This window comes from Lampetra fluviatilis, chromosome 71 (genome assembly GCF_964198595.1).
Source record: "Lampetra fluviatilis chromosome 71, kcLamFluv1.1, whole genome shotgun sequence".
NCBI classification, from domain to species: domain Eukaryota; kingdom Metazoa; phylum Chordata; class Hyperoartia; order Petromyzontiformes; family Petromyzontidae; genus Lampetra; species Lampetra fluviatilis.
The window spans coordinates 4,535,336-4,597,835 of NC_136345.1; the positions used below are offsets into that span (position 1 = coordinate 4,535,336).

The 62,500-nt window shown below is 54.6% G+C and overlaps 2 protein-coding genes across 2 annotated transcripts in view; both read left to right on the top strand.

Annotated features, from left to right (window-relative positions):
* Positions 1–6,388: 6,388 nt before the first annotated feature.
* On the top strand, positions 6,389–35,504 carry LOC144953037 (3 beta-hydroxysteroid dehydrogenase type 7-like). Its single transcript, XM_078883552.1, has 6 exons — positions 6,389–6,522; positions 7,163–7,271; positions 7,677–7,776; positions 11,641–11,803; positions 15,591–15,690; positions 33,970–35,504. Exons 2-6 carry the CDS (start codon positions 7,228–7,230, stop codon positions 34,304–34,306), a joined length of 744 nt encoding a protein of 247 aa, XP_078739678.1. The 5' UTR covers positions 6,389–6,522; positions 7,163–7,227; the 3' UTR covers positions 34,307–35,504.
* An 8,839-nt stretch (positions 35,505–44,343) lies between these two features.
* Positions 44,344–62,500, top strand: part of SLC13A2 (solute carrier family 13 member 2) — a 38,516-nt gene continuing 20,359 nt past the window's right edge. The window contains exons 1-6 of the mRNA XM_078883553.1: positions 44,344–44,572; positions 47,950–48,066; positions 52,799–52,927; positions 59,052–59,188; positions 60,342–60,464; positions 62,433–62,500. The exon at positions 62,433–62,500 is cut by the window's right edge and continues 187 nt beyond it. Of these exons, the coding sequence (XP_078739679.1) occupies positions 47,959–48,066; positions 52,799–52,927; positions 59,052–59,188; positions 60,342–60,464; positions 62,433–62,500 (565 nt within the window). The 5' untranslated portion in view covers positions 44,344–44,572; positions 47,950–47,958. The remainder of the gene's footprint in view (positions 44,573–47,949; positions 48,067–52,798; positions 52,928–59,051; positions 59,189–60,341; positions 60,465–62,432) is intronic.

Consider the following 62,500-nt stretch of genomic DNA (forward strand, 5'->3'; position numbering starts at 1 on the left):
ACACACAGTGACTCACACACACACACCTACACACACACAGTGCGCTAACCACTCCACCCACCACTCCTACACACACACAGTGACTCACACACACACACCTACACACACACAGTGCGCTAACCACTGCACCACCACTCCTACACATACAGTGACTCACACACACACACCTACACACACACAGTGCGCTAACCACTCCACCACCACTCCTACACACACAGTGACTCACACACACACACCTACACACACACAGTGCGCTAACCACTCCACCCACCACTCCTACACACACAGTGACTCACACACACACACCTACACACACACAGTGCGCTAACCACTCCACCCACCACTCCTACACACACAGTGACTCACACACACACACCTACACACACACAGTGCGCTAACCACTCCACCCACCACTCCTACACACACAGTGACTCACACACACACACCTACACACACACAGTGCGCTAACCACTCCACCCACCACTCCTACACACACAGTGACTCACACACACACACCTACACACACACAGTGCGCTAACCACTCCACCCACCACTCCTACACACACAGTGACTCACACACACACACCTACACACACACAGTGCGCTAACCACTCCACCCACCACTCCTACACACACACAGTGACTCACACACACACACCTACACACACACAGTGCGCTAACCACTGCACCACCACTCCTACACACACAGTGACTCACACACACACACCTACACACACACAGTGCGCTAACCACTCCACCCACCACTCCTACACATACAGTGACTCACACACACACACCACACACACCTACACACACACAGTGCGCTAACCACTCCACCACCACACCTACACACACAGTGACTCACACACACACACCTACACACACACAGTGCGCTAACCACTCCACCCACCACTCCTACACACACAGTGACTCACACACACACACCTACACACACACAGTGCGCTAACCACTCCACCCACCACTCCTACACACACAGTGACAACAACAACAACAACCGCCATTCGCCACTAAGTAGCGGTGACGTCACCACGACGCTTGTGCCAGGCCAAGTGCACCTTGAGGCTTCCACGTGAAGTGTCGAACGCCCGCTGGCAGGAGGAGGTCACGGGGCAGACCCAGCAGGTGCCACGGGTTGACTGCTGTGCCAGGCTAGGTGCATGAGGAGGAGGTCACGGGGCAGACCCAGCAGGTGCCACGGGTCGACTGACCGAGATGACCGAGATGACTGGCTGATGCACCACTGTGCCCCTACTGTGCCACACACAGTGACACACACACAGTGCGCTAACCACTGCACCACCACTCCCCCACTACTCACGCACTCACCACCACAACCATCATCGCCATCACCACTGTCATTACTGCCATCACCAGCATCACCACCACCATCACCACCATCATCACCATCATCACCACCATCACCACCATCACGACCATCACCAGCACCATCACGACCATCACGACCATCACGACCATCATCACCACCACCATCACCACCATCATCATCACCACCATCACCACCACCATCATCACCACCATCACCACCACCATCATCACCACCACCATCACCACCATCATCACCACCACCATCACCACCACCATCATCACCACCACCATCATCACCATCACCACCACCATCACGACCATCACGACCATCATCACCACCACCATCACCACCATCATCATCACCACCATCACCACCACCATCATCACCACCATCACCACCACCATCACCACAATCACCACCATCATCACCACCACCATCACCACCATCACCACCACCATCACCACCATCACACCATCACCACCACCATCACCACCATCATCACCACCACCACCACCATCACCACCATCACCACCATCACCACCACCACCATCACCACCACCATCACCACCATCACCACCATCACCACCACCATCACCACCACCATCACCACCACCATCACCACCTTCACCACCATCATCACCACCACCATCACCACCATCATCACCATCATCATCACCATCACCACCATCACCACCACCATCACCACCTTCACCACCATCATCATCACCAACCACCATCACCACCATCATCACCACCACCATCATCACCACCATCACCACCACCATCACCACCACCATCATCACCACCATCACCACCATCACCACCACACCACCATCACCACCACCATCACCACCATCACCACCACCATCCACCACCACCATCACCACCACCATCACCACCTTCACCACCATCATCACCACCACCATCACCACCACCATCACACCATCACCACTATCACCACCATCACCACCACCATCACCACCACCATCACCACCATCACCACCACCATCACCACCATCACCAACATCACTAAACCCCCCCCCTCTCCACCCACAGGGCTGTGATGGACGTGGAGGAGTCGAGTGGGGGGCCCGTGGTGGTGGAGAAGAGTGGGGGGCTCTTGGTTGAGAGTGGGGGGCCTAACGTGGTGGTGGAAGAGAGTGGGGGGCACGAGTCGGTGTCGGAGGAGAGTGGGGGGCCCTTGGTGAGATTGGGCAGCCCGTGGTGATGGTGGAGGAGAGTGGGGGGCCCGCGGTGGTTGAGAGTGGGGGTCCCAGAAGGAGGAGTGGGGGGCTGGTGGTGGCCCGTGACGGGCGGCCGAGGTTTCCTGGGGTCACGCATCGTCTCAGCGCTGCTTGAGAGCGCTGTGGCGTGGGCTGGTGGTGGTGAGGGTGGTGAGGAGGGTGGTGGTAAGGGTGGTGAGGGTGGTGGTGGTGAGGGTGGTGAGGAGGGTGGTGAGGGTGGTGAGGAGGGTGGTGAGGGTGGTGGTGGTGAGGGTGGTGAGGAGGGTGGTGAGGGGGGGCTGCCCGGACCGTGGATTCAGGAAATTCGCGTCCTGGACCTGCGGCCTGCAGACAAGCCCACGGAGAGCGCAGTACAGAGAGTGGTGGAGAGTGGTGGGGAGAATGGGGGGGGGAGAGTGGGGGGGGGTGGGGGGTGGGGAGGGTGGGGGGGGTGGGGAGAGAGTGGGGTGGGGGGGGAGAGTGGTGGGAGAGTGTGGGGGGGTAGGGGGGTGGGGGGGAGAGGTGGGGGGGTGGAGGGTGGGGGGGTGGGGAGGGTGGGGGGGTAGGGGGTGGGGGGGGAGAGTGGGGGGGGGAGAGTGGGGTGGGGGGGAGAGTGGTGGGGAGAGTGTGGGAGAGTGGGGGGGGGGGAGAGTGGGGGGTAGGGGGGTGGGGGGGGGGAGAGTGGGGGGAGAGTGTGGGAGAGTGGGGGGTTAGTGGGGGGAGAGTGTGGGGAGAGTGTGGGAGAGTGGGGGGAGAGTGTGGGAGAGTGGGGGGAGAGTGTGGGAGAGTGGGGGGTTAGTGGGGGGAGAGTGTGGGGAGAGTGTGGGAGAGTGGGGGGGGGGGGGAGAGTGGGGGGGGGGGGTAGGGGGTGGGGGGGGAGAGTGGGGGGAGAGTGTGGGAGATTGGGGGGTTAGTGGGGGGAGAGTGTGGGGAGAGTGTGGGAGAGTGGGGGGAGAGTGTGGGAGAGTGGGGGTTAGTGGGGGGAGAGTGGTGGGGGGGGAGAGTGTGGGGAGAGTGTGGGAGAGTGGGGGGGGGGGAGAGTGGGGGGGGGGGGGTAGGGGGGTGGGGGGGGAAGAGTGTGGGAGATTGGGGGGTTAGTGGGGGGAGAGTGGTGGGGGGGGGGAGAGTGTGGGAGAGTGGGGGGTGTCTGGGTGGAGGAGAGGCTGCCGCTCCTCTGTCAGGAGATGGACCGGTACCGCCTGGACCTTTGTGGAGTTTAGGAGTGTTCAGTGGACCGGCTTTGGCTCCAGTCATCATGAGGGGTGGACAGTTCTCGACTCGGGGCAGGAAACTGCCAAACAACGGGGAGTGGCGCTGCTTTTCAACAAAGGAATGAAGGGGGCGTGGGGGCGTTGGAGCGTGGCAGTGATGCGTGGACACTTTCAGCGCCTCACGTATCACCATCCTCAAGGGAAAGAACGGCGATCCAATATCTCACACCCCCCCCACCACCACCAGGAACTGGTCTGCAGGTTTGCAGAGCATTTCTGTGAAATCTCGGGGGGGGCGGGGAATATCCTCAGCCTGGACAACATCATGGGGCAAAGTGGGGATGACCCTGCTGGCGCTGCGGTGCCTCAAATGTTTGCAGAAGTAGCCACCGGCTGTGAGTGGTTCGCTGAGGTCCCGTCCGTGGAGAAAGTGCGAGGGGCGATTCGGAGTCTGAGACCAGGAAAGGCACCGGGCTGAGATGATCTCTCAAGCGAAATGCTGAGGGAAGGTGGCGTTTGTGCACAGACTGCCCTATATGACATCATAACAACAGTCTGGACCACTGGACGGGTTCCGCAGGATTGGAACGATGCCCTGGTGGCCCCCCTCTTTAAGAAGGGGGACCGCACAGACTGTAACAACTACAGGGGCGTCTCACTCCTCAGTGTGCCGGGAAAGGTCCTGGCAAGGATTATTCAACATCGCCTTGCTAGGCACGCTGAGGAGAGGCTTGCGGAGCCCCAATGCGGTTTAAGGAAAGTGCGGTCCTGCACAGACGCCATATTTTCTGTCCGTCTGCTACAGCAGAGCTGTAGGGAATTCCAACAAGACCTACAACTCTGCTTTATTGACCTGGTCAAGGCCTATGATACCATCAGTAGGCCTGGGCTCTGGGTTGTTCTTCGTGCTTTGGGAGTCCCTGACCCTCTGCTCATGATCATTAAGGACCTTCATGATGGTGAGCGGGCCAGGGTAAAACTAAGTGGCCTGGAGTCAGAGCCTATCCCTGTACACCTTGGGGTGCGACAGGGATGTCCTTTGGCTCCCACATTATTTAACATCTATTTCGACTGCGTAGTTCGTGAAGCCTTCAATAGCTGTATCGGGGGAATTTCCATTTGGTACAGATATAAGGGATGGCTCCCTATTGGTCAACCACGTTATGTATGCCGATGACTTGGTTATTGCTGCTCATTCAGAGGAGGAGTTGGAGACGCTGCTGCTGAGACTGGAGCGTGCCACTAAGAGGTGGGGCCTTTACCATCAGCCCCACCAAACCTAAGCACCTGCCTGGGTATTTTGTACCATCGGACACTCCACCCCCACAACTCCCAATTGGTGATAGGGCAGTTGTGGAGAGAGTGGAGAGTTTCCCATACCTGGGCAGTGTGCTCATGACCGGCTCCAGTTTATCAGCAGAGGTCTCACTCCGAATCAGTCGAGCGGCAATATCTTTTCATCGGTTGCGTAACGCTGCTGTGTGGAAGCTACCTGGTCTGTCGCTCCGCACGATGCTTCAGGTCTTCTCGGCCACGGTCATTCCCTCCCTTCTCTACGCTTGCGAAACGTGGACCCCCTAATGGAACATCTTCGTCGGTTAGAAACATTTAGGCTGGCCTGCCCACGATCCATTGCTGGGTTTAACCTGCAGGCTGGATTGTGTGAGGAGCTCACAAATCCTTGAAAGATCTGGGCAAAGTCCCATCGGTGAGCTCCTCTGGCAGGCAAGGCTGCGTTGGCTGGGTCATGTAGCCCGCATGCCCAGCCACCGCATGCCTAAACAGCTTTTGTTCGGCCGGATCCAGGGGGCTAAACGGGCGCGGCACGGGCTAGAGAAGAGATGGAGTGATGTGGTACAGGAGGACGTGGAGCTGAGTGGACTTGCCGATGACTGGTACCAGCGGTGTCAAGATCGGCCTCAGTGGAGGAGGCTCGTGAAGGACGCTACTGGGCAGTTGGAGGCAGTCGCCCTCCAACAACAACGGAGGGCGGAGGAGCGACGCTCACAACAACGAGCGGAGCGCCGGGTGGCTAAAGCACAGCAAGTTGGCACAGTAGGGGGCACAGGTGGTGCATCAGCCAGTCATATTCACTTTAAGATGTTTTCTTGTTCATGTTTTTGTTTTTTGTTTGTTGCGGTTGCACCCGATTCAAGAGCCGAATGGCTCACAGGGCTACACCTAACACATGAACTTTGAACTTTGATCTCGGTCATCTCGGTCATCTCGGTCAGTCGACCGGTGGCACCTGCTGGGTCTGCCCCGTGACCTCCTGCCAGCGGGCGTTCGACACTTCACGTGGTAGCCTCAAGGTGCACTTGGCCTGGCACAAGCGTCGTGGTGACGTCACCGCCACTTAGTGGCGAATAGCGGTTGTTGTTGTTGGTTGTCTGTGTGTGTGACTGTGTGTGTGTCTGTGTGTGTGTCTGTGTGTGTGTCTGTGTGTGTGACTGTGTGTGTGTCTGTGTGTGTGTCTGTGTGTGTGTCTGTGTGTGTGTCTGTGTGTGTGTGTGTGTCTGTGTGTGTCTGTGTGTGTGTCTGTTTGTGTGTGTGTGTCTGTGTGTGTGTCTGTGTGTGTGTGCAGGCGGTGTGCGAGTGGTAGACGTCACGGTGTGCGTGTGTGACGCTCCGTCGCTGTGCCGGGCGCTGCGCGGGGCTCACGCCGTGATCCACGCGGCCGCAGCCGTCGACGTTTGGGGCCGTGTGGCGGACAGCGAGATTCGTCGCGTCAACGTGGAGGGTGAGCTCACCCAGTCACTCAGTCAGTCACTCAGTCAGTCACTCAGGCAGTCACTCACCCAGTCACTCACCCAGTCAATCACTCACTCGCTCACCCAGTCACTCACCCAGCCACTCACTCGCGTGTGTCTGTGTGTCTGTGTGTGGTGGGTGTGTGTGTCTGTGCGTGTGTGTGTGTGTAACATGGTGTGTGTGTTTGTGTGTCTGTGCGTGTGTGTGTAACATGGTGTGTGTGTCTGTGTTTGTGTGTGTCTGTTTGCGTGTGTCTGTTTGCGTGTGTGTCTGTGTGTGTGTCTGTGTGTGTGTGTGTGTAACATGGTGTGTGTGTCTGTGTTTGTGTGTGTCTGTTTGCGTGTGTGTCTTTGTGTGTGTCTGTGTGTGTGTGTGTAACATGATGTGTGTGTCTGTGTTTGTGTAACATGATGTGTGTGTGTGTGTCTGTGTGTGTGTCTGTGTGTGTGTAACGTGGTGTGTGTGTGTGTGTCTGTGTGTGGTGTGTGTGTGTGTCTGTGTGTGTGTGTCTGTGTGTGTGTGTCTGTGTGTGTGTGTGTCTGCGTGTGTGTGTGTGTCTGTGTGTGTGTGTCTGTGTGTGTGTGTGTCTGTGTGTGTGTGTCTGTGTGTGTGTGCGTGTGTGTGTGTAGGAACGCGTAACGTGGTGCGAGCGTGTGTGCAGCAGGGAGTGGGTGTCCTCGTGTTCACCAGCAGCATGGAGGTCGTGGGTCCCAACATCCACGGCGACCCCTTCTACCGGTAAACTCCACCTCCAACTCCACCTTCACCACCAACTCCACCTCCACCACCATCTCCACCTCCAACTCCACCTTCACCTCCACCTCCAACTCCACCTTCACCTCCACCTCCAACTCCACCAACACCATCTCCAACACCACCACCAACACCACCTCCACCTTCACCTCCACCTCCAACTCCACCACCACCTCTACCTCCAACTCCACCTCCAACTCCACCTTCACCTCCACCTTCACCTCCACCACCACCACCACCAACTCCAACACCACCACCAACACCACCTCCACCTTCACCTCCACCTCCAACTCCACCTCCAACTCCACCTTCACCTTCACCGTGACCTTGATTCTGACCCCGATCCTCGACCCATGACCCCCGACCCGTGACCCCTGACCCCCGACCCAGGGGCAACGAGGAGACTCGCTACCGCACGCTCCACGCCGTCGCCTACCCGGCGAGCAAGGCCGAAGCCGAACGTCTCGTCATCACCGCCAGCGGCACCGCGGTGAGAGGTGGTGGCGGTGATGGTGGTGGTGGTGATGGTGGTGATGGTGGTGGTGATGGTGGTGGTGGTGGGGGTGGTGGTGGTGGTGGTGGGGGTGGTGGTGGTGGTGGTGATGGTGGTGGTGGTGGGGGTGGTGGTGGTGGAGGTGGTGGTGGTGGAGGTGGTGGTGGTGGTGGAGGTGGTGGTGATGGTGGTGGTGGTGATGGTGGTGGTGGTGATGGTGGTGGTGGTGATGGTGGTGGTGATGGTGGTGGTGATGGGGGTGGTGATGGTGGTGGTGGTGATGGTGGTGGTGGTGGTGATGGTGGTGGTGATGGTGGTGGTGATGGGGTGGTGGTGGTGGTGATGGTGGTGGTGGTGGTGATGGTGGTGGTGGCGGTGGTGGTGATGGTGGTGGTGGCGGTGGTGGTGATGGTGGTGGTGGTGGTGATGGTGGTGGTGGTGGTGATGGTGGTGGTGGCGGTGGTGGTGATGGTGGTGGCGGTGGTGGCGGTGGTGGTGATGGTGGTGGTGGTGGTGATGGTGGTGGTGGTGGTGGTGGCGGTGGTGGTGATGGTGGTGGTGGTGGTGGTGGCGGTGGTAGTGATGGTGGTGGTGGCGGTGGTGGTGGGGTGGTGGTGGTGGCGGTGGTGGTGATGGTGGTGGTGGCGGTGGTGGCGGTGGTGGTGATGGTGGTGGTGGTGGTGGTGGCGGTGGTGGTGATGGTGGTGGTGGTGGTGGCGGTGGTAGTGATGGTGGTGATGGTGGTGGTGATGGTGGTGGTGGTGATGGTGGTGATGGTGGTGATGGTGATGGTGGTGGTGGTGGTGGTGACGGTGGTGATGGTGGTGATGGTGGTGGTGGTGGTGATGGTGGTGATGCTGGTGGTGGTGATGGTGGTGATGGTGGTGGTGGTGACGGTGGTGATGGTGGTGGTGGTGATGGTGGTGGTGGTGGTGATGGTGGTGATGGTGGTGGTGGTGATGGTGGTGATGGTGGTGGTGGTGACGGTGGTGATGGTGGTGGTGATGGTGGTGGTGATGGTGGTGATGGTGGTGATGGTGGTGATGGTGGTGGTGGTGATGGTGGTGGTGATGGTGGTGATGGTGGTGATGGTGGTGATGGTGGTGATGGTGGTGATGGTGGTGGTGGTGGTGGTGGCGGTGGTAGTGATGGTGGTGATGGTGGTGGTGGTGATGGTGGTGATGGTGGTGATGGTGATGGTGGTGGTGGTGGTGGTGACGGTGGTGATGGTGGTGGTGGTGATGGTGGTGGTGGTGGTGATGGTGGTGATGCTGGTGGTGGTGATGGTGGTGATGGTGGTGGTGGTGACGGTGGTGATGGTGGTGGTGGTGATGGTGGTGGTGGTGGTGATGGTGGTGATGGTGGTGGTGGTGATGGTGGTGATGGTGGTGGTGGTGACGGTGGTGATGGTGGTGGTGATGGTGGTGATGGTGGTGATGGTGGTGATGGTGGTAGTGTAGCAGTTTGTGCGTTGTTCTACAAACTCGGCGACCCAAGTTCGATTCCCGCTCACGGCCAACACCACCACCAGCGACGATTACCTCAACCGGTCCTGGGCCTCCCCTAGGTCCACTCAGCCTCAAAATGAGTAGCTGGTGCGATTCCTGAACATCGCCACTGGGGAGACAAAGGCGGCCGGGCGTGGTGCTGGCCACCCACCCCCTCGTGTGCCGTGCCAGCCTTCATAGGTGCTCGCTAACAGCACTTGCCCCTACAGCCTGTCACAGGCTACACGGGGGATCTTTGTCTGTGTGTTTGTGTGTGTGTGTCAGTCTACAGCACTTGCCCCTACAATCCGTCCCAGGCTATACGGGGGATCTTTGTCTTTGTGTCTGTGCGAGTCTACAGCACTTGCCCCTACAGCCCGTCACAGGCTACGTGGGGGACCTTTGTCTGTGTGTCTGTGTCTGTGTGAGTCTACAGCACTTGCCCCTACAGCCTGTCACAGGCTACACGGGGGATCTTTGTCTGTGTGTGTGTGTGAGTCTACAGCACTTGCCCCTACAGCTTGTCACAGGCTACACGGGGGACCTTTGTCTGTGTGTCTGTGTGAGTCTACAGCACTTGCCCCTACAGCCTGTCACAGGCTACACGGGGGACCTTTGTCTGTGTGTCTGTGTCTGTGTCAGTCTACAGCACTTGCCCCTACAGCCCGTCACAGGCTATACGGGGGATCTTTGTCTGTGTGTCTGTGTGTGTGTCAGTCTACAGCACTTGCCCCTACAGCCTGTCACAGGCTACACGGGGGATCTTTGTCTGTGTGTCTGTGTGAATTTACAGCACTTGCCCCTACAGCCCGTCACAGGCTACAAGGGGAATCTTTGTCTGTGTGTCTGTGTGTGTGTCCGTCTACAGCACTTGCCCCTACAGCCCGTCACAGGCTACACGGGGGATCTTTGTCTGTGTGTCTGTGTGTGTGTCCGTCTACAGCACTTGCCCCTACAGCCCGTCACAGGCTACACGGGGGATCTTTGTCTGTGTGTCTGTGTGTGTCTACAGCACTTGCCCCTACAGCCTGTCACAGGCTACACGGGGGATCTTTGTCTGTGTGTGTGTGTCAGTCTACAGCACTTGCCCCTACAGCCTGTCACAGGCTACACGGGGGACCTTTGTCTGTGTGTGTGTGTGAGTCAGTCTACAGCACTTGCCCCTACAGCCCGTCACAGGCTACACGGGGGACCTTTGTCTGTGTGTGTGTGTCAGTCTACAGCACTTGCCCCTACAGCCTGTCACAGGCTACACGGGGGACCTTTGTCTGTGTGTCTGTGTCTGTGTGAATCTACAGCACTTGCCCCTACAGCCTGTCACAGGCTACACGGGGGACCTTTTTCTGTGTGTGTGTGTGAGTCAGTCTACAGCACTTGCCCCTACAGCCCGTCACAGGCTACACGGGTGATCTTTGTCTGTGTGTCTGTGTGTGTCTACAGCACTTGCCCCTACAGCTTGTCACAGGCTACACGGGGGACCTTTGTCTGTGTGTTTGTGTGAGTCTACAGCACTTGCCCCTACAGCCTGTCACAGGCTACACGGGGGACCTTTGTCTGTGTGTCTGTGTCTGTGTCAGTCTACAGCACTTGCCCCTACAGCCCGTCACAGGCTATACGGGGGATCTTTGTCTGTGTGTCTGTGTGTGTGTCAGTCTACAGCACTTGCCCCTACAGCCTGTCACAGGCTACACGGGGGATCTTTGTCTGTGTGTCTGTGTGAATCTACAGCACTTGCCCCTACAGCCCGTCACAGGCTACACGGGGGACCTTTGTCTGTGTGTGTGTGTCAGTCTACAGCACTTGCCCCTACAGCCCGTCACAGGCTACACAGGGGATCTTTGTCTGTGTGTCTGTGTGTGTGTCCGTCTACAGCACTTCCCCCTACAGCCCGTCACAGGCTACACGGGGGATCTTTGTCTGTGTGTCTGTGTGTGTCTACAGCACTTGCCCCTACAGCCCGTCACAGGCTACACGGGGGACCTTTGTCTGTGTGTGTGTGTGAGTCAGTCTACAGCACTTGCCCCTACAGCCTGTCACAGGCTACACGGGGGATCTTTGTCTGTGTGTTTGTGTGTGTGTCAGTCTACAGCACTTGCTCCTACAGCCCGTCACAGGCTACACGGAGGACCTTTGTCTGTGTGTCTGTGTGTGTGTCAGTCTACAGCACTTGCCCCTACAGCCTGTCACGGGCTACACGGGGGACCTTTGTCTGTGTGTCTGTGTGTCTGTGTGAGTCTACAGCACTTGCCCTACAGCCTGTCACAGGCTACACGGGGGACCTTTGTCTGTGTGTCTGTGTGTCAGTCTACAGCACTTGCCCCTACAGCCCGTCACAGGCTACACGGGGGACCTTTGTCTTTGCCCCCTGTCGTAGCTGGGTGGTGGAGGGCTCCTCCGCACGGTGTCTCTGCGCCCGCTGGGCATCTACGGCGAGGGTCACAACGTGCTCGAGTCCTACTACCGGCGAGCCGGCGGCCGGGACGGCTGGCTTCTGCGTGGGGTGCCGGAGGACGTGGAGCACGGGAGAGTCTACGTGGGTGAGACACGGGGGGGGGCGGGAGAGTCTACGTGGGTGAGACACGGGGGGGCGGGGGGGGGGGGTGAGGTGGGAGAGTCTACGTGGGTGAGACACGGGGGGGCGGGGGGGGGGGTGAGGCGGGAGAGTCTACGTGGGTGAGACACGGGGGGGCGGGGGGGGGGTGAGGCGGGAGAGTCTACGTGGGTGAGACACGGGGGGGCGGGGGGGGGGTGAGGTGGGAGAGTCTACGTGGGTGAGACACGGGGGGGCGGGGGGGGGGGGTGAGGCGGGAGAGTCTACGTGGGTGAGACACGGGGGGGCGGGGGGGGGGGTGAGGCGGGAGAGTCTACGTGGGTGAGACACGGGGGGGCGGGGGGGGGGTGAGGCGGGAGAGTCTACGTGGGTGAGACACGGGGGGGCGGGGGGGGGGTGAGGTGGGAGAGTCTACGTGGGTGAGACACGGGGGGGCGGGGGGGGGGGGTGAGGCGGGAGAGTCTACGTGGGTGAGACACGGGGGGGCGGGGGGGGGGGTGAGGCGGGAGAGTCTACGTGGGTGAGACACGGGGGGGCGGGGGGGGGGGGTGAGGTGGGAGAGTCTACGTGGGTGAGACACGGGGGGGCGGGGGGGGGGGTGAGGTGGGAGAGTCTACGTGGGTGAGACACGGGGGGGGGCGGGAGAGTCTACGTGGGTGAGACACGGGGGGGCGGGGGGGGGGGGGTGAGGTGGGAGAGTCTACGTGGGTGAGACACGGGGGGGCGGGGGGGGGGTGAGGCGGGAGAGTCTACGTGGGTGAGACACGGGGGGGCGGGGGGGGGGTGAGGCGGGAGAGTCTACGTGGGTGAGACACGGGGGGGCGGGGGGGGGGGTGAGGCGGGAGAGTCTACGTGGGTGAGACACGGGGGGGCGGGGGGGGGGTGAGGCGGGAGAGTCTACGTGGGTGAGACACGGGGGGGCGGGGGGGGGGTGAGGCGGGAGAGTCTACGTGGGTGAGACACGGGGGGGCGGGGGGGGGGTGAGGTGGGAGAGTCTACGTGGGTGAGACACGGGGGGGCGGGGGGGGGGGGTGAGGCGGGAGAGTCTACGTGGGTGAGACACGGGGGGGCGGGGGGGGGGGTGAGGCGGGAGAGTCTACGTGGGTGAGACACGGGGGGGCGGGGGGGGGGGTGAGGCGGGAGAGTCTACGTGGGTGAGACACGGGGGGGCGGGGGGGGGGTGAGGCGGGAGAGTCTACGTGGGTGAGACACGGGGGGGCGGGGGGGGGGTGAGGTGGGAGAGTCTACGTGGGTGAGACACGGGGGGGCGGGGGGGGGGGTGAGGTGGGAGAGTCTACGTGGGTGAGACACGGGGGGGGGGGTGAGGCGGGAGAGTCTACGTGGGTGAGACACGGGGGGGCGGGGGGGGGGTGAGGCGGGAGAGTCTACGTGGGTGAGACACGGGGGGGGGGGTGAGGCGGGAGAGTCTACGTGGGTGAGACACGGGGGGGGGGTGAGGCGGGAGAGTCTACGTGGGTGAGACACGGGGGGGCGGGGGGGGGGTGAGGTGGGAGAGTCTACGTGGGTGAGACACGGGGGGGGGGGTGAGGCGGGAGAGTCTACGTGGGTGAGACACGGGGGGGCGGGGGGGGTGAGGCGGGAGAGTCTACGTGGGTGAGACACGGGGGGGCGGGGGGGGGTGAGGCGGGAGAGTCTACGTGGGTGAGACACGGGGGGGGGGTGAGGCGGGAGAGTCTACGTGGGTGAGACACGGGGGGGGCGGGGGGGGGTGAGGCGGGAGAGTCTACGTGGGTGAGACACGGGGGGGGGGGGGTGAGGCGGGAGAGTCTACGTGGGTGAGACACGGGGGGGAAGGGGGGAGGTGAGGCGGGAGAGTCTACGTGGGTGAGACACGGGGGGGGGGGGTGAGGCGGGAGAGTCTACGTGGGTGAGACACGGGGGGGGGGGGGTGAGGCGGGAGAGTCTACGTGGGTGAGACACGGGGGGGGGGGGGGGGGGTGAGGCGGGAGAGTCTAAGTGGGTGAGACACGGGGGGGGGGGTGAGGCGGGAGAGTCTAAGTGGGTGAGACACGGGGGGGGGGTGAGGCGGGAGAGTCTACGTGGGTGAGACACGGGGGGGGGGGGGGGGGGTGTGACATGGGAGAGTCTACGTGGGTGAGACACGGGGGGGGGGGGGTGAGGCGGGAGAGTCTACGTGGGTGAGACACGGGGGGGCGGGGGGGGTGAGGCGGGAGAGTCTACGTGGGTGAGACACGGGGGGGGGGGGGTGAGAGTCCAAGTGGGTGAGACGGGGGGGGGGGTGAGATGAGAGAGTCTAAGTGAGAGAGACACGGGGGGGGGGGGGTGAGGCGGGAGAGTCTACGTGGGTGAGACACGGGGGGGCGGGGGGGGTGAGGCGGGAGAGTCTACGTGGGTGAGACACGGGGGGCGGGGGGGGGTGAGGCGGGAGAGTCTACGTGGGTGAGACACGGGGGGGGGGGGGTGAGGAGGCGGGAGAGTCTACGTGGGGGGGGGGGTGAGGCGGGAGAGTCCAAGTGGGTAAGAGACACGGGGGAGACGCAGCAGCATCTCTGCCTGTGGTGATTGGGGCAAGCTGCCACTAGGGGGACCCCTTGGGCTATCACTGCCCTCTTAGTTTCTGAGTTGCAGTGTTGAGTCTATGGTGCAGTGCTGAGTCTGTGGTGCAGTGTTGAGTCTATGGGCAGTGCTGAGTCTATGGTGTAGTGTTGAGTCTATGGTGCAGTGTTGAGTCTGTGGTGCAGTGTTAAGTCTATGGTGCAGTGCTGAGTCTGTGGTGCAGTGCTGAGTCTGTGGTGCAGTGTTGAGTCTATGGTGCAGTGTTGAGTCTATGGGCAGTGCTGATTCTATGGTGCAGTGCTGAGTCTGTGGTGCATTGTTAAGTCTATGGTGCAGTGCTGAGTCTGTGGTGCAGTGCTGAGTCTGTGGTGCAGTGCTGAGTCTATGGTGCAGTGCTGAGTCTGTGGTGCAGTGCTGAGTCTGTGGTGCAGTGTTGAGTCTATGGGGCAGTGCTGAGTCTATGGCGCAGTGCTGAGTCTATGGTGCAGTGCTGAGTCTGTGGTGCAGTGTTGAGTCTATGGTGCAGTGCTGAGTCTATGGTGCAGTGCTGAGTCTGTGGTGCAGTGCTGAGTCTGTGGTGCAGTGTTGAGTCTATGGTGCAGTGTTGAGTCTATGGGCAGTGCTGAGTCTATGGTGCAGTGTTGAGTCTATGGTCAGGTTCTGAGTCTATGGTGCAGTGTTGAGTCTATGGGCAGTGTTGAGTCTATGGTGCAGTGTTGAGTCTATGGGCAGTGCTGAGTCTATGGTGCAGTGTTGAGTCTATGGTGCAGTGCTGAGTCTATGGTCAGGTTCTGAGTCTATGGGCAGTGTTGAGTCTATGGTGCAGTGTTGAGTCTATGGGCAGTGCTGAGTCTATGGTGCAGTGCTGAGTCTGTGGTGCAGTATTGAGTCTGTGGTGCAGTGTTGAGTCTATGGTGCAGTGTTGAGTCTATGGTGCAGTGTTGAGTCTATGGGCAGTGCTTAGTCTATGGTGCAGTGCTGAGTCTATGGTGCAGTGCTGAGTCTGTGGTGCAGTGTTGAGTCTATGGTGCAGTGCTGAGTCTATGGTGCAGTTCTGAGTCTATGGGCAGTGCTGAGTCTATGGTGCAGTGCTGAGTCTATGGTGCAGTGCTGAGTCTATGTTACAGTGTTGAGTCTATGGTGCAGTGTTGAGTCTCTGGGTGCAGCAGTGCTCATTTTATCTGCGGGCTGATCACGCTGCTGCTGCCGCTGCTGCTGTTGTTGTTTCCGCGCAGGCAACGTGGCGTGGATGCACGCGCTGGCGCTGCGAGCGCTCTCGCAGGGTCGCGAGGGCGTCGAGGGGGAAGTCTTCTACTGCTACGACGACTCTCCCCGGTGAGCCCGCACCGCATGGTGACCTCCCGCTCGCCTGACCCGGTTTATACCGCAGTGACCGGCGCTGAACCCCCACAGTGTCTACTGACCGGGTCTCAGGGTCAGTGACTGGGTCTCAGGATCAGTGTCTGGACACCAGGTCTCAGGGTCAGTGTCTGGACACCGGGTCTCAGGGTCAGCGTCTAGACACCGGGTCTCAGGGTCAGAGTCTGGACACCGGGTCTCAGGGTCAGAGTCTGGACACCAGGTCTCAGGGTCAGTGTCTGGACACCGGGTCTCAGGGTCAGTGTCTGGACACCGGGTCTCAGGGTCAGAGTCTGGACACCGGGTCTCAGGGTCAGAGTCTGGACACCGGGTCTCAGGGTCAGCGTCTAGACACCGGATCTCAGGGTCAGAGTCTGGACACCGGGACTCAGGGTCAGTGTCTAGACACCGGGTCTCAGGGTCAGTGTCTGGAGACCGGGTCTCAGGGTCAGTGTCTGGACACCGGGTCTCAGGGTCAGAGTCTGGACACCGGGTCTCAGGGTCAGTGTCTGGAGACCGGGTCTCAGGGTCAGTGTCTGGACACCGGGTCTCAGGGTCAGAGTCTGGACACCGGGTCTCAGGGTCAGTGTCTGGAGACCGGGTCTCAGGGTCAGTGTCTGGACACCGGGTCTCAGGGTCAGTGTCTGGACACCGGGTCTCAGGGTCAGTGTCTGGACACCGGGTCTCAGGGTCAGTGTCTGGAGACCGGGTCTCAGGGTCAGTGTCTAGACACCGGGTCTCAGGGTCAGTGTCTGGAGACCGGGTCTCAGGGTCAGTGTCTGGACACCGGGTCTCAGGGTCAGAGTCTGGACACCGGGTCTCAGGGTCAGTGTCTGGAAACCGGGTCTCAGGGTCAGAGTCTGGACACCGGGTCTCAGGGTCAGTGTCTGGACACCGGGTCTCAGGGTCAGAGTCTGGACACCGGGTCTCAGGGTCAGTGTCTGGAGACCGGGTCTCAGGGTCAGTGTCTGGACACCGGGTCTCAGGGTCAGTGTCTGGAGACCGGGTCTCAGGGTCAGAGCCTAATCACCGGGTCTCAGGGTCAGAGTCTGGACACCGGGTCTCAGGGTCAGTGTCTGGACACCGGGTTTCAGGGTCAGAGTCTGGACACCGGGTCTCAGGGTCAGTGTCTGGAGACCGGGTCTCAGGGTCAGTGTCTAGACACCGGGTCTCAGGGTCAGTGTCTGGAGACCGGGTCTCAGGGTCAGTGTCTGGACACCGGGTCTCAGGGTCAGAGTCTGGACACCGGGTCTCAGGGTCAGTGTCTGGAGACCGGGTCTCAGGGTCAGTGTCTGGAGACCGGGTCTCAGGGTCAGAGTCTGGACACCGGGTCTCAGGGTCAGTGTCTGGAGACCGGGTCTCAGGGTCAGTGTCTAGACACCGGGTCTCAGGGTCAGAGTCTGGACACCGGGTCTCAGGGTCAGTGTCTGGAGACCGGGTCTCAGGGTCAGTGTCTGGAGACCGGGTCTCAGGGTCAGTGTCTAGACACCGGGTCTCAGGGTCAGAGTCTGGACACCGGGTCTCAGGGTCAGCGTCTAGACACCGGGTCTCAGGGTCAGAGTCTGGACACCGGGTCTCAGGGTCAATGTCTAGACACCGGGTCTCAGGGTCAGTGTCTAGACACCGGGTCTCAGGGTCAGTGTCTGGACACCGGGTCTCAGGGTCAGTGTCTAGACACCGGGTCTCAGGTCAGAGTCTAGACACCGGGTCTCAGAGTCAGTGTCTAGACACCGGGTCTCAGGGTCAGTGTCTGGACACCGGGTCTCAGAGTCAGTGTCTAGACACCGGGTCTCAGGGTCAGTGTCTAGACACCAGGTCTCAGGGTCAGAGTCTGGACACCGGGTCTCAGGGTCAGTGTCTAGACACCGGGTCTCAGGGTCAGAGTCTGGACACCGGGTCTCAGGGTCAGAGTCTGGACACCGGGTCTCAGGGTCAGAGTCTAGACACCGGGTCTCAGGGTCAGTGTCTAGACACCGGGTCTCAGGGTCAGTGTCTAGACACCGGGTCTCAGGGTCAGTGTCTGGAGACCGGGTCTCAGGGTCAGAGTCTAGACACCAGGTCTCAGGGTCAGAGTCTAGACACCGGGTCTCAGGGTCAGTTACTAGACACCGGGTCTCAGGGTCAGAGTCTGAACACCGGGTCTCAGGGCCAGAGTCTAGACACCGGGTCTCAGGGTTAGAGTCTAGACACCGGGTCTCAGGGTCAGAGTCTAGACACCGGGTCTCAGGGCCAGAGTCTAGACACCGGGTCTCAGGGTCAGTGTCTAGACACCGGGTCTCAGGGTCAGTGTCTGGACACCGGGTCTCAGGGTCAGAGTCTAGACACCGGGTCTCAGGGCCAGAGTCTAGACACCGGGTCTCAGGGTCAGAGTCTAGAGACCGGGTCTCAGGGTCAGTGTCTGGACACCGGGTCTCAGGGTCAGAGTCTAGACACCGGGTCTCAGGGCCAGAGTCTAGACACCGGGTCTCAGGGCCAGAGTCTGGACACCGGGTCTCAGGGTCAGTGTCTGGACACCGGGTCTCAGGGTCAGAGTCTGGACACCGGGTCTCAGGGTCAGAGTCTAGACACCGGGTCTCAGGGTCAGTGTCTGGACACCGGGTCTCAGGGTCAGAGTCTGGACACCGGGTCTCAGGGTCAGTGTCTAGACACCGGGTCTCAGGGTCAGTGTCTAGACACCGGGTCTCAGGGTCAGTGTCTGGACACCGGGTCTCAGGGTCAGAGTCTGGACACCGGGTCTCAGGGTCAGTGTCTGGACACCGGGTCTCAGGGTCAGTGTCTAGACACCGGGTCTCAGGGTCAGTGTCTAGACACTGGGTCTCAGGGTCAGTGTCTAGACACCGGGTCTCAGGGTCAGTGTCTGGACACCGGGTCTCAGGGTCAGAGTCTAGACACCGGGTCTCAGGGTCAGAGTCTAGACACCGGGTCTCAGGGTCAGTGTCTAGACACCGGGTCTCAGGGTCAGTGTCTAGACACCGGGTCTCAGGGTCAGTGTCTAGACACCGGGTCTCAGGGCCAGAGTCTAGACACCGGGTCTCAGGGTCAGTGTCTAGACACCGGGTCTCAGGGTCAGTGTCTGGACACCGGGTCTCAGGGTCAGAGTCTAGACACCGGGTCTCAGGGCCAGAGTCTAGACACCGGGTCTCAGGGTCAGAGTCTAGACACCGGGTCTCAGGGTCAGAGTCTGGACACCGGGTCTCAGGGTCAGAGTCTGGACACCGGGTCTCAGGGTCAGTGTCTAGACACCGGGTCTCAGGGTCAGTGTCTGGAGACCGGGTCTCAGGGTCAGAGTCTAGACACCAGGTCTCAGGGTCAGAGTCTAGACACCGGGTCTCAGGGTCAGTGTCTAGACACCGGGTCTCAGGGTCAGAGTCTGAACACCGGGTCTCAGGGCCAGAGTCTAGACACCGGGTCTCAGGGTTAGAGTCTAGACACCGGGTCTCAGGGTCAGAGTCTAGACACCGGGTCTCAGGGCCAGAGTCTAGACACCGGGTCTCAGGGTCAGTGTCTAGACACCGGGTCTCAGGGTCAGTGTCTGGACACCGGGTCTCAGGGTCAGAGTCTAGACACCGGGTCTCAGGGCCAGAGTCTAGACACCGGGTCTCAGGGTCAGAGTCTAGACACCGGGTTTCAGGGTCAGTGTCTGGACACCGGGTCTCAGGGTCAGAGTCTAGACACCGGGTCTCAGGGCCAGAGTCTAGACACCGGGTCTCAGGGCCAGAGTCTGGACACCGGGTCTCAGGGTCAGTGTCTGGACACCGGGTCTCAGGGTCAGAGTCTAGACACCGGGTCTCAGGGTCAGAGTCTAGACACCGGGTCTCAGGGTCAGTGTCTGGACACCGGGTCTCAGGGTCAGAGTCTGGACACCGGGTCTCAGGGTCAGTGTCTGGACACCGGGTCTCAGGGTCAGAGTCTGGACACCGGGTCTCAGGGTCAGTGTCTAGACACCGGGTCTCAGGGTCAGTGTCTGGACACCGGGTCTCAGGGTCAGTGTCTAGACACCGGGTCTCAGGGTCAGTGTCTAGACACCGGGTCTCAGGGTCAGTGTCTGGACACAGGGTCTCAGGGTCAGAGTCTGGACACCGGGTCTCAGGGTCAGTGTCTAGACACCGGGTCTCAGGGTCAGTGTCTGGACACCGGGTCTCAGGGTCAGTGTCTAGACACCGGGTCTCAGGGTCAGTGTCTAGACACTGGGTCTCAGGGTCAGTGTCTAGACACCGGGTCTCAGGGTCAGTGTCTGGACACCGGGTCTCAGGGTCAGAGTCTAGACACCGGGTCTCAGGGTCAGAGTCTAGACACCGGGTCTCAGGGTCAGTGTCTAGACACCGGGTCTCAGGGTCAGTGTCTGGACACCGGGTCTCAGGGTCAGTGTCTAGACACTGGGTCTCAGGGTCAGTGTCTAGACACCGGGTCTCAGGGTCAGAGTCTAGACACCGGGTCTCAGGGTCAGTGTCTGGACACCGGGTCTCAGGGTCAGAGTCTAGACACCGGGTCTCAGGGCCAGAGTCTAGACACCGGGTCTCAGGGCCAGAGTCTGGACACCGGGTCTCAGGGTCAGTGTCTGGACACCGGGTCTCAGGGTCAGAGTCTGGACACCGGGTCTCAGGGTCAGAGTCTAGACACCGGGTCTCAGGGTCAGTGTCTGGACACCGGGTCTCAGGGTCAGAGTCTGGACACCGGGTCTCAGGGTCAGTGTCTGGACACCGGGTCTCAGGGTCAGAGTCTGGACACCGGGTCTCAGGGTCAGTGTCTAGACACCGGGTCTCAGGGTCAGTGTCTGGACACCGGGTCTCAGGGTCAGTGTCTAGACACCGGGTCTCAGGGTCAGTGTCTAGACACTGGGTCTCAGGGTCAGTGTCTAGACACCGGGTCTCAGGGTCAGTGTCTGGACACCGGGTCTCAGGGTCAGAGTCTAGACACCGGGTCTCAGGGTCAGAGTCTAGACACCGGGTCTCAGGGTCAGTGTCTAGACACCGGGTCTCAGGGTCAGTGTCTAGACACCGGGTCTCAGGGTCAGTGTCTAGACACTGGGTCTCAGGGTCAGTGTCTAGACACCGGGTCTCAGGGTCAGTGTCTAGACACCGGGTCTCAGGGTTAGTGTCTAGACACCGGGTCTCAGGGTCAGTGTCTAGACGCCAGGTCTCAGGGTCAGTGTCTGGACACCGGGTCTCAGGGTCAGAGTCTAGACACCGGGTCTCAGGGCCAGAGTCTAGACACCGGGTCTCAGGGTCAGAGTCTAGACACCGGGTCTCAGGGTCAGAGTCTGGACACCGGGTCTCAGGGTCAGAGTCTGGACACCGGGTCTCAGGGTCAGAGTCTAGACACCGGGTCTCAGGGTCAGTGTCTAGACACCGGGTCTCAGGGTCAGTGTCTAGACACCGGGTCTCAGGGTCAGTGTCTGGAGACCGGGTCTCAGGGTCAGAGTCTAGACACCAGGTCTCAGGGTCAGAGTCTGAACACCGGGTCTCAGGGTCAGAGTCTGAACACCGGGTCTCAGGGCCAGAGTCTAGACACCGGGTCTCAGGGTTAGAGTCTAGACACCGGGTCTCAGGGTCAGAGTCTAGACACCGGGTCTCAGGGCCAGAGTCTAGACACCGGGTCTCAGGGTCAGTGTCTAGACACCGGGTCTCAGGGTCAGTGTCTGGACACCGGGTCTCAGGGTCAGAGTCTAGACACCGGGTCTCAGGGCCAGAGTCTAGACACCGGGTCTCAGGGTCAGAGTCTAGACACCGGGTCTCAGGGTCAGTGTCTGGACACCGGGTCTCAGGGTCAGAGTCTAGACACCGGGTCTCAGGGCCAGAGTCTAGACACCGGGTCTCAGGGCCAGAGTCTGGACACCGGGTCTCAGGGTCATTGTCTGGACACCGGGTCTCAGGGTCAGAGTCTGGACACCGGGTCTCAGGGTCAGAGTCTAGACACCGGGTCTCAGGGTCAGTGTCTGGACACCGGGTCTCAGGGTCAGAGTCTGGACACCGGGTCTCAGGGTCAGTGTCTGGACACCGGGTCTCAGGGTCAGAGTCTGGACACCGGGTCTCAGGGTCAGTGTCTAGACACCGGGTCTCAGGGTCAGTGTCTGGACACCGGGTCTCAGGGTCAGTGTCTAGACACCGGGTCTCAGGGTCAGTGTCTAGACACCGGGTCTCAGGGTCAGTGTCTGGACACCGGGTCTCAGGGTCAGAGTCTGGACACCGGGTCTCAGGGTCAGTGTCTAGACACCGGGTCTCAGGGTCAGTGTCTGGACACCGGGTCTCAGGGTCAGTGTCTAGACACCGGGTCTCAGGGTCAGTGTCTAGACACTGGGTCTCAGGGTCAGTGTCTAGACACCGGGTCTCAGGGTCAGTGTCTGGACACCGGGTCTCAGGGTCAGAGTCTAGACACCGGGTCTCAGGGTCAGAGTCTAGACACCGGGTCTCAGGGTCAGTGTCTAGACACCGGGTCTCAGGGTCAGTGTCTGGACACCGGGTCTCAGGGTCAGTGTCTAGACACTGGGTCTCAGGGTCAGTGTCTAGACACCGGGTCTCAGGGTCAGAGTCTAGACACCGAGTCTCAGGGTCAGTGTCTGGACACCGGGTCTCAGGGTCAGAGTCTAGTCACCGGGTCTCAGGGCCAGAGTCTAGACACCGGGTCTCAGGGCCAGAGTCTGGACACCGGGTCTCAGGGTCAGTGTCTGGACACCGGGTCTCAGGGCCAGAGTCTGGACACCGGGTCTCAGGGTCAGTGTCTGGACACCGGGTCTCAGGGTCAGAGTCTGGACACCGGGTCTCAGGGTCAGAGTCTAGACACCGGGTCTCAGGGTCAGTGTCTGGACACCGGGTCTCAGCGTCAGAGTCTGGACACCGGGTCTCAGGGTCAGTGTCTGGACACCGGGTCTCAGGGTCAGAGTCTGGACACCGGGTCTCAGGGTCAGTGTCTAGACACCGGGTCTCAGGGTCAGTGTCTGGACACCGGGTCTCAGGGTCAGTGTCTAGACACCGGGTCTCAGGGTCAGTGTCTAGACACTGGGTCTCAGGGTCAGTGTCTAGACACCGGGTCTCAGGGTCAGTGTCTGGACACCGGGTCTCAGGGTCAGAGTCTAGACACTGGGTCTCAGGGTCAGAGTCTAGACACCGGGTCTCAGGGTCAGTGTCTAGACACCGGGTCTCAGGGTCAGTGTCTAGACACCGGGTCTCAGGGTCAGTGTCTAGACACTGGGTCTCAGGGTCAGTGTCTAGACACCGGGTCTCAGGGTCAGTGTCTAGACACCGGGTCTCAGGGTTAGTGTCTAGACACCGGGTCTCAGGGTCAGTGTCTAGACACCAGGTCTCAGGGTCAGTGTCTAGACACCGGGTCTCAGGGTCAGTGTCTAGACACCGGGTCTCAGGGTCAGTGTCTAGACACCGGGTCTCAGGGTTAGTGTCTAGACACCGGGTCTCAGGGTCAGTGTCTGGACACCGGGTCTCAGGGTCAGTGTCTAGACACCGGGTCTCATGTCAGAGTCTAGACACCGGGTCTCAGGGTCAGTGTCTAGACACCGGGTCTCAGGGTCAGTGTCTGGACACCGGGTCTCAGGGTCAGTGTCTAGACACCGGGTCTCAGGGTCAGTGTCTTGACACCAGGTCTCAGGGTCAGAGTCTGGACACCGGGTCTCAGGGTCAGAGTCTAGACACCGGGTCTCAGGGTCAGAGTCTGGACACCGGGTCTCAGGGTCAGAGTCTGGACACCGGGTCTCAGGGTCAGAGTCTAGACACCGGGTCTCAGGGTCAGTGTCTAGACACCGGGTCTCAGGGTCAGTGTCTAGACACCGGGTCTCAGGGTCAGTGTCTAGAGACCGGGTCTCAGGGTCAGAGTCTAGACACCGGGTCTCAGGGTCAGAGTCTAGACACCGGGTCTCAGGGTCAGTGTCTAGACACCGGGTCTCAGGGTCAGAGTCTGGACACCGGGTCTCAGGGTCAGAGTCTAGACACCGGGTCTCAGGGTCAGAGTCTAGACACCGGGTCTCAGGGCCAGAGTCTAGACACCGGGTCTCAGGGTCAGAGTCTAGACACCGGGTCTCAGGGCCAGAGTCTAGACACCGGGTCTCAGGGTCAGAGTCTGGACACCGGGTCTCAGGGTCAGTGTCTAGACACCGGGTCTCAGGGTCAGAGTCTGGACACCGGGTCTCAGGGCCAAAGTCTAGACACCGGGTCTCAGGGTCAGAGTCTAGACACCGGGTCTCAGGGCCAGAGTCTAGACACCGGGTCTCAGGGTCAGAGTCTAGACACCGGGTCTCAGGGTCAGAGTCTAGACACCGGGTCTCAGGGTCAGAGTCTAGACACCGGGTCTCAGGGCCAGAGTCTAGACACCGGGTCTCAGGGTCAGAGTCTAGACACCGGGTCTCAGGGCCAGAGTCTAGACACCGGGTCTCAGGGTCAGAGTCTGGACACCGGGTTTCAGGGTCAGAGTCTGGACACCGGGTCTCAGGGCCAGAGTCTAGACACCGGGTCTCAGGGTCAGAGTCTAGACACCGGGTCTCAGGGCCAGAGTCTAGACACCGGGTCTCAGGGTCAGAGTCTAGACACCGGGTCTCAGGGCCAGAGTCTAGACACCGGGTCTCAGGGTCAGAGTCTGGACACCGGGTCTCAGGGTCAGAGTCTGGACACCGGGTCTCAGGGTCAGAGTCTAGACACCGGGTCTCAGGGCCAGAGTCTAGACACCGGGTCTCAGGGTCAGAGTCTAGACACCGGGTCTCAGGGTCAGAGTCTAGACACCGGGTCTCAGGGTCAGAGTCTAGACACCGGGTCTCAGGGCCAGAGTCTAGACACCGGGTCTCAGGGTCAGAGTCTAGACACCGGGTCTCAGGGCCAGAGTCTAGACACCGGGTCTCAGGGTCAGTGTCTAGACACCGAGTCTCAGGGTCAGAGTCTGGACACCGGGTCTCAGGGCCAAAGTCTAGACACCGGGTCTCAGGGTCAGAGTCTAGACACCGGGTCTCAGGGCCAGAGTCTAGACACCGGGTCTCAGGGTCAGAGTCTAGACACCGGGTCTCAGGGTCAGAGTCTAGACACCGGGTCTCAGGGTCAGAGTCTAGACACCGGGTCTCAGGGCCAGAGTCTAGACACCGGGTCTCAGGGTCAGAGTCTAGACACCGGGTCTCAGGGCCAGAGTCTAGACACCGGGTCTCAGGGTCAGAGTCTGGACACCGGGTTTCAGGGTCAGAGTCTGGACACCGGGTCTCAGGGCCAGAGTCTAGACACCGGGTCTCAGGGTCAGAGTCTAGACACCGGGTCTCAGGGCCAGAGTCTAGACACCGGGTCTCAGGGTCAGAGTCTAGACACCGGGTCTCAGGGCCAGAGTCTAGACACCGGGTCTCAGGGTCAGAGTCTGGACACCGGGTCTCAGGGTCAGAGTCTGGACACCGGGTCTCAGGGTCAGAGTCTAGACACCGGGTCTCAGGGCCAGAGTCTAGACACCGGGTCTCAGGGTCAGAGTCTAGACACCGGGTCTCAGGGTCAGAGTCTAGACACCGGGTCTCAGGGTCAGAGTCTAGACACCGGGTCTCAGGGCCAGAGTCTAGACACCGGGTCTCAGGGTCAGAGTCTAGACACCGGGTCTCAGGGCCAGAGTCTAGACACCGGGTCTCAGGGTCAGAGTCTAGACACCGAGTCTCAGGGCCAGAGTCTGGACACCGGGTCTCAGGGTCAGAGTCTAGACACCGGGTCTCAGGGTCAGTGTCTGGACACCGGGTCTCAGGGTCAGAGTCTGGACACCGGGTCTCAGGGTCAGTGTCTGGACACCGGGTCTCAGGGTCAGTGTCTGGACACCGGGTCTCAGGGTCAGTGTCTAGACAGCGGGTCTCAGGGTCAGTGTCTGGACACCGGGTCTCAGGGTCAGTGTCTGGACACCGGGTCTCAGGGTCAGTGTCTGGACACCGGGTCTCAGGGTCAGTGTCTAGACACCGGGTCTCAGGATCAGTGTCTAGACACTGGGTCTCAGGGTCAGTGTCTAGACACCGGGTCTCAGGGTCAGTGTCTAGACACCGGGTCTCAGGGTCAGTGTCTAGACACCGGGTCTCAGGATCAGTGTCTAGACACCGGGTCTCAGGGTCAGTGTCTGGACACCGGGTCTCAGGGTCAGAGTCTAGACACCGGGTCTCAGGGTCAGTGTCTAGACACCGGGTCTCAGGGTCAGTGTCTGGACACCGGGTCTCAGGGTCAGTGTCTGGACACCGGGTCTCAGGGTCAGTGTCTGGACACCGGGTCTCAGGGTCAGTGTCTGGACACCGGGTCTCAGGGTCAGTGTCTGGAAACCGGGTCTCAGGGTCAGTGTCTGGACACCGGGTCTCAGGGTCAGTGTCTGGACACCGGGTCTCAGGATCAGTGTCTAGACACCGGGTCTCAGGGTCAGTGTCTAGACACCGGGTCTCAGGATCAGTGTCTAGACACTGGGTCTCAGGGTCAGTGTCTAGACACCGGGTCTCAGGGTCAGTGTCTAGACACCGGGTCTCAGGGTCAGTGTCTAGACACCGGGTCTCAGGGTCAGTGTCTAGACACCGGGTCTCAGGGTCAGTGTCTGGACACCGGGTCTCAGGGTCAGTGTCTGGACACCGGGTCTCAGGGTCAGTGTCTAGACACCGGGTCTCAGGGTCAGTGTCTGGACACCGGGTCTCAGGGTCAGTGTCTGGACACCGGGTCTCAGGGTCAGTGTCTGGACACCGGGTCTCACGGTCAGTGTCTGGACACCGGGTCTCAGGGTCAGTGTCTAGACACTGGGTCTCAGGGTCAGTGTCTAGACACCGGGTCTCAGGGTCAGTGTCTGGACACCGGGTCTCAGGGTCAGAGTCTAGACACCGGGTCTCAGGGTCAGAGTCTGGACACCGGGTCTCAGGGTCAGAGTCTAGACACCGGGTCTCAGGGTCAGAGTCTAGACACCGGGTCTCAGGGTCAGTGTCTAGACACCGGGTCTCAGGGTCAGTGTCTGGACACCGGGTCTCAGGGTCAGTGTCTGGACACCGGGTCTCAGGGTCAGTGTCTGGACACCGGGTCTCAGGGTCAGTTTCTGGACACCGGGTCTCAGGGTCAGTGTCTGGACACCGGGTCTCAGGGTCAGAGTCTAGACACCGGGTCTCAGGGTCAGTGTCTGGACACCGGGTCTCAGGGTCAGTGTCTGGACACCGGGTCTCAGGGTCAGTGTCTAGACACCGGGTCTCAGGGTCAGTGTCTGGACACCGGGTCTCAGGGTCAGTGTCTGGACACCGGGTCTCAGGGTCAGTGTCTAGACACCGGGTCTCAGGGTCAGTGTCTGGACACCGGGTCTCAGGGTCAGTGTCTGGACACCGGGTCTCAGGGTCAGTGTCTGGACACCGGGTCTCAGGGTCAGAGTCTAGACACCGGGTCTCAGGGTCAGAGTCTAGACACCGGGTCTCAGGGTCAGTGTCTAGACACCGGGTCTCAGGGTCAGTGTCTAGACACCGGGTCTCAGGATCAGTGTCTAGACACTGGGTTTTAGGGTCAGTGTCTAGACACCGGGTCTCAGGGTCAGTGTCTGGACACCGGGTCTCAGGGTCAGAGTCTAGACACCGGGTCTCAGGGTCAGTGTCTAGACACCGGGTCTCAGGGTCAGTGTCTAGACACCGGGTCTCAGGTCAGTGTCTAGACACCGGGTCTCAGGGTCAGTGTCTGGACACCGGGTCTCAGGGTCAGTGTCTGGACACCGGGTCTCAGGGTCAGTGTCTAGACACCGGGTCTCAGGGTCAGCGTCTGGAGACCGGGTCTCAGGGTCAGCGTGTAGAGACCGGGTCTCAGGGTCAGTGTCTAGACACCGGGTCTCAGGGTCAGCGTCTGGAGACCGGGTCTCAGGGTCAGCGTGTAGAGACCGGGTCTCAGGGTCAGCGTCTGGAGACGGGTCTCAGGGTCAGCGTGTAGAGACCGGGTCTCAGGTTGAGCATAACATTTTTAGAATGTTCAAAGTGTCAATTTCACTGGGCCCTTGACATTATCGAGCAGAATTCTTACCTTGAACGTTGGACCCACAAATCTGAGCATCTCCAACATTTGCCGCTGCTGCTGCTAATGACAATCATTAACCCCAACGCCACTCCCTACCCGCAGTGCAGCCTCTTGGCAAACCACGCCACGTTCAGTGTGTATCACAACAGCCGTGTGGGGGAGGCTGAGACAGCAGAGCCGAGATCTCTGGGTTCGAGCCCTGGGTCTGGGCATATATCTCTCTACAATCTCTCAGTGGGTTCACAATGTCCATGTCAGTGACACTGAGACCATGGGATCGAGCCCTGGGTCTGGGTTTCTCTCCTTTGGTGGGTTCACAATGTCCATGTCAGGGACACTGAGACCCTGGGTTCGAGCCCTGGGTCTGGGCATATATCTCTCTACAATCTCTCAGTGGGTTCACAATGTCCATGTCAGTGACACTGAGACCATGGGATCGAGCCCTGGGTCTGGGTTTCTCTCCTTTGGTGGGTTCACAATGTCCATGTCAGGGACACTGAGACCCTGGGTTCGAGCCCTGGGTCTGGGCATATCTCTCTCTACAATCTCTCAGTGGGTTCACAATGTCCATGTCAGTGACACTGAGACCATGGGATCGAGCCCTGGGTCTGGGTTTCTCTCCTTTGGTGGGTTCACAATGTCCATGTCAGGGACACTGAGACCCTGGGTTCGAGCCCTGGGTCTGGGCATATCTCTCTCTACAATCTCTCAGTGGGTTCACAATGTCCATGTCAGTGACACTGAGACCATGGAATCGAGCCCTGGGTCTGGGTGTCTCTCCATTAGTGGGGTCACAATGGCTGTGTCAGGGACACTGATACCTTGGCTTCGAGCCCTGTGTCTGGGTGTGGTGGTGTCAGATACACTGAGACCCTGGGTTTGAGCCCTGGGTCTGTGTATCTCTCCTTTAGTGGGTTCACAATGGTGGTTTCAGAGACACTGAGGCTCTGGGTTCGAGCCCTGGGTCTGTGTGTCTCTCCTTCCGTGGGTTCACAATGTCAGTGTCAGTGACACTGAGACTCTGGGTTCGAGCCCTGGGTCTGTGTGTCTCTCCTTCCGTGGGTTCACAATGTCAGTGTCAGTGACACTGAGACTCTGGGTTCGAGCCCTGGGTCTGTGTGTCTCTCCTTCCGTGGGTTCACAATGTCAGTGTCAGTGACACTGAGACTCTGGGTTCGAGCCCTGGGTCTGGGTGTCTCTCCTTCCGTGGGTTCACAATGTCCGTGTCAGGGACACTGAGACTCTGGGTTCGAGCTCTGGGTCTGGATGTCTCTCCATTAGTGGGTTCACAATGTCCGTGTCAGTGACACTGAGACTCTGGGTTCGAGCCCTGGGTCTGGGCATATCTCTCTCTACAATCTCTCAGTGGGTTCACAATGTCCATGTCAGTGACACTGAGACCATGGGATCGAGCCCTGGGTCTGGGTGTCTCTCCATTAGTGGGGTCACAATGGCCGTGTCAGGGACACTGATACCTTGGCTTCGAGCCCTGTGTCTGGGTGTGGCGGTGTCAGAGACACTGAGATTCTGGGTTCGAGCCCTGGGTCTGTGTGTCTCTCCTTCCGTGGGTTCACAATGTCAGTGTCAGTGACACTGAGACTCTGGGTTCGAGCCCTGGGTCTGTGTGTCTCTCCTTCCGTGGGTTCACAATGTCAGTGTCAGTGACACTGAGACTCTGGGTTCGAGCCCTGGGTCTGGGTGTCTCTCCTTCCGTGGGTTCACAATGTCCGTGTCAGGGACACTGAGACTCTGGGTTCGAGCTCTGGGTCTGGATGTCTCTCCATTAGTGGGTTCACAATGTCCGTGTCAGTGACACTGAGACTCTGGGTTTGAGCCCTGGGTCTGGGTGTATCTCTCAGTGGGTTCACAACGGCCGTGTCGGAGACACTGAGGACCCTGGGTTCGAACCTTGAGTCTGAGTTTCTCTCTTTTAGTGGGTTCACAATGGCCGTGTCAGAGACACTGAGACTCTGGCTTCGAGCCCTGGGTGTGGGTGAAGCGGTGTCAGAGCCACTGAGACCCTGGGATCGAGCCCTGGGTCTGGGTGTTACAGTGAGTTCACAACGGCCGTGTCGGAGAGACGGAGACCCTGGGTTCGAGCCCTGGGTCTGGGTGTCTCTCTCAGTGGCTTCACAATGGCCCTTTTGGAGACACGGAGCCATCACAACTGAGACCCTGGGTTCGAGCCCTTGGTCCTGGTGTGTATATATATACATATCTCTGTTAGTGGGTCCGCAATGGCCATGTCGAAGGCACACACTGACGCGGAAACCGCTGAGCATACGTTAAGTCTCTAATAATGGAAAACCCTTTAGTGGCAATTAATAATTGATGACCGTCGTTTCTTGCCGATGTCCAATCATCAACCTGGATGATTACTCTGTCGCTGACCTGGGAGTGAATCACGCTGACGTTTTCACTCTGCAAGAACTGCAGGGCTCAGCTCGCCTGTTGAATTCCTATCTCCCGGAGCGGTGGTTGTTTAAAGAGTAGGGGTGGAGGGGGGGGGGCAGTTGCTTAACTCTCACGCATCGCTCGTGACTTACGATCTGTCTTCAGTTTATCTCGCCACGTCCCCCACGCTCGCTCACAACTTATGACCTGCCTCCTCTTAATCTCGCCACGACACCGACGCTCACTCACAATGACTTAAAGCTTTCGTGACCGCAGGAATTCACATTCTTTGGGTCTTTGGGTAAAGTCACGTAGAAAGGTTCAAAGAAAATAACAAAAAACTAGCACGTTTGAGAAGCGGTCGTCGTCAGGATCACAACTTGCGATCCGACTTCTCTTAATCTCGCCACGACTCCCACGCTCACTCACAACTCACGATCTGTTTTCTCTTAATCTCGCCACGACCTCCACGCTCACTCACAACTCACGATCTGTTTTCTCTTAATCTCGCCACGACCCCCACGCTCACTTACAACTCACGATCCCCCTTCTCTTAATCTCACCACGACCCCCACGCTCACTTACAACTCACGATCCCCCTTCTCTTAATCTCTCCACGACCCCCACGCTCACTTACAACTCACGATCCCCCTTCTCTTAATCTCGCCACGACCTCCACGCTCACTTACAACTCACGATCCCCCTTCTCTTAATCTCGCCACGACCCCCACGCTCACTCACAACTCACGATCCCCCTTCTCTTAATCTCGCCACGACCTCCACGCTCACTCACAACTCACGATCTGACTTCTCTTAATCTCGCCACGACCCCCACGCTCACTCACAACTCACGATCCCCCTTCTCTTAATCTCGCCACGACCCCCACGCTCGTTCACAACTCACGATCTGTTTCCTCTTAATCTCGCCACGACCCCCACGCTCACTCACAACTCACGATCCCCCTTCTCTTAATCTCGCCACGACCTCCACGCTCACTCACAACTCACGATCTGACTTCTCTTAATCTCACCACGACCCCCACGCTCGCTCACAACTCACGATCCCCCTTCTCTTAATCTCGCCACGACCCCCACGCTCACTCACAACTCACGATCTGTTTTCTCTTAATCTCGCCACGACCCCCACGCTCACTTACAACTCACGATCCCCCTTCTCTTAATCTCGCCACGACCTCCACGCTCACTTACAACTCACGATCCCCCTTCTCTTAATCTCGCCACGACCCCCACGCTCACTTACAACTCACGATCCCCCTTCTCTTAATCTCGCCACGACCCCCACGCTCACTTACAACTCACGATCCCCCTTCTCTTAATCTCGCCACGACCCCCACGCTCACTTACAACTCACGATCCCCCTTCTCTTAATTTCGCCACGACCTCCACGCTCACTCACAACTCACGATCCCCCTTCTCTTAATCTCGCCACGACCTCCACGCTCACTCACAACTCACGATCCCCCTTCTCTTAATCTCGCCACGACCCCCACGCTCACTCACAACTCACGATCTGACTTCTCTTAATCTCGCCACGACCTCCACGCTCACTCACAACTCACGATCCCCCTTCTCTTAATCTCGCCACGACCCCCACGCTCACTCACAACTCACGATCCGACTTCTCTTAATCTCGCCACGACCCCCACGCTCACTCACAACTCACGATCTGACTTCTCTTAATCTCGCCACGACCCCCACGCTCACTCACAACTCACGATCTGACTTCTCTTAATCTCGCCACGACCCCCACGCTCACTCACAACTCACGATCTGTTTTCTCTTAATCTCGCCACGACCTTCACGCTCACTCACAACTCACGATCTGTTTTCTCTTAATCTCGCCACGACCCCCACGCTCACTTACAACTCACGATCCCCCTTCTCTTAATCTCACCACGACCCCCACGCTCACTTACAACTCACGATCCCCCTTCTCTTAATCTCTCCACGACCCCCACGCTCACTTACAACTCACGATCCCCCTTCTCTTAATCTCGCCACGACCTCCACGCTCACTTACAACTCACGATCCCCCTTCTCTTAATCTCGCCACGACCCCCACGCTCACTCACAACTCACGATCCCCCTTCTCTTAATCTCGCCACGACCTCCACGCTCACTCACAACTCACGATCTGACTTCTCTTAATCTCGCCACGACCCCCACGCTCACTCACAACTCACGATCCCCCTTCTCTTAATCTCGCCACGACCCCCACGCTCGTTCACAACTCACGATCTGTTTCCTCTTAATCTCGCCACGACCCCCACGCTCACTCACAACTCACGATCCCCCTTCTCTTAATCTCGCCACGACCTCCACGCTCACTCACAACTCACGATCTGACTTCTCTTAATCTCACCACGACCCCCACGCTCGCTCACAACTCACGATCCCCCTTCTCTTAATCTCGCCACGACCCCCACGCTCACTCACAACTCACGATCTGTTTTCTCTTAATCTCGCCACGACCCCCACGCTCACTTACAACTCACGATCCCCCTTCTCTTAATCTCGCCACGACCTCCACGCTCACTTACAACTCACGATCCCCCTTCTCTTAATCTCGCCACGACCCCCACGCTCACTTACAACTCACGATCCCCCTTCTCTTAATCTCGCCACGACCCCCACGCTCACTTACAACTCACGATCCCCCTTCTCTTAATCTCGCCACGACCCCCACGCTCACTTACAACTCACGATCCCCCTTCTCTTAATTTCGCCACGACCTCCACGCTCACTCACAACTCACGATCCCCCTTCTCTTAATCTCGCCACGACCTCCACGCTCACTCACAACTCACGATCCCCCTTCTCTTAATCTCGCCACGACCCCCACGCTCACTCACAACTCACGATCTGACTTCTCTTAATCTCGCCACGACCTCCACGCTCACTCACAACTCACGATCCCCCTTCTCTTAATCTCGCCACGACCTCCACGCTCACTCACAACTCACGATCCCCCTTCTCTTAATCTCGCCACGACCCCCACGCTCACTCACAACTCACGATCTGACTTCTCTTAATCTCGCCACGACCCCCACGCTCACTCACAACTCACGATCTGACTTCTCTTAATCTCACCACGACCCCCACGCTCACTCACAACTCACGATCTGACTTCTCTTAATCTCGCCACGACCTCCACGCTCACTCACAACTCACGATCTGACTTCTCTTAATCTCGCCACGACCTCCACGCTCACTCACAACTCACGATCTCACTTCTTTTAATCTCGCCACGACCTCCACGCTCACTCACAACTCACGATCTCACTTCTCTTAATCTCGCCACGACCTCCACGCTCACTCACAACTCACGATCCCCCTTCTCTTAATCTCGCCACGACCTCCACGCTCGCTCACAACTCACGATCCCCCTTCTCTTAATCTCGCCACGACCCCCACGCTCGCTCACAACTCACGATCTGACTTCTCTTAATCTCGCCACGACCCCCACGCTCACTCACAACTCACGATCTGACTTCTCTTAATCTCGCCACGACCCCCACGCTCACTCACAACTCACGATCTGACTTCTCTTAATCTCGCCACGACCTCCACGCTCACTCACAACTCACGATCCCCCTTCTCTTAATCTCACCACGACCCCCACGCTCACTTACAACTCACGATCTGACTTCTCTTAATCTCGCCACGACCTCCACGCTCGCTCACAACTTGCGATCCACCTTTTCTTAATCTCGCTCATGATGATTTTTTTTTCTTTCTTTCAAAATGCTCGCAATCCGTGACACTTTTTGCCCACAACTTACGACAAAATCTTGAAAAGGAAGAGATTTTTTTTTAACCCCTCTCTCTCTGTCCACTCCTCCTGCCGCACCCCCCCCCCCCCACCCACCACCTTACCTAGGCTGTCGTACGAAGATTTCAACATGGAGATCCTGTCGCTGTGCGGGGTGCGCATGTTGAGGTGGCTGCACGCCCCGGCGTTCTTCCTCCGCCTCATGGGCATGATCAACGACGCACTGAGGAGCGCCCTCGCGCTCTTCGGGGTCTCCTACATCCCGCTGCTGACGCGCTACACCGTGGCGATGGCCTTGACGGTGTTCAGCGTCGACACCGACAAGGCGGCGCGGGCGTTCGGCTACGCGCCTCGCTACTCCTGGGCGCAGGCCCGGGACCGCACGGCCGCGTGGATACGGAGCCTCGATGGCGGCGGCGATGAAGCCGACCGCAAGGGAAAGTAGCCCCGGTGAAGGAGGGCGGAAGGGAAGGGAAGGGAGGAGGAAGGGACAAGGGCGGAGGAGGAAGGGAGGGGAAGGGACAAGGGAGTGATGAGGAGGCTTGAGACTCACTGAGACTCAGGCCTGGGACCGGAAAGCTGCGTGGGTGTCGGACCGACAATGGCGACGGCGATGGAGCCGACCGCAAGGGCAAGTAGCTCCTGCGAAGGAGGGCGGAAGGGAGTGGAAGGGAGGAGGAAGGGAGGGGAAGGGACAAGAGAGTGATGGGGAGTCTTGAGACTCACTGAGACTCAGGCCTGGGACCGGGCAGCCGCGTGGGTGTCGGACCAACGATGGCGGCGGCAATGGAGCCGACCTCAAGGGAAAGTAGCTCCTGCGAAGGAGGGCGGAAGGGAGTGGAAGGGAGGAGGAAGGGAGGAGGAAGGGACAAGGGCAGAGGAGGGAGTAGGGAGAGATGGGGAGACACGGAGCGGGGTGAGTTGAGAGGAGGAGGTTTTGAGAAAGTAGATTTATCAGAATCAGAATCAGAAAGGGTTTTTATTCGCAATAAAAGTTCGCACAGACAAGGAATTTACTTTGGCCGGAAGGTGCATACATTCAACATTTAGGAATCTTAAATCTTAAGTAAGTGGTTTACAAGTCTAACTAAACTAAAGATACAAGTCTAACTTAAAACTAATGAGCTAAAGTATGCTACGTAGAAGGGAAATAATAAAATGATAGAAATATAAAACAAGACAAATTCTCACGACGTTTCCACTGCAACACGAGCAATCATCATCACGTGTGAAATCCACAGCAAAAAAATTTGTATTACTCTTGAAAACTAGAAAATTAGCCAAATTTTCTTGCTGAAATGTTCTGCTCGTGTTGCAGTCAAAACGTCGTGAGAATCTGTATTTTTTTAAAAATATTTATATTATTTTATTATTTCCCTTCCAAGCGACTTTACCGAAAGAACCAAGCATATGAATCCCTAGATGTATGCTGAGTCTTGAGACTCGGTTGTCAGTGTTCAGAGTCTCTATCGAAACCGGGTTACGTTACTGATTGACCGATTGCTGCACGAAGTGCTTGTGTAAGAGATGATTATTGCGTGATTTATGATTCACATGAAGACTGCTGAGATTTTACAGCGCAGTTAGCCGCTCTATAAGTGGTTTTATTCTCCTGTTAATCTGAATAAATCCTTCGCATTTTATGTTCGTGTGCTGGTGCTACTGTTGCTTCATATTTGCAACATTTAACCTCTTGTTACTACTAATTATGTTGCAGATTACTGCATTGGGGAAGTAATCACAGCAGCAGCAGCAATCATCGCCAGCCCTACTACTGACAGCGGACTAACACACAGAGACAGCTGCCACTGGGGGTGCCCCTAGGCTATAGGACCAGACAGCAGCAACAATCATCGCTAGCCCTACTACTGACAGCGGACTAACCGTGCGCACTCAGGTTTTGACAAAAATAATAATCAGTTATCCATTTACACTATGAGACCTCCTTTACCAGTGGCAAAATATAGTAGTAGGTTTTTACCCTATTACTGGTACCAGTTGAAAAGGTAAAAACCTATTACTATATTTTGCCACTGGTAAAGGAGATGTCTCATAGTGTGAATTCTTACCCCGAGCTCTCAATACTCTGATAGTGCGCTGTCTTTGAGTTGTACGCCTTTTGGCGTCATCTGGTCCAACACCATGTGAGACTAGGCTCTAAGGAAAGCTGTCTCGGGTGTGGACCAATCAACTTCAAGGACCATGTGAGACTAGGCTCTAAGGAAAGCTGTCTCGGGTGTGGACCAATCAACTTCAAGGACAGTGCATATCATTATCAGAGTTGTTTCTTTTTGTTTGCATTTTGACTGCTTGTGTTGTGGTTATTGCAAACATTATGCCTTGTATAAAGGTGTCAGTTTTTGTATCAGTTGAAAGGGTAAAAACCTATTACACTACACCATACACTACACCATACACTACACTACCATACACTACACTATACACTGCACTATATACTTCACTATATACTACACTATACACTACACTATACACTACACTATATACTACACACTGCACTATACACTACACTATATACTACACACTACACTACACTATACACTACACTATACACTACACTATACACTACCCTATACACTAGTGCTGTACCAGTAACGAATTGGCACGTTCTGTTTACGTTTTAAACCTCACTAATTGGCTACGTCGGGTGGTGGCGGGTTCAACGACACAGCATTTACGTACAGGGTGTTTGAAAAAGATGGACCCCAGTTGAAATCGCGATCACTCTGCAACATCATTGGAACCTCATTTTCCAGTAAAAAATATGATAATTGTTTTTTTACCCTTCTATCTGGCAACAAAACTGACACCTTTTTTTACAAGGAGTCATGTTTGCATAGACCACTATACCTGCAGCCGTAATGCAAACAACAAACACAACTCTGATAACCACGAACCGCCCATGAATGAAACTCTTACCACTTGAAAGGGCGGGGCATAGAGAGAGGGCGGGGCATAGAGAGAGGGCGGGGCATAGAGAGAGGGCGGGGCATAGAGAGAGGGCGGGGCATAGAGAGAGGGCGGGGCATAGAGAGAGGGCGGGGCATAGAGAGAGGGCGGGGCATAGAGAGAGGGCGGGGCATAGAGAGAGGGCGGGGCATAGAGAGAGGGCGGGGCATAGAGAGAGGGAGGGGCATAGAGAGAGGGAGGGGCATAGAGAGAGGGAGGGGCATAGAGAGAGGGAGGGGCATAGAGAGAGGGAGGGGCATAGAGAGAGGGCGGGGCATAGAGAGAGGGAGGGGCATAGAGAGAGGGAGGGGCATAGAGAGAGGGCGGGGCATAGAGAGAGGGCGGGGCATAGAGAGAGGGCGGGGCATAGAGAGAGGGCGGGGCATAGAGAGAGGGCGGGGCATAGAGAGAGGGCGGGGCATAGAGAGAGGGCGGGGCATAGAGAGAGGGCGGGGCATAGAGAGGGAGGGGCATAGAGAGAGGGCGGGGCATAGAGAGAGGGCGGGGCATAGAGAGAGGGCGGGGCATAGAGAGAGGGCGGGGCATAGAGAGAGGGCGGGGCATAGATGCCTCTCCCAGCGCACAAACAGCCCCATGCCTCAGTCATTCGCGAGACTTCACCGCCTCAACGTTGGACATGTCGCACGGGATCCCAATACTTGGCGCTACACTCTTGGAACCCCCAAGATCCCCCCCAGACATCGTCACACTCTGCGACATGTTCTTGTGGGTATACGTCAAAAAAGCCGCGGTGTTTTTGTGCCACCATTAGCGACTAATCCGGATGACCTCAAAAACAGAATCACGGCAGCGGTGACTTCAGTGGAAGAGGAGACATTTCGATTGAAAGCTTCTTTCGTGACTGCAGGGATTCATCTCCTTGGTTCTTTCGGTAAAGTCGCGTAGAAGGGAAATTATAAAAGAATAAAAATAAAACAATAAGATACAATTCTCACGACGTTTCGGCCACAACGCAAGCAGCCGTCCTCGGGTGATGAACAGGGCTGTCAGACGCTGTCTTTCCGACAGACGCTGTTCTTCACCCGAGGACGGCTGCTTGCGTTGTGGCCGAAACGTCGTGAGAATTGTACTTTATTATGTTTTATTAAAATTATTTTATTATTTCCCTTCTACGTGATGACTTTACCGAAAGAACCAAGAAGATGAATCCCTGCAGTCACGAAAGCTTTACATCGAAATCACTCAACTCACTCAACTCACTCACACAACTCACTCACGTAGAAGGGAAATAATCAAATGAAACATAATAAAATACAATTCTCACGTTTCAGACGCTGTCTTCCCGACAGACGCTGTTCTTCACCCGAGGACGGCTGCTTGCATTGTGGCCGAAACGTCGTGAGAATTGTATTTTATTACGTTTTATTCAGAGGAAGAGGAGACACTTTGAGAGGCGTGTGGGACGAATTCAACAATCGTCTCGATGCTGTCCGTTCAGCGGGTGGAGGGCACACGAAGCATTTATAAAATGCTCAGTCAAACTTGATGAGGGGCCGTCCATAAATGACGTCACGCGATTTTGGACGATTTTTGACCCCCCCCCCCCCCTCGTGACACGGCGTCACAAAAAGTCAGACCCCCCCTCAAATGTGGCGTCACACAAAGCTCTGCCCCCCCCCCCCCCCCCAAAACCATATTTCCATTTTGAAAATAAAACCTGCTTCAAATCGCTGTAAATTATTGTCATTGTAGTGCGTATTTAATGTGGCGCTGCACTCTGATGTTGTAGGAGAAAACACGTATTAAAAAGGAGGCGTTGGAAAGCTTAAATGTAGCTTAACATTTGTTTGAAAATATTCAACGTCTAACTAAAACTGCAGATGTGCAGAATATTGTATTGAAGCTATCTTATAATGATAAAATATTAAAAGTAATTATAACTATTAAAAAAATACTTGTAACTTTGTAGTAGAACGAAGCAAATTGGAGAGTACAATTATAACAATGATATATTCTACCATTGGAACCTCATTTGCCAGTAAAAAATATGATAATTGGTTTTTTACCCTTTTATCTGGCAACAAAACTGACAGGACAGTGCATATATTATCAGAGTTATGTTTTTTGTTTGCATTATGGTTGCAGGTATTGTGGTCTATGCAAACATGACTCCTTGTAAAAAAAGGTGTCAGTTTTGTTGCCAGATAGAAGGGTAAAAAAACCAATTATCAATGAATGAATCATTAGAATCAAAATGTTTAATAACAATCATAAAAAAAAAAAATTCCAAATGTATTTCTCTCCATTCTCCCATGGAGAAGAAAAATGCTCCTTCATTGAATAAATAAAAGGTGACCTTAGTAAATTTAAATAATCAAATAGTAAATAACGAAACTTAATCAAAACTAGTGTTGTTATAACAACTCTATATTTATTTAAAGTTGCGCATTTTGATGTGACGTCACATTTCTCAACCCCCCCTCCCCCTCCCCTCGTCACAAATGTCTGACCCCCCCCCCCCCCCCAGGTGCATGACGTCACGCGATCTGCCGCCCAGAGAAACCTGCACTCTGGACGCGCCGAGGAAGAGGAGCAGCCAATCAGCGGCCGCTCCGGCGACGTGACGAGCGGTGACGTCAGCGCTCCCTCTCATGGGTCAGAGGGTGGCCCAGCAGCAGCAGCCGCCGTGATTGGACCCGTTCGCCCGTCGTAGGATGTGGGCGTGGCCAATTCTTGATGTGAAAAAGTGGGGGGGGGGGGGGAAGAGGGGGTAAAATGGAGGATTAATAATTGGTAAAATGGAGGATTAATATTTGGTAAAATGTAGGATTATTAATTGGTAAAATGGAGGATTATTAATTGGTAAAATGTAGGATTATTAATTGGTAAAATGGAGGATTATTCATTGGTAAAATGTAAGATTATTAATTGGTAAAATGTAAGATTATTAATTGGTAAAATGTCGGATTATTAATTGGTAAAATGTAGCATTATTAATTGGTAAAATGTAGGATTATTAATTGGTAAAATGTAGGATTATTAATTGGTAAAATGTAGGATTATTAATTGGTAAAATGTAGGATTAATAATCGGTAAAATGTAGCATTCTAAATGAGTAAAATGTAGGATAATTTATAAGTAAAATGGAGGATTATTAATTGGTAATTAATTAGCAAAAATGTAGGATTATTAACTTGGAAAATATAGGATAATTAATTGGTAAAATGTAGGATTATTATTTAGTAAAATGTAGGATTATTAATTGGTAAAATGTAGGATTATTAATTAGTAAAATGTAGGATTATTAATTGGTAAAATGTAGGATTATTAATTGGTAAAATGTAGGATTATTATTTAGTAAAATGTAGGATTATTAATTGGTAAAATGTAGGATTATTAATTAGTAAAATGTAGGATTATTAATTGGTAAAATGTAGGATTATTAATTGGTAAAATGTAGGATTATTATTTAGTAAAATGTAGCATTATTAATTGGTAAAATGTAGGATTATTAATTGGTAAAATGTAGGATTATTAATTGGTAAAATGTAGGATTATTAATCGGTAAAATGTAGCATTCTAAATGAGTAAAATGTAGGATTATTAATTAGTAAAATGGAGGATTATTAATTGGTAAAATGTAGCATTCTAAATGAGTAAAATGTAGGATAATTTATAAGCAAAATGGAGGATTATTAATTGGAAATATGTAGGATAATTAATTGGTAAAAATGTAGGATTATTAACTTGGAAATATGTAGGATAATTAATTGGTAAAATGTAGGATTATTATTTAGTAAAATGTAGGATTATTAATTAGTAAAATGGAGGATTATTATTTAGTAAAATGTAGGATTATTAATTGGTAAAATGTAGGATTATTAATTGGTAAAATGTAAGATTATTATTTAGTAAAATGTAGGATTATTAATTGGTAAAATGTAGGATTATTAATTAGTAAAATGTAGGATTATTAATTGGTAAAATGTAGGATTATTAATTAGTAAAATGTAGGATTATTAATTGGTAAAATGTAAGATTATTATTTAGTAAAATGTAAGATTATTAATTGGTAAAATGTAGGATTATTATTTAGTAAAATGTAGGATTATTAATTGGTAAAATGTAGGATTATTATTTAGTAAAATGTAGGATTATTAATTGGTAAAATGTAAGATTATTATTTAGTAAAATGTAGGATTATTAATTGGTAAAATGTAGGATTATTAATTAGTAAAATGTAAGATTATTAATTAGTAAAATGTAAGATTATTAATTGGTAAAATGTAAGATTATTAATTGGTAAAATGTAGGATTATTAATTGGTAAAATGTAAGATTATTAATTAGTAAAATGTAGGATTATTAATTGGTAAAATGTAGGATTATTAATTGGTAAAATGTAAGATTATTAATTGGTAAAATGTAAGATTATTAATTGGTAAAATGTAGGATTATTAATTGGTAAAATGTAGGATTATTAATTAGTAAAATGTAGGATTAATTAATTGGTAAAATGTAAGATTATTAATTGGTAAAATGTAAGATTATTAATTGGTAAAATGTAGGATTATTAATTGGTAAAATGTAGGATTAATTAGTAAAATGTAAGATTATTAATTGGTAAAATGTAGGATTATTAATTGGTAAAATGTAAGATTATTAATTAGTAAAATGTAGGATTAATTAGTAAAATGTAGGATTAATTAATTGGTAAAATGTAGGATTATTAATTGGTAAAATGTAGGATTATTAATTGGTAAAATGTAGGATTAATTAGTAAAATGTAGGATTAATTAGTAAAATGTAGGATTATTAATTGGTAAAATGTAGGATTATTAATTGGTAAAATGTAGGATTAATTAGTAAAATGTAGGATTAATTAATTGGTAAAATGTAGCATTATTAATTGGTAAAATGTAGGATTAATTAGTAAAATGTAAGATTATTAATTAGTAAAATGTAAGATTATTAATTAGTAAAATGTAGCATTATTAATTGGTAAAATGTAGGATTATTAATTAGTAAAATGTAGGATTAATTAATTGGTAAAATGTAGGATTATTAATTGGTAAAATGTAGCATTATTAATTGGTAAAATGTAGCATTATTAATTGGTAAAATGTAAGATTATTAATTAGTAAAATGTAGGATTATTAATTGGTAAAATGTAAGATTATTAATTGGTAAAATGTAAGATTATTAATTAGTAAAATGTAAGATTATTAATTAGTAAAATGTAGGATTAATAATTGGTAAAATGTAGGATTATTAATTGGTAAAATGTAAGATTATTATTTAGTAAAATGTAGGATTATTAATTGGTAAAATGTAGGATTATTAATTAGTAAAATGTAGGATTATTAATTGGTAAAATGTAGGATTATTAATTGGTAAAATGTAGGATTATTAATTGGTAAAATGTAGGATTATTAATTAGTAAAATGTAGGATTAATAATTGGTCAAATGTAGCATTCTAAATGAGTAAAAAGCAGGATTATTTATAAGTAAAATGGAGGATTATTAATTGGTAATTAATTAGTCAAATATAGTTTCGAGCACGAATTGTCGCGCGGGGTGGCGAGTCTGTGTAGAAAATGTCAGCTCGCAGTTAGGGCCTCGTAAAACCGAAAATATTACGAAGCGTCACAGATTCCGAAGAATACAAACACGGAAGGTTCAATAAAAAGTGTGTCACTAATATGTTAAGAGGTCTAGCAATACAATAGAAGTTGCGTTACAATGTCCAAACACCCAAATAGATGATTACCTTTTGCAATGTATTATCAAGTACTCCATTAACCACACACAGAACTTGCTGTGAACATGCAAACAAACATTGATCTGATAATAAAATAATAATACACGCAGTGTCTTTCAAGCCAGATAGACATCAGAGACAGAGACAAGGTTGTCTCCCCCAGTGCTGACTCATTTAAGGCCGAGTCGATCTAGAGGAGGCCCAGGAACGGTAACAATGGCCGCGACTCGGGACGTCGAGTTCGTAGTTTCAGTGCGCTAACCACTGCGCATCCACCACCCTCTCGACTCACTCACTCGCTCGCTCGCTCACTCGCCCACTCACTCACTCAGTCACCCACTCATCCACTTACCCACTCACCAACCCACTCACTCACACACTCACTCACCCACTCACTCACCCACTCATTCATCCACTCACCCACTCACTCACCCACTCACCCACCCACTCACCCACTCACCAACCCACTCACCCACTCAGTCACACACTCACTCACTCACTCACCCAGTCACTCACCCACTCACCCACTCACTCACCCTCTCACTCATTCACCCACTCACCGACCCACTCACCGACCCACCCACCTACTCACCTACTCACCGACCCACCCACCCACCGACCCACCCACTCACCCACCCACCCACTCACCCTCCCACCCACTCACTCACCCACCCACTCACTCACCCACTCACCCACCCGCTCACTCACTCAACCACTCACCCACTCACCCAGCCACTCACCCACTCACCCAACCACTCACCCACTCACCCAGCCACTCACCCACCCACCCACTCACCCTCCCACCCACTCACTCACCCACCCACTCACTCACTCACCCACCCACTCACCCACTCACCCAGCCACTCACCCACTCACCCAACCACTCACCCACTCACCCAGCCACTCACCCAGCCACTCACCCATTCACTCAGCGAGTAGCACCACCTATGATGTACACACAGACAAAGGCTCCCCCAGGTAGCCTCTGGCAGGGCTGTAGGGGCAAGTGCGGCTAGCAGCGAGTAGCACCACCTATGATGCACACACAGACAAAGCTCCCCCAGGTAGCCTCCAGCAGGGCTGTAGGGGCAAGTGCTGTTAGTAGCGAGTAGTAGCAGCAGCAGCGTCTATGAAGGCTACCGGCACTGTGGCTACACACAGAGGGGGTGGGTGGCCAGCACCACCACGCCCGGCCGCCTTTGTCTCTCCGCCAGTGGCGACACCACCACTACACCAGGTACTTATTTGAGGCCGAGTCGACCTAAGGGAAGCCCAGGACCGGTTCAAATAATCGTCACTGGTGCTAAGCGCTGCACCACCGCTCCCCACTCTGTAAACCACTCATCATCACCACCATCATCACCATCACCACCATCATCACCACCACCATCATCATCATCACCACCATCATCATCACCACACCCACACACACCACCATCATCACTACCACCCCCACACACACCACCATCATCACCATCACCACCATCATCACCACCACCATCATCACCACCACCCCCACACACACCACCATCATCACCATCACCACCATCATCATCACCACCATCATCACCACCACCCCCACACTCACCACCCCAACATACACACCACCATCATCATCAGCACCACCATCACCACCCCCCACGCAAATCACCACACAAACCACCACCACCATCACCACCACCCCACCGGTTTAAGACCTCACGTACAAGTCAATCATCTGCCCACGAGTTGACTCATTCAGTCTCGTCAACCATTCGCACATCGTGTGAGAGCGTGCGTGCGTGTTTGTGCAAGTGTGTGTGTAAGTGTGTGTGCAAGTGTGTGCGTAAGTGTGTGTAAGTGTGTGTGGTGGTGGTGTGTTGACTGTGAGATTTAAGTGGCTCGAAGGACGTATTCTCAGAGTCGAAGAATTCCAGCCTCGGCCATCGCCTCCCGAGAGAAGAGGGAGGCGAGAGACGAGGGAGGAGAGAGGCGCGTGATGATTGAGCGGATTCTTCTTCTGCTGCTGCCATAAGTTTACAGGTGAAGGTGGTGGTGGTGGTGATGGCGATGATGGTGGTGGTGGTGGTGTTGGTGGTGATGATGATGGTGATGATGATGGTGATTGATGATGGTGGTGATGGTGATGATGGTGCTGGTGATGATGGTGGTGGTGGTGGTGATGATGGTGGTGGTGGTGGTGATGATGATGATGGTGGTGATGGCGATGATGGTGGTGGTGGTGGTGTTGGTGGTGATGGTGATGATGATGGTGATTGATGATGGTGGTGGTGGTGGCGATGATGGTGGTGATGGTGGTGGTGATGATGGTGGTGGTGGTGGTGATGATGGTGGTGATGGTGGTGATTGTGATGGTGGCGATGGTGGTGGTGGCGATGGTGGTGGTGGCGATGGTGGTGGTGGCGATGATTGTGATGGTGGTGATGGTGGCGATGATTGTGATGGTGGTGATTGTGATAGTGGTGATGGTGGTGGCGATGATTGTGATGGTGGTGATGATGTTGATGGTGGTGATTGATTGTGATGGTGGTGATTGTGATGGTGGTGGTGATTGTGATGGTGGTGGTGATTGTGATGGTGGTGGTGATTGTGATGGTGGTGGTGATTGTGATGGTGGTGGTGATTGTGATGGTGGTGGTGATTGTGATGGTGGTGGTGATTGTGATGGTGGTGGTGATGGTGGCGATTGTGATGGTGACGATTGTGATGGTGGTGGTCGTTGTGGTAGTGACGATGATTGATGGTGGTGATTGTGGTGGTCGTTATTGTGATGATGATGGTGGCGATGGTGCTGCTGCTGATGGTGGTAGTGATGATGGTAGTGGTGGTGATGGTAGTGGTAGTTGTGATTATTGTGATGGTAGTGGTGGTGATGGTAGTGGTGGTGGTGATGGTGGTGGTGGTGGTAGTGATTATGGTAGTGGTGGTGGTGATGATGATAGTGGTAGTGATGATGTTAGTGGTGGTGATAATGATGATGGTAGTGGTGGTGATGCTGGTGATGGTGGTGATGCTGGTGATGGTGGTGATCGTCGTAGTGGTTGTGATGATGGTAGTGGTGGTGATGGTGGTGATCGTGGTAGTGGTAGTGATGGTGATAGTGATGGTGATAGTGGTGATGGTGGTGATGATGGTAGTGATGATGATGATGGTGGTGCTGGTGGTAGTGATGATGATGATGGTGATGGTGGTGATGATGGTGATGATGGTAGTGGTAGTGATGGTGATAGTGGTGGTGATGGTGATAGTGGTGGTGATAGTGGTGGTGATGGTGATAGTGGTGATGGTGATGATGATAGTAGTGGTGGTGGTGATGATGGTAGTGATGATGATGATGGTGGTGGTGGTAGTGATGATGGTGATGGTGGTGGTAGTGATGATGGTGATGGTGGTGATGATGGTGATGATGGTAGTGGTGGTGATGATGATGATGATAGTGATAGTGGTGGTGGTGATGATGACGGTAGTGATGGTGGTGGTGATGATGATGGTGTTAGTGGTGGTGGTGATGATGGTGATAATGATGATCGTGGTGGTGAAAGTCATGATGATGATGATGGTAGTGGTGATGATGATGATGGTAGTGGTGATGATGGTAGTGGTGATGTTAGTGATGATGGTGATGGTGGTAGTGATTCATCATGGTGGTGATGATGGTAGTGGTAGTGATGATGGTAGTAGTGGTGGTGGTTGTTGTGGTGGTGATGGTGATGATGGTGGTAGTGATTGATCATGGTGGTGATGATGGTAGTGGTGATGTTAGTGATGATGATGATGATGGTAGTGATTGATCATGGTGGTGATGATGGTAGTGTTAGTGATGATGATGATGATGGTGGTGGTTGTTGTGGTGGTGATGATGTTAGTGATGATGGTGATGATGATGGTAGTAGTGGTGGTGGTGATGATGGTGATGGTGGTTGTTGTGGTGGTGGTGATGTTAGTGATGATGATGATGATGGTGGTGGTTGTTGTGGTGATGATGACAGGTGTCTGTTTAAAGATGTGTGTGTAAAGATGTGCATGTACAGGTGCGTGTACAAGTGGGTGTGTGTACAGGTAAGTGTACCGGTGTTAGTGTGTACAGGTGCGTGTGTGTGCAGGTGTTATTGTGTACAGGTGTGTGTGTGTGCAGGTGTGTGTGTGTACAGGTGTGTGTGCAAGTGAGTGTGTGTACAGGTGTGTGTGTGTGCAGGTGTGTGTGTGCAGGTGAGTGTGTGTACAGATGTGTGTGTGTACAGGTGTGTGTGTGCAGGTGAGTGTGTGTACAGATGTGTGTGTGTACAGGTGTGTGTGTGCAGGTGAGTGTGTGTACAGGTGTGTGTGTGTGCAGGTGAGTGTGTGTACAGATGTGTGTGTGTACAGGTGTGTGTGCAGGTGAGTGTGTGTACAGATGTGTGTGTGTGCAGGTGTGTGTGTGTGTGCAGGTGAGTGTGTGTACAGGTGAGCGTGTGTACAGGTGTGTGTGTACAGGTGAGTGTGTGTAGAGGTGTGTGTGTGTTTACAGGTTAGTGTGTGTACAGGTGTGTGTGTGTACAGGTGTGTGAGTGTACAGGTGAGTGTGTGTGTGTACAGGTGTGTAAGTGTACAGGTGTGTGTGTGTGCAGGTGAGTGTACAGGTGAGTGTGTGTGTAGGTGAGTATACAGGTGAGTGTACAGGTGAGTTTGTGTCCAGGTGTGTGTGTGTGCAGGTGTGAGTGTGTGTACAGGTGAGTGTGTGTAGGTGTGTGTGTATAGGTGAGTGTGTGTGTACAGGTGAGTGTGTGTACAGGTGAGTGCACAGGTGTGTGTGTCACTGTGTGTGTGTGTCACTGTGTGTGTGTGTCACTGTGTGTGTGTGTCACTGTGTGTGTCACTGTGTGTGTGTGTCAGTGTGTGTGTACTGTGTGTGTATGTCACTGTGTGTGTGTGTGTCACTGTGTGTGTCAGTGTGTGTGTGTCTTTGTGTGTGTCAGTATGTGTGTGTCACTGTGTGTTTCAGTGTGTCTGTGTGTCACCGTGTGTGTGTGTCCATTGTGTGTGTGCCACTGTGTGTGTGTCACTGTGTGTGTACGTGTGTGTGTCACTGTGTGTGTGTCACTGTGTGTGTCACTGTGTGTGTACGTGTGTGTCACTGTGTGTGTGTCACTGTGTGTGTGTCACTGTGTGTGTCAGTGTGCCTGTGTGTCAGTGTGCCTGTGTGTCACAGTGTGTGTGTGTGTCACTGTGTGTGTCACACTGTGTGTGTGTGTGTCACTGTGTGTGTGTCACTGTGTGTGTGTCACACTGTGTGTGTGTCACTGTGTGTGTCACTGTGTGTGTCACTGTGTGTGTGTCACAGTGTGTGTGTCACACTGTGTGTGTGTCACAGTGTGTGTCACTGTGTGTGTCACACTGTGTGTGTGTCACTGTGTGTCGAGGTGGTCAACATGTGGGGTGACTTGGTGCTGCGCCGTCTGCGCTCGATCCGCCGCCCTCTGCTGCTCCTCGCGCCTCCACTCCTCGCCCTGCCTCTACCCATCATCGTGCCGGGCCTGGTGAGTACACACGTGTGTGTACACGTGTGTGTGTGTGTGTGTACACGTGTGTGTGTGTGTACACGTGTGTGTGTCCGGCAAAACAACCTCCTACCTCCTCGCGGTGCCGGACGGGCAACACTGTCGTGGGCAGTGCTGTGGGGGGAGGGCCAATGCCCATTGGCCTCTCCCCTCATGGCGTCTGTGACCACCACAGTGGCTAAACGGGGGCTCTGGACGGGTGCGAGGGGCTGGTAACCCCTCCACCTTCAATTAACCACCACTAAACTACGAAGTAAACACAAACCTGTAATTAATAAGCTTGTGCCGGAGGCCCCGGGGGGTCAGGCTTTTATGACGTCTCCTGGCCAAACCCCATTTGGCGGAGCCAGGAGATTGAATTTTAACCCTCGGGGCTCCTCCAGAAACAACGAAAAACCATTGCGGATGGCCACGTGGAATGTTCGAACGCTCACTGCGGAGGAGAGGCTGCCACTCCTCTGTCGGGAGCTGGACCGGTACCGCCTGGATCTCTGTGGCATTCAGGAGGTCCGGTGGACCGGTTCTGGCTCCTGCCACCATGAGGGGTGGACAGTCCTCTACTCGGGGCAGGAGACTGCCAAACAACAGGGTGTGGCTCTTCTTCTGAACAAAAGAATGAAGGGGGCGTGGGAGCGTGGCGGTGAGGTGTGGGAAGCTGTAAGCCCCAGGATACTTTGGGCTCGCCTTCCCATCAACCAGAGGCGAGGAGTGGTGGTCGTGGTTACTTATGCCCCCACCGAAGACGAACATCTGTGGAGGGATGCAGGCAAAGCCGATGAGTCGGACGCTTTCTATGACCTCCTGTCACAGGTGCTGGCTAAAGTGGCCACTCGGGACAGAGTCATCTTGTTGGGTGACTTCAATGCCCGAGTTGGTCATGATACTGGCACCTGGTCTGGAGTGATTGGAAGGCATGGGCCAGATCAGCTCAATAATAACGGTAGGAGGCTGCTAGATTTTTGTGCAGCCCATGGGCTTGTAATTACTAACACGCTCTTCCGGCATCGGCGCATCCACACAACATCATGGATGCATGCCGGGTCCAAGCAAGAACATCTGCTGGACTACGTAGTGACGGACCAGCGGATGCGAGCCCATGTCCTTGACACCAGGACCTACCGTGGAGCTGATCTGCCCTCTGACCATCGACTAGTCATCTGTAAGATGCGCCTGCCATTCTTCCACTCCGGTGGTGGGTGTACACCCAGGATCCCATTCCAACCAAAAGTGGCCTGGTCTAAGTTAACTGATGAAAGTTGCAAGCGAGAATTTCATCATCGCTTGCAGCTGGGGTTGGCATCGTCCCCCACTCCACCTGATGTCGAGGGTAAATGGGCGAGGTTTAAGACTGTGACTCATGCAGCTGCAATGGCTGCTTTGGGTACGCGGTCCAGACCTCCCCGGGAACCCTGGCTGACGGAGGAGGTGTTCAGGTTAATTGAGAAAAAGCGACAGGCCCACTCTCATCGCCTACAGCATCCCACGTCAGAGAATGAGGAGGTTTACCGCAGTCTTCGCTCGGAGGTTCGGAGAGCCGTGAGGCGCTGTAAGGATGGGTGGTGGTCGCGGGTTGCTGAGGAGATGGAGTCTGCCTCAGTGGCCCGCGATCACAAATCACTATTTAACTCCATCAAAAAAGTAACCTGCAGCGCCACACCTATTACCATCATTAGAGGAAAAAACGGTGATCCAATCTCCGACCCCCAGGAACAGGTTTGCAGATTTGCTGAGCATTTCTGTGAGGTCCTGGGGGAGGGAAAATCTTTCAGCCAGGAAAACATCATGGCACAAAGTGGGGATAACCCTGCTGAGGCTGCGGTGCCTCAAATATTGGAAGAGGTCACCCCCTGTGAGTGGCTGGCTGAGGTACCGGCTGTTGAGGAAGTACTGAGGGCGATCCGGAGTCTGAGACCAGGGAAGGCACCGGGCAGAGATGATCTCCCAGGCGAAATGCTGAGGGAGGGTGGCGTTTGTGCACAGACTGCCCTATATGACATCATAACAACAGTCTGGACCACTGGACGGGTTCCGCAGGACTGGAAGGATGCCCTGGTGGTCCCCCTCTTTAAGAAGGGGGACCGTACCGACTGTAACAACTACAGGGGCATCTCACTCCTCAGTGTGCCGGGTAAGGTCCTGGCAAGGATTATTCAACATCGCCTTGCTAGGCATGCTGAGGAGAGGCTTGCGGAGCCCCAATGTGGTTTCAGGAAAGGGCGGTCCTGCACAGATGCCATATTTTCTGTCCGTCTGCTACAGCAGAGGTGTAGGGAATTTCAAAAAGACCTACATCTCTGCTTTATTGACCTGGTCAAGGCCTATGATACCATCAGTAGGACTGGGCTCTGGGTTGTTCTTCGTGCTTTCGGAGTCCCTGACCCTCTGCTCACGATCATTAAGGACCTTCATGATGGTGAGCGGGCCCGGGTAAAACTACGTGGCCGGGAGTCGGAGCCTTTCCCTGTACACCTTGGGGTGCGACAGGGATGTCCTCTGGCTCCCACATTATTTAACATCTATTTCGACTGCGTAGTTCGTGAAGCCTTCAATAGCTGTACCGGGGGAATTACCATTTGGTACAGATACAATGGGAGGCTGATCGACGCCCGGGTGCGATCAAGGGATGGCTCCCTATTGGTCAACCACGTTATGTATGCCGATGATTTGGTAATAGCTGCTCATTCAGAAGAGGAGTTGGAGACGCTGCTGCTGAGACTGGAGCGTGCCACTAAGAGGTGGGGCCTTACCATCAGCCCCACCAAAACTAAGCACCTGCCTGGGTATTTTGTACCATCGGGCACTCCGCCCCCACAACTCCCAATCGGTGATGGGGCAGTTGTGGAGAGAGTAGAGAGTTTCCCATACCTGGGCAGTGTGCTCATGACCGGCTCCAGTTTATCAGCAGAGGTCTCACTCCGAATCAGTCGAGCGGCAATATCTTTTCATCGGTTGCGTAACGCTGTGTGGAAGCTACCTGGTCTGTCGCTCCGCACGAAGCTTCAGGTCTTCTCGGCCACGGTCATTCCCTCCCTTCTCTATGCTTGCGAAACGTGGACCCCCCTAGTGGAGCATCTTCGCCGGTTGGAAACATTTAGGCTGGCCTGCCTACGATCCATCCTGGGTTTAACCAGGCTGGATTGTGTGAGGAGCTCACAAGTCCTTGAAAGATCTGGGCAAAGTCCCATCAGTGAGCTCCTCCGACAGGCAAGGCTGCGTTGGCTGGGTCATGTAGCCCGCATGCCCAGCCACCGCATGCCTAAACAGCTTTTGTTCGGCCGGATCGAGGGGGCTAAACGGGCGCGGCACGGGCTAGAGAAGAGATGGAGTGATGTGGTACAGGAGGACGTGGAGCTGAGTGGACTTGCCGATGACTGGTACCAGCGGTGTCAAGATCGGCCTCAGTGGAGGAGGCTCGTGAAGGACGCTACTGGGCAGTTGGAGGCAGTCGCCCTCCAACAACAACGGAGGGCGGAGGAGCGACGCTCACAACAACGAGCGGAGTGCCGGGTGGCTAAAGCACAGCAAGTTGGCACAGTAGGGGGCACAGGTGGTGCATCAGCCAGTCATCTCGGTCATCTCGGTCAGTCGACCCGTGGCACCTGGGTCTGCCCCGTGACCTCCTGCCAGCGGGCGTTCGACACTTCACGTGGCCTCAAGGTGCACATGGCCTGGCACAAGCGTCGTGGTGACGTCACCGCCACTTAGTGGCGAATGGCGGTTGTTGTTGTGTGTACAGGTGTGTGTGTACAGGTGTGTGTGTACACGTGTGTGTGCGTGTACAGGTGTGTGTGTGTACAGGTGTGTGTGTACACGTGTGTGTGTGTGTACAGGTGTGTGTGTACAGGTGTGTGTGTACACGTGTGTGTGTGTGTGTGTACAGGTGTGTGTGTGTACACGTGTGTGTGTACAGGTGTGTGTGTGTACACGTGTGTGTGTGTGTGTGTACACGTGTGTGTGTGTGTACAGGTGTGTGTGTGTGTACAGGTGTGTGTGTGTATGGTCGTGTCGTGGTTATCGCTAGGCTTCTAACCCGGTGAGTTCGATTCCCTCTCACGGCCATCATCACTAGTCATACTAACGCACACACACAGACACACACACACAGACACACACACACAGACACCCACACACACACACAGACACACACACACACGTGTACAGACACACACACAGACACACACACACAGACACACACACAGACACACACAGACACACACACACAGACACACACACACACAGACACACACACACACACACACAGACACACACACACACAGACACACACACACACAGACACACACACACAGACACCCACACACAGACACCCACACACACAGACACACACACACAGACACCCACACACACAGACACACACACACAGACACACACACACACACAGACACACACACACAGACACACACACACACACAGACACACACACACACAGACACACACACACAGACACCCACACACACACAGACACACACACACACACACAGACACACACCCACACACACAGACACACACCCACACACACAGACACACACACACAGACACACACACACACAGACACACACACACACACACAGACACACACACACACAGACACACACACACACACAGACACACACACACACACACACGTGTACAGACACACACAGACACACACACAGACACACACAGACCGGTGCCTTGGTCCGTGCGGTTGCAGGAGGCTCGCTGCGCCTACACGGTGATCGTCATGGCCGTGTTCTGGACGTGCGAGACGCTGCCGCTGTCCGTCACCGCCCTGCTGCCCGCACTCATGTTCCCGCTACTGGGGGTCATGAAGTCGTCGGACGTGAGACGCCTCCAACAGCGCTGACTCGCCGCCGTAGACTCACCAGCGTGGACTCACCAACGTAGACTCAACACCGTAGACTCAACACCGTAGACTCACCAACCTAGACTCACCAGCCTAGACTCACCAACGTAGACTCACCACCGTAGACTCAACACCGTAGACTCACCAACCTAGACTCACCAGCCTAGACTCACCAACGTAGACTCACCACCATAGACTCAACACCGTAGACTCAACACCGTAGACTAAACTCCGTAGACTCACCACCGTAGACTCACCACCGTAGACTCAACACCGTAGACTCAACACCGTAGACTCAACTCCGTAGACTCACCACCGTAGACTCACCACCGTAGACTCAACACCGTAGACTCAACACCGTAGACTCAACTCCGTAGACTCACCACCGTAGACTCAACTCCGTAGACTCAACTCCGTAGACTCAACACCGTAGACTCACCAGCGTGGACTCACCAGCGTAGACTCACCAGCGTAGACTCACCACCGTAGACTCACCAACCTAGACTCACCAGCGTGGACTCACCAGCGTAGATTCAACACCGTAGACTCACCAGCGTAGACTCAACACCGTAGACTCAACACCGTAGACTCACCAGCGTGGACTCACCAGCGTAGACTCACCAGCGTAGACTCACCACCGTAGACTCACCAACCTAGACTCACCAGCGTGGACTCACCAGCGTAGACTCAACACCGTAGACTCACCACCGTAGACTCACCACCGTAGACTCACCACCGTAGACTCACCAGCGTAGACTCACCAGCGTAGACTCAACACCGTAGACTCACCAGCGTAGACTCAACACCGTAGACTCACCAGCGTAGACTCACCAGCGTAGACTCACCAGCGTAGACTCACCACCGTAGACTCACCAGCGTAGACTCACCACTGTAGACTCACCACCGTAGACTCAACACCGTAGACTCACCAGCGTAGACTCACCACCGTAGACTCACCAGCGTAGACTCACCACCGTAGACTCAACACCGTAGACTCACCACCGTAGACTCACCACCGTAGACTCAACACCGTAGACTCACCAGCGTAGATTCACCACCGTAGACTCACCACCGTAAACTCACCACCGTAGACTCAACACCGTAGACTCAACACCGTAGACTCACCAGTGTAGACTCACCACCGTAGACTCACCAGCGTAGACTCACCACCGTAGACTCAACACCGTAGACTCACCACCGTAGACTCACCACCGTAGACTCAACACCGTAGACTCACCAGCGTAGACTCACCACCATAGACTCAACACCGTAGACTCACCACCGTAGACTCAACACCGTAGACTCAACACCGTAGACTCACCAGCGTAGACTCACACCGTAGACTCACCACCGTAGACTCAACACCGTAGACTCACCAGCGTAGACTCAACACCGTAGACTCACCACCGTAGACTCAACACCGTAGACTCAACACCGTAGACTCACCAGCCTAGACTCACCACCGTAGACTCAACACCGTAGACTCAACTCCGTAGACTCAACACCGTAGACTCACCAGCCTAGACTCACCACCGTAGACTCAACACCGTAGACTCAACACCGTAGACTCACCAGCCTAGACTCACCACCGTAGACTCACCACCGTAGACTCACCACCGTAGACTCAACACCGTAGACTCACCACCGTAGACTCACCACCGTAGACTCAACACCGTAGACTCAACTCCGTAGACTCACCAGCCTAGACTCACCACCCTAGACTCACCAACGTAGACTCAATAACGTTGACTCACCACCGTAGACTCACCAACCTAGACTCACCAGCCTAGACTCACCACCGTAGACTCAACACCGTAGACTCACCACCGTAGACTCACCACCGTAGACTCAACACCGTAGACTCAACACCGTAGACTCACCACCGTAGACTCACCAACCTAGACTCACCAGCCTAGACTCACCAACGTAGCCTCACCACCGTGGACTCACCACCGTAGACTCACCACCGTAGACTCACCAACGTAGACTCACCACCGTAGACTCACCAACGTAGACTCACCACCGTAGACTCACCACCGTAGACTCACCACCGTAGACTCAACACCGTAGACTCAACACCGTAGACTCACCAACGTAGACTCACCAGCCTAGACTCAACACCGTAGACTCACCAGCCTAGCCTCACACCGTAGACTCACCACCATAGACTCACCAACGTAGACTCACCAGCCTAGACTCACCACCGTAGACTCACCAGCCTAGACTCACCACCGTAGACTCACCACCATAGACTCACCAACGTAGACTCACCAGCCTAGACTCACCACCGTAGACTCACACCGTAGACTCACACCGTGGACTCACCACCGTAGACTCACCAACGTAGACTCACCACCGTAGACTCACACCGTAGACTCACACCGTAGACTCACACCGTGGACTCACCACCGTAGACTCACCACCGTAGACTCACCAACGTAGACTCACCACCGTAGACTCACACCGTGGACTCACCACCGTAGACTCACACCGTAGACTCACCACCGTAGACTCAACACCGTAGACTCACCACCGTAGACTCACACCGTAGACTCACCACCGTTGACTCACCAGCCTAGACTCACCACCAAAGACTCAACACCGTAGACTCACCACCGTAGACTCACCACCGTAGACTCACCAACGTAGACTCAACACCGTAGACTCAACACCGTAGACTCAACACCGTAGACTCACCAGCGTGGACTCACCAGCGTAGACTCACCAGCGTAGACTCACCACCGTAGACTCACCAACCTAGACTCACCAGCGTGGACTCACCAGCGTAGACTCACCACCGTAGACTCACCAACCTAGACTCACCAGCGTGGACTCACCAGCGTAGACTCACCACTGTAGACTCACCACCGTAGACTCAACACCGTAGACTCACCAGCGTAGACTCACCACCGTAGACTCACCAGCGTAGACTCACCACCGTAGACTCAACACCATAGACTCACCACCGTAGACTCACCACCGTAGACTCAACACCGTAGACTCACCAGCGTAGACTCACCACCGTAGACTCACCACCGTAGACTCACCACCGTAGACTCAACACCGTAGACTCAACACCGTAGACTCACCAGTGTAGACTCACCACCGTAGACTCACCAGCGTAGACTCACCACCGTAGACTCAACACCGTAGACTCACCACCGTAGACTCACCACCGTAGACTCACCACCGTAGACTCACCACCGTAGACTCAACACCGTAGACTCACCAGCGTAGACTCACCACCGTAGACTCAACACCGTAGACTCACCACCGTAGACTCAACACCGTAGACTCAACACCGTAGACTCAACACCGTAGACTCACCAGCGTAGACTCACACCGTAGACTCACCACCGTAGACTCAACACCGTAGACTCACCAGCGTAGACTCAACACCGTAGACTCACCACCGTAGACTCAACACCGTAGACTCAACACCGTAGACTCACCAGCCTAGACTCACCACCGTAGACTCAACACCGTAGACTCAACTCCGTAGACTCAACACCGTAGACTCACCAGCCTAGACTCACCACCGTAGACTCAACACCGTAGACTCAACACCGTAGACTCACCAGCCTAGACTCACCACCGTAGACTCACCACCGTAGACTCAACACCGTAGACTCACCACCGTAGACTCACCACCGTAGACTCAACACCGTAGACTCAACTCCGTAGACTCACCAGCCTAGACTCACCACCCTAGACTCACCAACGTAGACTCAATAACGTTGACTCACCACCGTAGACTCACCAACCTAGACTCACCAGCCTAGACTCACCACCGTAGACTCAACACCGTAGACTCACCACCGTAGACTCACCACCGTAGACTCAACACCGTAGACTCAACACCGTAGACTCAACACCGTAGACTCACCACCGGAGACTCACCAACCTAGACTCACCAGCCTAGACTCACCAACGTAGCCTCACCACCGTGGACTCACCACCGTAGACTCACCAACGTAGACTCACCAACGTTGACTCACCAGCCTAGACTCACCACCGTAGACTCACCAACGTAGACTCACCACCGTAGACTCACCAACGTAGACTCACCACCGTAGACTCACCACCGTAGACTCACCACCGTAGACTCAACACCGTAGACTCAACACCGTAGACTCACCAACGTAGACTCACCAGCCTAGCCTCACACCGTAGACTCACCACCATAGACTCACCAACGTAGACTCACCAGCCTAGACTCACCACCGTAGACTCACCAGCCTAGACTCACCACCGTAGACTCACCACCATAGACTCACCAACGTAGACTCACCAGCCTAGACTCACCACCGTAGACTCACACCGTAGACTCACACCGTGGACTCACCACCGTAGACTCACCAACGTAGACTCACCACCGTAGACTCACACCGTAGACTCACACCGTAGACTCACACCGTAGACTCACACCGTGGACTCACCACCGTAGACTCACCACCGTAGACTCACCAACGTAGACTCACCACCGTAGACTCACACCGTGGACTCACCACCGTAGACTCACACCGTAGACTCACCACCGTAGACTCAACACCGTAGACTCACCACCGTAGACTCACCACCGTAGACTCACACCGTAGACTCACACCGTGGACTCACCACCGTAGACTCACCACCGTAGACTCACCAACGTAGACTCACCACCGTAGACTCACACCGTGGACTCACCACCGTAGACTCACACCGTAGACTCACCACCGTAGACTCAACACCGTAGACTCACCACCGTAGACTCACACCGTAGACTCACCAGCGTAGACTCACCAGCCTAGACTCACCACCAAAGACTCAACACCGTAGACTCACCACCGTAGACTCACCACCGTAGACTCACCAACGTAGACTCACCACCAAAGACTCAACACCGTAGACTCAACACCGTAGACTCACCACCCTCACCTCACCTCACCTCACCACCACAGCCTCACCACCATAGCCTCACCACCCCAGCCTCACCACCCCAGCCTCACCACACTCACCTCACCACCATAGCCTCACCACCCCAGCCTCACCACCCCACCCTCACCACCCCAGCCTCACCACCCCAGCCTCACCACACTCACCTCACCACCATAGCCTCACCACCCCAGCCTCACCACCCCAGCCTCACCACCCCAGCCTCACCACCCCAGCCTCACCTCACCACCCTCACCACCCCAGCCTCACCTCACCACCCTTACCACCCCAACCTCACCACCCCAACCTCACCTCACCACCCTCACCTCACCACCCAACCTCACCACCTTGATAGTGATGATGGTGGTGATGGTGATGATGGTGGTGGTGACGATGATGGTGATGATGGTGGTGAGGATGGTGGTGATAGTGGTAATGATGATGATGATGGTGATGATGATGGTGGTAGTGGTGGTGGTGATGGTGATAATGATGGTGGTAGTGGTGACGGTAGTGGTGGTGGTGATGGTGGTGGTGGTGATGGTGGTGATGGTGATGATGGTGATGATGGTGGTGATGATACCAGGTGTGTATGCAGTACCTGCGGGACACCGTGATAGTGGTGGTAGTGGTGATGATGGTGGTGATGGTGGTGATGATGGTGGTGATGGTGATGGTGGTGATGATGGTGGTGATGGTGGTGATGGTGATGGTGGTGATGGTGATGGTGGTGATGATGGTGGTGATGATGGTGGTGATGGTGGTGATGGTGGTGATGGTGGTGATGGTGATGGTGATGATGGGGTTGATGGTGATGATGATGGTGATGGTGGTGGTGATGGTACCAGGTGTGTATGCAGTACCTGCGGGACACGGTGATGATGGTGGTGATGATGGTGATGATGTTGGTGATGGTGGTGATGGTGATGGTGGTGGTGATGGTACCAGGTGTGTATGCAGTACCTGCGGGACACGGTGATGATGGTGGTGATGATGTTGGTGATGGTGGTGATGGTGATGATGTTGGTGATGGTGGTGATGGTGATGGTGATGATGGTGATGATGGTGGTGATGGTGGTGATGGTGGTGGTGATGATGGTGATGATGATGGTGGTGATGGTGGTGATGATGGTGGTGATGATGATGATGGTGATGGTGATGATGGTGGTGATGGTGATGGCACCAGGTGTGTATGCAGTATCTGCGGGACACGGTGATGCTGTTCGTGGGGGGTCTGATGGTCGCCGTCGCTGTCCAGGACTGCGGCCTTCACCGTCGCCTCGCTCTGAGGGTGCTGCTCGCCGTGGGGGTCAAGCCGGCCAGGTGATGGCATCACCACCAACATCATCATCATCACCATCATCATCACCACCAACATCATTACCATCATCACCACCAACATCATTACCATCATCGCTACCAACATCACCACCATCACCACCATCATCACCATCACCAACCTCATCATCACCATCATCACCACCATCACCACCAACATCATCACCATCACCATCATCACCACCATCACCACCATCACCATCATCACCACCACCATCACCACCATCACCATCAACATCATCACCATCATCACCACCATCACCACCACCATCACCACCACCATCACCATCATCACCACCACCACCATCATCATGAACATTGTTCTCAACATCATCACCACCATCATCAACATTGTCATCAACATCATCATCACCGCCACCACCATCACGACCACCGCCATCACCACCACCATCACCACCATCACCACCACCATCATCACCACCATCATCATCACCACCACCATCATCAACAAGGCGAGCCCAAAGTAGCCTGGGGGCTTACAGCTTCCCACACCTCACCGCCACGCTCCCACGCCCCCTTCATTATTTTGTTCAGAAGAAGAGCCACTCCCTGTTGTTTGGCAGCCTCCTGCCCCGAGTAGAGGACTGTCCACCCCCCATGGTGGCAGGAGCCAGAGCCGCTCCACCGGACCTCCTGAATGCCACAGAGATCCAGGCGGTACTGGTCCAGCTCCCGACTGAGGAGTGGCAGCCTCTCCTCCGTATTCGGAGCCGCGAGGGTAAAAATTCAATCTCCTGGCTCCACCAAATGGGGTTTGGCCAGGAGACGTCATAGACGCCTGTCCCCCCGGGGCCTGCGGCACAAGCTTATTCATTAGATATTTTTACTTGGTTTTGTGGTAATTTATTGAAGGTGGAGGGGTTTCCAGCCCCCTCGCACCTGTCCAGAGCCCCCATTTGGCCGCTGTGGTGGTCACAGACGCCATGGGGGAGAAGGCAAATCGGAATTAGCCCTCCCCCCACAGCATTGTCCACAACAGCGTTGCCCGTCCGGCACAACGAGGAGGTAGGGGGTTGCTTTTGCGGGACTATCATCACCACCATCACCACCACCAACATCACCACCAACATCTTCTTCACCGTCATCACCACAAGTGCCACGCTTTACCTCCCCCCAGGTTGATGATGGGTTTCATGCTGGCCACCGCCTTCCTGTCGATGTGGATCAACAACACCGCCACCACCGCCATGATGATGCCCATCAGCGAGGCCGTTTTGCAGCAGCTTCACCAGCATCAGCCGCAGCAGCATCAGCAGCAAGATCATCATCATCATCATCAGCAGCAGCAGCAAGATCATCATCAGCAGCAGCAGGAGCAGAAAGATCAGCAGCATCAGCAAGATCATGATTATGATCATCAGCAGCAGCAGCATCACAATCATCATCATCAGCAGCAGAAAGATCAGCAGAAGCAGCAGCATCAGCAGCATCATCAGCAGCATCAGCAGCAGCGGCATCAGCAACAGCGAGATCATGATGCTGATAATCATGATGATCATGATGATCATGATCATCAGGTGCAGATGCACAGCTTTGCAAATTTGTCGTTCGAAGGCTCTGACTCGGAGTTGCAGAATGAGGAGGAGGTGGTGGTGGACGTCTCAAAAGGTGGGTGAGTGAGTGGGTGGGTGGGTGGGTGAGCGGGTGGGTGGTTGAGCGGGTGGGTGGTTGAGCGGATTGGTGGGTGGGCGAATGTGTGGGTGGGCGAGTGTGTGGGTGGGCGGGTTTGTGGGTGAGCGGGTGGGCGGTTGAGCGGGTGGGCAAGTGAGCGGGTGGGCGAGTGAGCGGGTGGGCGGTTGAGCGGGTGGGCGGTTGAGCGGGTGGGCGGGTGAGCGTGTAGGCGGGTGAGCGGGTGGGTGTGCGGGTGGGTGGGTGGGTGGATGAGTGGGTGGGTGGGTGCGTGGGTGTGTGGGTGTGTGGGTGAGTGATGTGGGTGAATATCTGGGTGAGTGGGTGGGTGAGTGGGTGGATGGGTGTTTGGGTGAGTGAATATGTGGGTGAATGGGTGGGTGAGTGTGTGGGTGAGTGGGTGGGTGAGTGGTTGGATGGGTGTTTGGGTGAGTGAGTATGTGGGTGGGTGAGTGTGTGGGTGAGTGGGTGGGTGAGTGGGTGGGTGGGTGTTTGGGTGAGTGAGTATGTGAGTGAATGGGTGGGTGAGTGTGTGGGTGGGTGGGTGGGTGGGTGAGTGTGTGTGTGAGTGTGTGGGTGAGTGTGTGGGTGAGTGTGTGGGTGAGTGTGTGGGTGAGTGGGTAAGTTGGCTGAGCTTCTATTATTTGTGATGGCGAGGTTCCTTCAGAACTAGAGCTACTTGGCAACTCATTCGGACTTGACCTGGCACAATAAACAAAGTCTTAGTATGACTCTGGGCGAGTATGGGTCTCTATGAGTCTCTGTGAGTCTCAGTCTTAACACGTTTCTGGATCTCTGTGAGTCTCTGTGAGTCTTTATGAGTGTCTTTGGGTCTATGTGAGTCTCTATGGGTCTCTGTGAGTCTCTATCAGTCTATATGAGGCTCTATATGAGTCTCTATGGGTCTCTGTGGGTCTCTTTGAGTATCGTTCTCTGGGGGGTCTGTATGGGTCTTTCTCTGTGGGTCTCAGTGGGCCACTGGGTATCTACAGGTCTCTGAGTAAGGGTCTCTATGAGTGATGACCTGTTCTCCACCTGAGGACCTGAGGACGGCTGCTTGCGTTGTGGCCGAAACGTCGTGAGAATTGTATTTTATTATGTTTTATTTTTTTTATTTTATTATTTCCCTTCTACGTGACTTTACCGAAAGAACCAAGAAGATGAATCCCTGCAGTCACGAAAGCTTTAAATCGAAATTAAATACAATTCTCACAATTGCATTTTATTATGTTTGAGAATTGTATTTTATTATGTTCTATTTTTGTATTTTATTAAGTTTTATTTTTATTATTTTATCATGTTTTAATTTTATTATTTTATTAAGTTTTATTTTTATTATGTTTTATTTGTTATTACTTTATTATTTCCCTTCTACGTGACTTTACCGAAAGAACCAAGAAGATGAATCCCTGCAGTCACGAAAGCTTTACATCGAAATATAAGTTACCAACTTTACAAAGTTACTGTTAGTTTAAACGTATCCTATGTTACTAATCTCGTAAGGGTTATATTACATTAATCTATACAAAGTTAAATGAAGTTAAATGCAGTAAAAATTAACTTGTTGAGTTTCCGTTAGCAGCGTCCTCATTTTGTCCAATTCGCGACTTCCCCCCCTTCCCCCTCGGGCAGCGTCTTGTGCAAGCG

Excerpts from the sequence above, each read along its gene's own strand:
- LOC144953037 (XM_078883552.1), top strand. The coding sequence starts at position 7,228 with ATGGAGGTCGTGGGTCCCAACATCCACGGCGACCCCTTCTACCG. Across the intron at positions 7,272-7,676 it reads CACGGCGACCCCTTCTACCG|GGGCAACGAGGAGACTCGCT; the intron begins GTAAACTCCACC and ends CCCCCGACCCAG. Across the intron at positions 11,804-15,590 it reads GCACGGGAGAGTCTACGTGG|GCAACGTGGCGTGGATGCAC; the intron begins GTGAGACACGGG and ends GTTTCCGCGCAG.